The sequence below is a fragment of the Lygodium microphyllum genome, chromosome 1 (assembly GCF_053477565.2).
Source record: "Lygodium microphyllum isolate KBCC chromosome 1, Lygodium_microphyllum_v1.1.10, whole genome shotgun sequence".
Taxonomy (NCBI): domain Eukaryota; kingdom Viridiplantae; phylum Streptophyta; class Polypodiopsida; order Schizaeales; family Lygodiaceae; genus Lygodium; species Lygodium microphyllum.
Window position 1 is genome coordinate 168720972 of NC_141135.1, and position 72089 is coordinate 168793060.

The following is a 72089-nucleotide window of genomic DNA, read 5'->3' on the forward strand; positions in this document are numbered from 1 at the left end:
TTTCATCTATAAGGGAGGAGATCATTTTGCTAAAGATTGTCCTTGCAAAGAATCCTTTGATGAAGAAGGCAAGAAGAGTATTAAAGGAGGCAAGGAGGAGGATGAGAAGATTGGCCCTTCTACCAATCAAGCCACCATTACCAATGAAAATAATAAATAAACTTCCAAACGTAAAGAGTATATCCGTATTGAATATGAGAATGCAATAATAGGAATGCTAATCAAGGAGATAATGAGGGAGCAAAGCAAAATAACTCTTCAAACAAGGAAAATAATCTACTAAGGACCATTGTGCCAGAAGAGAAGAAGAAGAAGAAGAAGATACTACTTAAGGAACTTGCAGTAAATCTCTACTTTTGATAGGAATTTCCTCATTATTTTGGATGAAAAAGAGGAATGTGAAGAGGAGGAAATGTGAGAGAGAGATGCATGGAAGGTTGCTATCTGAAGGTGAAAGCCCAACATCATGGCTTTGCAAGATGTCAATTTGAGTATTGAGGAGGCCTAAAATTTTTCAAGCAAGGGGTATGCACCTTTGGAGACTGTTGTGGGCAAGGCAAAGGGGGACTATGATCCTTATTAAATGCTCTCATCCTACAGTACCATGGTGCAAGGGTGATGGGAGTACAATTACCATCACAATAGAAAGTGTTAGGTAAAAATTTGCAATGACATAAGTTTATAGCTCTATTTTTTTATTGAAAGGATTAATCTTTGGGATGACTTGAGGAGTAAGATAGATGATGAAAACTCAATACTCGAGGGTGATTGGAATATGACTCTTTTGAAGAGGATCGCTCACATGGGGGCACATGTATGATTGCCCAAGAAAGGGATTGTTGGCATGCTTTGTAGGTTACACATGATTTGTTTGACATTGCATTTTCCTCCAACAATAGCAGACTAGTAGAAGGTTTCCATATATGTGGCACAACATGAAGGGCCACCAAACTAGATCAAAACTACCTTAACAATGGAGCATGGTGGGTTCTCCCTGACATAAGATGGTTGATGCTCTCTAAGCTGACAGCTTCGGATCATGTGCCTATACTTTGTGCCATGTGATTAGGAGGTAAGGAGTCACCCTTTATTTAGATTAAAGACTTGATACTTGGAGTAAGAGTCTTGATCTAAGCTAAGTGACACTCAAAAGAAAATCGGTAAGTCTAACTCACCCTGTAACTAATTGGTTAAATTATATTTTAAACATCACAAAAAAAGCCAAAGAGTATGGCAATCATCAAGCTAGATCTAGAAGAATCTTGTATGCCAATTGCCAGCATTGGTGTGTGAAAATGCTTGTTGACCGCGGGCATGTCACCGTATGTAGACAAACTAGATAACCAGTGAAAATGCAGCTCATTTGAGTTTTCAAAGCTTTCCCATAGTGAGAATTGTGGATGGAAATCTTAAGTGCTAACTCGCATGTTTGCCACATGTTTTTGTCACTTAGTTTGGAAATGCATTTCTATTGTAGGAAGTGTGGTCTTGTTGACAAGATTTGCAGTCCCACGTGGTATTTGAGATCTCGAATTGAATTTTTTAAGTGTTTAATGGCATGATTGCCACTTGGAATGGGAGAGAAACCTTAATAAAATAGAAAAAACATGGGAGATAGAAAAAGAGTGAAAAAGCACAGTATGAGAAGAAGAGACCTACAACATGTAATTAAATGTTGTGTGAGATTTTTAGAGCTGATGATGATGTGTTGAAGAATGAAATCGTGAGATAAAGTTTGCCTACTATAATTGCTCTATTCTCTGACTATAATAGCAAGGTTCTACTTTTAGTCTCTTTTCCTTTCTCCTACTAAAGGAAGTAGGGTGAGTGCAATCTTTTGTTAGAGATGTTGTTGTCGGAAGAGAAGTAGCCAGATGGCTATTTTATTCTTAGTCGTTGATGTTGTATGTCATGTGCTAGTGGGTTTTCATCAATTATGCTACAAAGATCATGTGCTACTATTGAGGGTTGAATATACGACTTAAGTTAGTGGGAACTTTGAAGGATTCATAGTAGCAAAATTAATGAAATTGTAGGTTTCTTTGGGAATGGAATGACATTTTCATGTGGCTATGTTTCACACTCACATAATACGAGTTTTTTGTAGCTCCTAAGGTTCTACAAGTCTTGAGAGATTTATGGTATTTTATCATAGAAAAGTACACTAAAATACATGCTTGCCCATGCTAGTATGTAGATATTGAATAAAAAACAATTTGTTACCCACAATCCTTGCAATGGTATTCACCACTCCTAGCAGTGTTCTGAAGCTCCGTATTGTACATCTGAGAAGAGCCTGCTAAAATGTATGTATTTTTACGTTGAATACATATTTGGAATGGAAAGAGATATTTTGTTGCCAACAACAGCACTCACCACTTTGCAATGAATTTTGAAGTTTTATAGCATTTATCTAGGTAGAGTATGCCGAAATATATGTATTTTCATGCTTTGAAATGGAAATAAATATTTTGTTGCTTGCAACCCTATGCTTTCCGCAATCTCCTAGTACTTGCAATGAGGTTCGTAGTATTTTATCAGGGAAAATGTGTTGGAATATATGTTTTTATGCTAGAATACATGTATAGTACTAAAAGAGGTAGTTTACTACCTGTAGCTTTGTAGTCTCTGCGGCGCTCCTATATTATCTGCAATGGTTGTCACTAAAAGAGGTAGTTTACTACATGTAGCTTTGTAGTCTATGCGGCACTCCTACATTATCTACAATGGTTGTCACTTGTGATGGTGCAATTACTTGCAATAGATCTGCTCTTAGAAGTAAGGAAACCAATAAATCTAAATATTTGGGCTATTATAATGCTAGATATTGGGCTCTTAGCTGAAAGAAATTGGTGTAGGGAACCTTGTTTTGCCTTCTGTGGCATCAATCCATAAACTTTTGTTAAGAGAGATTCTTGGCTTTTGTCCTATGGTGTCATCTTGGGAGTTGAAAGAGACCAACCACCCAATTCACCTACCACAAATTGGTGACCCCACTAAGGATCCCTCAGTGATCATAACAGTTGGAAAGTCTAAGAGTTGGAAACCAACTCAAGCATAGCTACGATTGGGTATGAACCTTTTTCTGTACTAAAGATGAGGATGCAAATAAGTTTATCAAGAAATTGTAATTGATGGCCTACAAGGATCCCAAAGACACTGATGCTAATAAGCTTTGAATTATTGACATGTTGCTTGAAGGTTCTACAAGATTGTGGTGGGATTCTTTGAATGAGGAAACCGAAGCAAATCGGAATCAAGTTAGAAATGGGTCTATTACCAAGTTTGCAGTGAGGTAGAATCCTGAGAGTTTATGGAAATCTTTGGAAAGAATGTTTTGGGAAGAGAATGCGGAAGTGTCTAGATATGCTACCACATTTGAAGAGAGATGGATAGAGGTTACACAGGGTATGGAGCAAACTTTAGTCATGTTCTTGAAAAAGGGTAAATTTGTTTCTTTTCTCAAACCTAAAATCACAAAAAATATATTGATAAAGGACCCTGACTTATTTGACAATGTGGTTAAAATAACTAAGCAAAAGTAGAGGAAGTTGCAAATAAGGTTAGAACATGCAATAAATATTTTTACACATGCAATTTAAATACACAACACGGTTGATACTACTACGGGAGATGTAAGACAACAAGTTGTAAATATTAATGGGGTATTTGAAAGACCTGAAAATATATCAAGGTAATAGGAAACCTATATAATTCAAAAAGGATAGTAGTACATTGTTTGTACTCCTCCTTTTTTAATGCACTTTTGGCTCAGTTTGGGGTTGTTTTGTTGAAATTACAATAGCACATATTCTATTTATTCTACTATCATTATGTTAGGTGCTTCTAGTGCTTTTAGTGATAGTACTATACTTAACATTGACAAGTTTGATTGCAATAATTTCAACCACTAGAAGACACAAATTTGGCAAGTTTTGGTTCATAAGAAGCAGGGTAATTAAGCCATTGAAATGCCAAGGCATAAAGCCAAAAGACTTTGATATTAATGACTGGGAGGAACTTGATGAGCTCTATAAGTCCATGATTATTTTATCTTTGTCTAAGCAAGTCTATTTTAATATCATTGAGACTATTGGTGGTGCATAGTATTGATTGAACAAGATATGTGGTCTTTATTATCAAAGTGAAGCCTGACTTCACATTTGTATTGGCTCAAGAAGCTTATGGACCTTCATATGAAGGGAGAAACTCCTATGTCAACTCATTTGAATGAGTTCCATTCTATTTGTAGCCAGCTTACATCACATAATATTGTATTTTTTATGACAATATTAAGTCTATATTCTTGTTTGTCACTCTTCCTGAGTCATGGGACACATTTCCTATTGCCATAAACACTAAAGCTTTTGAGGATGGCTTTATATACTCAGATGTAGAAGGAGCTTTCCTCATTAAAGAGGTTCATAGGAAGAATTTTGATGCAACCCACACCTCACATGCTCTCATTGTTTGAGGTTAGCATGATGCTGAAGGCAGTAATAATTGTCATGGTAGAGATCCACATGATGCCAAGAGGCATATTACACAGTGGATTCCGTGAGGTTTTACGGTGGATTCCATAAACTTTTATTATCGGGGCTCATACACAAAGGGGATTCTTTGTGCAAGAAGTTGATGGGGACGCCTATCCTTTTCGAGCGTTTTGTTAATTTAGTGTGTACATGGGTGATTCCATAGTGGGTGATTCTGCAAAATACATATTAAATTAATAAATGTTTATGAGTTTAGAGTGCGCACTCGTGATAAATTAAGGTTAGGATTGATTTTTAACCAATTGATTTATTTATGTAGCTGAAGACTGCTAGGTATTTACTTTTGTCGGTTTAATTATATTATTTTACTAACGATTGTGAATGCTTCAATTGATGTGTAGACATAGCAGCAGTGGCGGAGGAAAGAATTGGAGGATAGTGTGTATTCGAGTTATCATCTATGTTTTGATGGCCGCATACCTTAGGCATGGTGCCTATATTTTGTCGCGCCTATTTATTAAGGCGTTGGATATTTATTTTATTATTTTTGTATGTGCATGGGCGCACGATTATGATATTAATATTTGGACATTGTATTGGGTATGCTTGACTTCTTGGGCGCCCGACCATTAGCTTTATTTCTATTTGGCACTAAAGCAAACTCAAAAGCCAAAAGTGTGCTATTTTGTAATTTGGGCTATTATTTGAGCTTGAAGATGATTAATACATAAAATACATGCTTTGTGGAGAGCTCACACAAGGCATGGGGGAAGATTGCACCCAATTGGTCTCTTATTCATGTCGTGCATGCTTTCTACCTTGAGTTTTGTGCAAAAAGTAGAGTTCTTTTGTTCTTGGGGACCTTCTGATGCTCACTACGCGCACTTACGGCATCCGATCTGTGCACCACTACAACATAATAGTTCTAAGTCTAGATCTCATGGGTAGGCTCACAATGAATCTTGTGGTCCTAAGTCTTCACTTACATACCATTATTGCAGGGGGGAAATATAAAATAATGGTAAATCATTGAGTGATCTATGCATCACTTAATACACCATCAAGATTAAAGAGATTAATACATTGGAGTACAATTCACGTTATCAGAGGGGTTTTTGTCGAAAGGTCGAATCCACCGGGGATCAGAGGTAGAAGGAAGTAGAGATAGGAGATGGAAGAGAAGAAAGAGAATAGATAAGAGGTAAACACGACAAAGACAAAGCACAATGAACTGAATCAATATGTATTGAAATAACCTGGAATCTTTGAACTACTCAGAAGCAATCTCCAAGCATTAGATCTCGTGGAGCTTCTTCGTAGAACAAAATGTGCATCAAAATTACAGCTCCTTCTCTATTGCTCAGAACCCAAATTTGATGGCTCTATTGGCTCCGAAAGAGGAGTAAAACCCCAAGACACTTGATCACAGATCTCCCAGATCACTTCTTCTTCCTCATCTAGTTCAAACTGCAATTTTCAGCCTATTTACAACGATCGTGACGCACGTAATTTCGTCAATCTGTCATTTTTTATTAAAAATCTCATAACTGGCTGAAAAAGCAAGTTGCTTTTTGCATGCCATCCTAATCTAGAAGCTTTTCTAACTTTTTTACATTTTTACAATAAATAATATCAAAAATAGGCTAAAACTATCTAAAAATCTAGTATTTTTGGATAATCCATGCAACTCACACTAGTACTAATGACTCAGTTCAAATTGCCTCTCTTTATCAATAAGAAAGTCGGATGATGATGCATTCCATGCTTTTTCACACTGTGTCCGTATAGCATCACGACATCCACCCCCTTTGAACCTACACATCCTCCAATATGTGCCAAAATCCTAGTTGTCACCAGATTCTGAGTCCTCCTCATCCTCTATAACCATATCCTTTGCTTCTTCATCTTCCTGGCTATCCCCTGTATCATGGCCACCATTTTCTTTCAATTCTGGCAACTCATAGGCAGTAGATTCTCGCCTCTTGAATAATTTGATTCTTTTCCCTGCTACCTGAAGTTTTATGGCTATCCCATCCAGTTCATTTAATGCATAAGTTGCATTATCAAACACGTCTTACCACATAGGGTCCAAACCATCTTTTGGAAACTTTACGCATGGCACTATGTTAGTTGTCTAAAATGCTATCATAAACCAATACCCAATCCCCATCTTGTATGGTTCTTGGTCTCAGTCTATGTCTTTTGTCAAACTTTTGTTGTTCTGTATCCTTGCTGCCCCTAACTTTGCAATTGCTGCCTCTATATCTTTTGACTTTCTTTCCAACTATCTAATGTACAAGGCCAACAGCTCTCGATTCAACTCCTCTTCCCAAGGTAGCACACTCCATGTGGCTGTCATCTCTTCTATCGTCATGATAGGTTTTTGACCATATATCAATTCTGCAGGCATATATCCTATAACAACACTATGAGTTGTTCTATCAGGCCACAAAGCATAAGGGAGTAATTGTGGCTACTCTTTTACCTTCTCTCCGCATGCTTTTGCCAATGCCTTCACAATTGGTGGATGACCTCTTTCACTTTTGCCATTTCCTTCAGGGTTATAGGCTGAAGTTAAAGCAAGCTTTATCCCCAACCATGCAAAGAAATCATGAGCTTCATCTGCATCCAACTCACCCCTATCTTCTATAACTTTGCCCACACAGCCATACCTACAAAAGATCTCTTCTAAAAGAAAAGTACACACATCATTTGTTGTCTTAATACGTAAAGCTCTCCCTTTCACTTGATTAGTCAAGTCTTCCGGGCAAGCACAAGATACCTCATTTGCCAAAGACCTGCGGAAATTGTGACCAAATCCACCACCCACTTAAAATGAAGAGACAATGGATATGTGGGCTACAATCCATCCCGATGTCTCACAGATGAATACATATGACATGTTGTACATGTTTCCACAAAGTGAGCAACATCCTTATATATACCCTGCCACCAATATCTTTCTTTGATCTTTGCAAAAGTACCCCAAACACCTCTATGACCAGCCCACAAGCTTTCATGAAATTCTTGCATAACATTTACTTGTGAAGCTCTATCACCCAAAACTCGCAATGGCATACCATGTTTCTTTTTAGCATGTTTCCATAAGTATCCATCTTTTAAGAAAAACCCATAGGCTTTTCTCTTAATCTTTTTAAACTCCTCATCTGACCATTCATCTCTCTTTGTTAATGTATTGAGGTATTGACCAATTCTCAGCCATTCTCCTGCATATTTGTCTTCAAGAAACACTTCTACACAAGATACAAAACATCTAAAGTCTATTCTCTTTGTTGTCCAAGATTTTGTTAATGATGTAGCAACACCTTGCATTGCTAAATTCACTCTTGTAACATCATTTTCAGTCGCAAGAAAGTCATCTTCCTCCTCCTCATCCATCATCCCATCTTCATTCTCATAGCGTGCCCGAGATAACATGTCTGCCATTGGGTTATCTCTTCCTGCAATATGTTGAAATTTAGGGTTCAAAGATTTGATATATGCAATCCACTGGAGCATAGCAATGTCTGGGGTAGCACAACTAGTAATCATACCCAATACCGGCAAACAATCGGTCTCAATGACTACATGAGTACCCATAAAATACTCCTTATCACATTTAAGGGTTGTCACAATTCCCCATAATTCTCTTTTTACCTGTGCTTCTCTATCGTTCAATCAATACTTTAGCACCAAAGCGAATTGCATATCTTTGCCCTTCCTCATCATCTTGTCCAATTGCCCATCCAATCCCGATTGGGCTTGTATCAATAGTAATAATGATAGGCTTTCCGTATGAATGGTCAACTTTTCTCAATGTAGGAGCAGATTTTAAGAGTTGCTTCAATTTCTTCATTGCTTTCTGATGCTTCCTTTCCCAATGAAATCTCTGACCTTTTCTCAAAAGTTAATATAGAGCATCGGCTACATGTGCAAAGTGAGAAATCCATATCAAATAGAACACACATGCTCCCAAGAATCTACCATCTATGATACATTCGTGTATACATCTTGCATTCTATCAATCCCATCTATTTTTGTTGGTGATGGTCTTCGCCCATAGGGCCCACACATATGCCCAAGACTGAAAACCTCTTCAACTCCAAAGATAGACTTTTGTCCAGAAAGAGTTAAATGCACCTCCTCTAGACGCGTCAAAATCCTCTCACAATCCACAATATGGTATGCAACAAAGTGCCTGCATCCATGGGCATCCATCTCTTCATTCTTTTCATCCACTACACACCCTTTGATTGGAACATCATCCAAGAAGGGCATTGTCAATTGTGGTATAAAATCCTTGAGTACCCTATTCATAGCATTTGTAATGTGTGCCATTGAGTTTGTTGCACCCTGTGGAAGAGTACACATACGTACTAACCCCAAGGGAGTCTTCACGGTTGTGATATCCCTACTTTCAATTGCAAGTTGAAATTGATCATAACCCGAGTAAAGATCACCTAAAAGAATAGATCGCTCTACCTGCAAAAGCCTCTGCAAATTCATCAATCACAGGACTTGCACCCACATTTCTTATGGTCACTTTATTGACCGATTGCATGTCTTGAATAAATCTCAAAGCCCCATTCTTTTTGGGCACAGTAAACCAACGGTTTGAGTACGAGGCTAAAGAAGGCTCCAAGATCTTCATGTGAATCTTTTCATTTAGCAAAGCCATCAGCTTTGGCAAGTAAGCTTTTGGCACTAGAATAGGCCTCAAGTTCCATGGTACATGTGGCACAATAAATATGACCATAGGAGAGACATCATTTGGATCCACACAACCTATTTCACTTGGCTGAAATGCAAATGCCTTTCCATGCCTAACCAACATCCGCATAAAACAGTCTCTCTCAGCATGCAAAAGAAACCCTTATGCACCAACTTTCAATTCCTCTAATGTTTTAGATGTAAATTGATGAGCTATATCTTTAGGATCCCGTAAGCTTGCCTGCCTTGACACTTTTTCATACATACCCTCACTCTCTGGTGGAAGTGGCAAAGCAATTGGTTTCACCTTTTTGTCAATTGTCTTATACGTTGTCTCTATAAGTGCTCCAGCCCATTGTAATCCTTCTTGCTAAGCAAACAATGCTATAACATCATACATATCCAAAGAACATATTGACAACAATCTGTTTTCAACCTCATTTTCTGCATGTATAGTTGCTGAAGTTTCAGCCATAGTGTCATTAATATTCATCCCATAAAAGATGCCTAAAATGCCATCATTTTCAGCTAACAATCCCAATGCTCTCAGTTTCTTAGTAGCCTGTTTTATAGATATGCGTTCAGCCTTGCACATAGCTTCCATAGGCTTAAACCAACATGAACTATTTGCTGTAAACTGAGAAAATTAAAATACATACTTCATTCAGCCTTGCACATAGCTTCCATAGGCTTAAACCAACATGAACTGTTTGCTGTAAACTGAGAATAATTAATAGAAAATACATACTTCATTTCATCAAGAAGCAAGTACACCCTCTGAACAGCACTACTATAGCCCCGCATTACAATAGTGCTTAATGAAAATCTAGGTCTTTGAATTCCCTTACATTTGGAGCCAAAGGAGACTCTCGAAGTGTATCTTGATTTCTAGGATGATTAACACAAACAGTAAGAAATTGGACTATTTTTCTCCCATTCTTGCTTCTGACTCTTGCATAAGCAGAACCATCATCAAGTACCTTTGTTTCCATATGCACTCTTGTAATATAGGGTTGTCCCAAAATCATTGCATATGAGGAATTATCTTGCACAAAGAAGTGTTGCTCTTCTTGCACATCACCAATTTTCACTTTTACATTAGGACATGCAACATAAAGCTCTCCCGAATAATTATTTGTAGCCCTCATACACCAACCATGATCAATATCTATAGCCCATGCACCATTTTCATACAATCCACACTCAATGACATTTATCTCAAACCCATGGTCAAGTAAAGCAACACAAGGAGTTTCACGTTCCCCTATTTTCACTACTGTTTCAGTGGTAGCCCTAGCCCAATGATTTATTGTGTAGTGACTTCGAGGAATAAATTCTAGAGTCTCTTCCCCATATTGTTGCATCTGCTGCATAGATAATCCAATACTTACTTCATGCTCATATTCAGCTCGAATACCCAACAAGCCAGTTTCCTCTTCAAATTGTAGCAATGCACTAGTGGTATCACCAAGAAACCGATGCTTTCTCTTAATTATGTTAATGATCTCATCATGAAATTCTCGCTTGGCAATGCCAAGCACCTCTCCCAAGGTGAATTCCACTGACTGTTTAAGATCCGTTCTTCAAGAACCTTCTTAAGATTTGTGGATGTCTCAATGTCACACTGCAACTTATATCCTGGCTGCTTGACCTTCTTTTTCCCCTCTTCTTTGTTATCCTGTTTTTGCTCCTAATTGACCTCTTCCATAACATGCTCGGGAGGTGGCTGATTTGCAGCTTTAGCCTGATCCACACTTCTTTTTGCCATTCTTTTAGATATCCCTGCAATATCTTCATCTCTTTTTCATTTTTATTTCACAAGTACATCCGTGTTTTGTACCTTTGCTAAATATGCATACACTGAATATGCATCTATTGGTGATTCCTAACCAGTTATGCCATGAATGTCTTGCCCTGCATGAGACATTTCATAATCAGTAACCTTTCTCTTTTTAGCTGCATGTAAAGCATGTGTCCATATTTCAGCCTTTGGACCAACCATCACTTGGCCATGTATTATATCCAACTGTACACCAAAAGTAGAAGCATGTACCGCCGCATAAGCATTTCGGATAGCCAAGTCTTCCAACAACTTCTCCATGCCTCCCTTTCCAAAATTCAAACTTAGAGGCAATCCCGTTTCTTGTGCATGGATCTTGCCATCTTTCCAAAAGATGAGCTGTCGTGCCAAGGCCTCCTGATAGGCATCACAATTCTTTCTCTCATACTGCAAACTATCACACCACATACATCTTTTTCCTAGCTTAGAGGCTGCTGCCCGTCCCCTTTCCTCTTGTCCTTTTTCATCCAATTTTGCAACCTTCAATTGAAGATCCTGCATGCCTTTAACCAATTCATCTAAGACATCTTCCCTAACAGAGGGAACAATAGCATGTACATCCATAGGGTTAGCCACAGAAGTAGGTGGCTTACTGGATACATCAACTGTCTTGCCCATAACAGTGGGCAAGCTAGAGACATGCAGTCTTTCTCTTCTTCTATGCTTCTTCGCAAGTGCAATAATAGCTTCCTTGACATGTCTCCACTCTGTTTTCAAACCCATCTCTGTAGTTTGATCCTCCAGCAAATCATCAAGCTTCTCTTGAAGCTTAGGATCAACTGCCTATAGAAACAATTCAATTTTCTAGCTTGCAAGAGCTTGTTGTTCTGCAAGATCCAATTGCTCAAATCGACTTTCAAATTCTCTTAACAATTCTGGAGCCACAAGACCCTTATTGGGTTGTAAAACCCACTCTTGAAAAATCTTGCGCATAATCAAACTGATATCTTCAATATAAAACTCTTCCCTTAGTGTCTTCTTGAAAGCTATCTAGTCAGCATCCTGCAAGTATAATTTAGTAATCTGTGCTTTCATTTCATGTACAATAACACGTACAAAATACCAGCTCCATGCAGGTTGAGCTACCCCAAAGAATTCCATCTTCTGAGCATAGGTATGTACATATGCAGATACATTCCTACCATTGAATAACTTCACCTCATGCTCAACTGCTTGCAAAGCATTCATCACAACACTTTCTATTTGAGTAGAAGCTTGCATCACCTGTTATTGTTGTTGTACCTGCATAAGCATATTCATATTTTGCACCAATTGTTGCAAAACATCATTGGAGATTGTGTTCGAAGGTTCTCTCATCTCGTCTTTCCTTCTTCTGACGACCTTTCATGTCGGGTTCACCAATGTCAGAGGGTTTTTATCGAAAGGTCGAATCCACCGGGGATAGATAAGAGATAAACACGACAAAGACAAAGCACAATGAAAAACTGAATCAATATGTATTGAAAGAACATGGAATCTTTGCACTACTCAAAAGCAATCTCCAGGCATTAGATCTCCTGGAGCTTCTTCATAGAACAAAACGTGCATCAAAATTACAGCTCCTTCTCTATTGCTCAGAACCCAAATCTGATGGCTCCGTTGGCTCCGAAAGGGGGGTAAAACCCTAGGACACCTAATCATGGATCTCCCAGATCACTTCTTCTTCCTCTTCCAATTCAAACTGCAATTTTCAGCCTGTTTACAATGATCGCGACACGCACGATTTTGTCAATCTGTCCTTTTTTATGAAAAATCTCATAACTGGCTGAAAAAGTAACTTGCTTTTTGCATGCCATCCTAATCTAGAAGCTTTTCTAACTTTTTCAGATTTTTACAACAAATAATATAAAAAATAGGCTAAAATTATCCAAATATCTAGTATTTTTGGATAATCCATGCAACTCACATTAGTACTAATGACTTAGATCACATTGACTCTCTTGATCAATAAGAAAGTCGGATGATGATGCATTCCATGCTTTGTCACACTGTGTCCGCATAGCATCACGACAACGTGACTATATATTAGCTACTTCTTCACTTGTTGCCATGTTAAAGGATGGAAGTTTTGACTCGTTTGCAATATCTCTCACCCCTTGACTATTCTTATTTTAATTATTGTGATCATTGCATATATGGCAGGTAGACTCATAATGCTCATAAGAAGTCTAGCTCTACACGCATGGGTGAGCCACTACACCCTTGACATTCCACCTAATAGCAAGCCTAAAAGTAGATGCTAAGACCAAAGACAAGTCCAAAATCCCTATTGCTACCAAGAAACTCAAGAGGTACATGTCTAATGATGATCCTTACAATTTTATAGACTAGTCTGTGAAGTCAACAACCTCGAGATGAGTGAGAAGAAAGCACAAGCTTTCAAGCTATGCTTATGCAAGAAAAGAAAGACTTGGTTTGTGAGTCTAGGTCTCGCTTTTACAAAAATAGAATTTGATAGACTAGAACATATGTCCACCTACAAATTCTTGGAAGCTAGCTATGTGGACAATGTGATAGTCAAGCTCACGAAAGTTGGCCAAAAGGACATTAATTATCTTCATCCATGGAATTGCAAATAAGATATTGTACAAGGCCTTGATAGACTTAACTCAAGTTTGGATAGAACTAGCTTGATAGGAGTGTTTGAATAGACAATCCGAGTTAATGTCATGATTAAAGTGAGGAGCAAAGGAGATACACAAATCTCATGCACCATAACACTACACAATGATAGTGGTAAGGAAAGTGGAACAACTTTTTACAAGAAGTAGTAGACCCTAAATAAGAGTTAATGAAGATTAATGAGAGCATGAAATCTAGGTTCTGTAGAGCCAATATCTAATGTCTTCACAATGGTCAAAATCATCTGCCGATAGAATGCTTTGAACCTAGGACAAGGTTTTGCAATTAACAAGAGATGGTATGGCCATCTTGTAGCCTTTTGTTGAGCACCAAGAAGGCTCCCATATCCAAACCACATATTAATAATTTGCACCTAGAGAAGAAAGGATTTTTGTATGGAAGAGTAACAACATTGGCCATATTTGTACCAAACAACCTAAAGACTTGTAGCACCTAGGGCGACATCAATCCAACCAAAATCCCAAGGCCAACAACCCCAATCATCACACACCCACCAAGTCATTTTTCTCTCCGCTATCTTGAGGAACCGTTGGATGAAGAAGCTTATTAACCCTTGTGTCTCATACAATAAAGAGGAAGATGTGACCCTTATAAACTATAGACCCATTCCAATGATGGTGCTTGAAATTAGAAGAGACCAAGGTAATGATCCAACCCCAAGAGGAATTCTCTTATTGGCATTACAATCAACTCAAACATATAGTGTCTCAATGCCTTAATAAGTACAAGGGAATATAAAGTCAAATGTTGAATATGGTGTTTCTCAGTTGAATGTAGATTATAAGAAGAGGAAAGCTTCCATTTGTAAGGCAATTGTGCCTTTGATAACCTTAAATGTTTTTGCAGTTGAAACCTTAGATGAGGACTCAAGATCCATTACATTGAATTCATGATATGACCATAAACAAAGAAGGCTAAAATTAGCCTTCTAGGACCTTCCATTGGGAAAAATGATAACAACATGAGAATGAAGAGATGAGCAGTCACATAAGTTAATCTAAAGAGAAACAATGCAACAATATTGACCAAAAATAGGCACTAATGTAGAAGTCACTACATCGTCATTTTATTTCCTTGCTTCTCTTCTCCCTTTCTTCGAAGTGGATGGTCAATCAAGGCCTTATGAATGAGTTCAAGTCCTACGTCCAATATAGATCTACAGTAACACTATTTCCCAAGTAGAGATGTAGTAAAATAAAGTTATTATTATCCTTATGTGGCCAAGTTAGGATCACTAACACATTTGATGAATCTCTTCATTCAAATCTTAAAATTGCGCTTATATTGTGTGTTGTCTTGTCTAGCAAATATTCTAGAGACATACTTGTCCATTGAGAATGTACTTGCTAGGGCACTAATTGAAGTATATTGAAGAACCAATAAATGTATCACTTTGATGTAGAGTTTGCGAACACTTCGTAATGAGCTTGATGAACCTCCATTGTTGTATGTATTCCAATAGTTTGTGATTCAATTGTTAGGGTTTTCTTGTCTTTTTCTTGAGTCTTGAGATGCTTGAGCTAAAGTCCACCAATAGTAGCAATTTGATGATACAAAGTATAGGAAGAGAGGATGAAGTCTATGAGCTTGAATGCAAATGGAATGAATTTAGACTTATAATTACATCTATGAAAATGACCAATCCCTCAATTAACTACCTAGAATATAAGAAGGTACCATCCACATCGACAATATTTAATTGCATTTTTATATACCTTTCCTACTATCATTTATATTGGTCTAGTTTCACCCCACCTTCTAGTACTCACTTGTGATGCCTCTATAATCCTTCTTTCTTTATTCACTTATCCCTTGATATCATCATCTTGTGCTTATCATACTCCCTAGCTTTGGAATTATGCTACAAATCCTCCGAAGAGTCCACAATACTCTCATTACTCAACCCACCCCTCTAAACCAAATTTCCTAATCTCTTAAATCCCACTCACACTTCACTTGCATGTGTTTCCTTGCTTCTACAAACCCTAGCTCGAAGTTCAAGTCCTTGGAGAAGGAGGAATCAAGGAATGTTGACAACGAGGGCTTCAAAATGGTGGAGAGCTGGAGCGGGATGAGGTTGCATATGTGAACAAAGTCCCATCTACACCAGCTTCTCCTCAGGTGCCATCGGATAAATTTAAAGTAATAAAACAATTGATTAACTAATTGATTACTTTGTACCTAGTTGGCTATTATTAGTACTTGTGACAATGAGGTAAATAGTAGTTTTTGCCCTTGACTATCCTTAAATTATTAGATATTTGGGAGGGAGTTGCAACTTATAACATCTTAGAATATGGAAATAAATAGTCCACTAGAAACTAGTCATGATTATCCCGTAAAGAACAAGGCTACTAGGAGTAAAGATAGATGTGTTGCTCTTGCATTGTTAAGGTGTTACATGTCAACATGTTATATCATCTAGGAGAAAAGCTTATAACTTCTGGGAAATACGAAGAGGATAGAGAAGTATTGAACCCTAGACACTAGGGAGTTTATTATGTATTGCTCTGTATGATTGCACTTTAAAAGAAACAAGTTGTTGATTATGGGTTATTCAAAGAAAAATGTTTTGATGGAATGTTTATGATATGCTTGTTGCTTAGAAAAGAGGTGGTTTCTTAATTGAGGATGGGCTAGTTGCCTTGTTTGTGATTTTTGAAAAGTGATATTATGCCCACATGGGTAGATTATTGGATACGCCCTACTCCCCCAAAACTAGTGACGAAGCCCTTCACCAAGGGGCTAGATTTGTCTGCAAACAGATGCTAGGACTGGCCCCGAATGTGAGAGGCCTCTCCATAGGGAAAACATTAGGCTAAGAGGAAACAAGGGTGCCAGAGGGGGCTTTGGCCATAAATTCCCCTAGATGGTCTTCCTGAAAGAACCTGATGCTAGAAAAGGACGGATTGGTGGATTGTGCCCATGCACAGGTATTGAGGTACTTTGGGCATAGGTCTTGGTGTAAGGGATAGAATGTCAACACGTCATTGCGCCTTGGAGAAGATGTGAGGAAATATATCACTTATAATTGTTTGCAAGGACAGTTTGAAATTGTATTTATGTATGTACATAATTTATGCGAAGGAACATTATTTTAAAAGGATTAATTAAAGAAGCCGACTGCTATATGTCGAATTAAATTATACTAGGACTAATTAGCAAACTAAAGAAAACCCTAAAGGTAAGCGGGTGGTTAGATCCCTGATGGGTCTTGCTGAAGGCAGGGCGGTCTTGATTTGTTGAGAGGCTTCCATCACAATTTAAGTGTTAGATAGGCAATCTAGGAAGAGTCGAATGTTGATCGTTTTAGGGGGCCAGAGCTAAGAATTTACCCTACTGATAGAGGGCTTGATGTGCATCTCTTCCCCCTCATTTTGCATGCTCTTTGAACCAAGTGTGGCAATGGTTGGCTTTAGTCTTAGGGATAATAGCAATGTTGTCGCCTTAGAAGTTGACGCTAAATGGCTAATAGGAGACCATAGCAGTTAAACTAGGTTCATGTTTCAAGTTGATCCTTGTGGGGGTTGAGGTGGAGCTTCCCTTACGGGGTAGACTCAAGTAGCTCAAGATGATGGGGACATTCAATTATTCAAACAAGTTTTGAACAATAGTAGTCTTGATTATTTCGTGATGGGCTATAAAAATACGTGCTATTAGCATTCGTTTACATAGGCACGTTATGATGGCCATCAAGGTTACATATTATATAATGGTTGATGCCATCATGAATAAGAGTCCTAATCTAAATGGAACACTAAATAGGTAAAGAAGGTGGAATGATCCAATGAAGTATCCACACTTTTAAATATAAGCATATAAGACATAGGACTTTCCCCTTGAGGCATTTTTGCATGCCTTAGCTTCATGTACCCTTTCATATTTAAAGCAAATCATTTTAAAAGATCGTGTGCATTATTTTGCTTCCTTGTCTTGCTCAAACTCACTCTCTTTTATCAAAATTAATGTTGATCCTAATTACTCTCACTCTTCTTACCAATATGTTTATCCTAATTCATGTCCACTACTTTTCTAAGGTAATAGAGACTACTACTTATTGCAGCCTCCCTAAAACCCTCCTCTTAGCTTAATCTAAAACCCTAGCTCAATCCACCATTGCCAACTATATCATACATCTTTCTTCTTACTGCAATAACTCTCACAAGGTATCACTAGTTTTCAATATATCATATTCAACCTAAAGCCTCACATCCAAGCATCATTTTGACTATCAAAATGCTCAGCTTAATCATCAATTGGGCATCATCTATACCCCCAAAAGCAAACCAGATATCTTGTAGACCATAGAGGGGAGCTCTAATCTCTTCTAGCTATCAAAAGCTATAAAGTCGTATTTATTAAGTTTTATAGCTCATGTTTTAGAGCACAAATAGATCCTCCATTTCCCCATGCTCCAAAACAATATTATCAAATAGATTAAGTAGCAACAATGCTTTGATTCAATAAGGGTGGTTATGCTCCTTGAAGGCAATTGTACACGCCCTTCTACTTGCATTACATTAATTTCTTGTTGTCCCTTGAGTAGCCTCAATCCTTCCGAATCTACATAGAAGGAGGTTGCCTTCATTTGTCATTTTTGGACATGCACTAATAGGAGTGCAACCTTGAAGAAGGAAGCCATAGCCTTGCAAAGTAAAACACTAGCTTGAAGATACAAGGATTCATCCCATATATTGATGAGAGATACAAGAATACATGAAAGGGTCATTGATGAAATATGCAAACAATCACAAAATCACTCAAGTAACAACAAATTCAAGAACCTGATATGTGCAAAGATATGGAGAGGTTGCTCTTGGTACTTGCAAAATTGGCCATGACCATGATTAGTGAGGACTAATACAAGCATTCTCATGGTGCAGGTGTCAACAAAGCAACTTGATTGCCATCCCTTTCGCCATATCAAACTAAACACCAAATCCTTGAATAGTGTGCACAGGTGATACGCTTTGCAAACTCAACCACCATTCTAGTTTGCAGCAACAATTTTATTGTGGTGTTTGCCAAGCAGTCCTAAGGATGGAGTATGAATTGCTTCAACAGTTGCCTCAAACCATCACATTTTTAAAGCAAGGATAGGTAGCCTCTCTTCAATATCACTAGTTAGAGAAGAAAGGACTAGTTGAGCACTTATAAAAAAGGATAGAGCAAGAGTAGGAATCCACATTTCAATAGTGATGTTGTAGAAGAGATTCAACTGGTCAGCATTAGATAAAGATGCTAGGCCCTTTCAATATTGTCTAGGTACAACATATCTTAGGTAAGAAATGAGAGGTTTATGGTTGTAGGCTGCACATTAAACATTATGATTAGTGATGCTTAGAGAAGTAATATTGGCGTCACATTTTAGCGCCAAAAATTGGGTGTGGAATACACAATAGGATCCATCAATTATAATATACACTAGCCAACCCATCATTAAAAGGTGCAGTACATCAATTAAGTAGCTTGAGTGCTCTTGAGGTCATTTTAAGTGTACATTAGTGGCTGTAGAGAGAGGTTTCTAGGGCCAAATCAAGCAATTTATAAGCTATAATATAAGTAAGCTTGTGAACATAGAGTGATGCCATTATAGCTTGATACACAAGTCCAAGAATTACTATCCAAGATATACTAATGCATATTAACATTAGGGCAACTGTACCATGATGAGATACTATTGTCTTCTATTCAATAAGGTACATTTAGTTTTATAAGTAGGAGTAGAGGGTACTAGTTCATTTTTGGGGTTAGCAATAAATGTGGGCTAAAACCATGATGCAATCCAACTTGCATTTGCACCTTCATTCATCATTATTAAATTAGCACTTCTATTACTACCTTGCCTAGGTATTGTATTCACATTCTTGACACTATTATAGAAACCACCTTGCACGTAGAAAGGATATATGCCCAAAAAGCAAACTTTGTGCACGCGCATGTGTGTGTGTGTGTGTACAAAAAGTGCATGCCATGGATTTGCTTATTATGTACGTGTATATGTGCTTAGAGCATTGACCTGATTGATATCCAAGCAATGGGGATACTTAGGTAGAAAGGATGACCTAACCACAAAACAAAAGGGATATTTGTAGAACATGTACAAGTTGCATCATTATTGCCAAGTGTGATATCATATGAAGTGTGCCCTATTACATGATAATATGTAGGAAAATCTACTAGTTTTTGGTCTAAATGTAAATGGCAAAACATACTCGCAAGTACTCATCAATTTAGCCAAGCTCAAGTAAGTTCTTTCATGCCTTTTACTATATTTGCAACCAAGCAAATGATAACTATTATAAGCAATTGGATTGTAGGATTGCATCTTGCACATAACTAGAGAACATTGCTTGGATCGAGGACCAACTTCAATCTTTCTCGTGGTATCCAATTTTTAGAGTTCATGAGTTTTGTTCAAATATTTTGTAGTAGCTCAACCAATGATTTGGGTGGAATTGAGTGCTCCAATACGCTATAAGATTTGCTTGATTTTACTATGACTTTGCATGTAAGGATGATCACCTTACTTAATGTGGGGAAGGAATGCTTTGATTGGGATCTAACAATTATAGTGATCCAAGTGACTTGATGAGAGAGAGGATGACATCCATTATGTCTTGCTAGTAAATTAATGCATAATAGCCTTGTCTCCCACTTGCTCTACATGCTCACATGTTAGCAACCATAGTTGTGTTGCAATCCCTCACGTGCAAGCTTGTTGTTAAGGACTTGACTTGGATTTATGCTCTTTAACCTCCACATCACTTTGCCTCGCCCTTGATAAGCCTTTCTTCCATTAGCTAACCATGCAAGCACCTTAGCTACCTTGGTTGCCCAAGCAACAAAATGTGTTGCTATAACATCACCAATGATAACTCACTAAATCAATTGTATTATTGCACTAGTATGCGTGCTCCAAGTTGTGCTGGAAGGCAACCAAGTTCTCATTGCTATGAGTCAATGCTTAAAATTGGTAATATATTGCTACTGTTGGCTATTCATGGGTATTCTTTTCTAATTTCTCTTCTCCAAATGAATTGTATCCACAACAACTAGCAACAAAGTATATAGAAAAACCTTTTGTTCTTCCATGTTCTGTACACCTATACACGACAAGCTAATTCTTTCAACAGGCTTAAAAAGTGCACGACTTTATAGATGACTTGTACCAAGTTGTTCACACTTTAAGTGACGGATGCCCTTTTAATAAGTTGTTAACCAATCAAACTTTTTATTCAAGGGTTAGACGTCTGCTACCCTTTACATACTAGAGAGGAGATGACATATTATATACCCCTACTAAACAGGTAAACTCCTCTCCCACTTTTGAATAGGGAGTCTTCCTTCTTGTTGAATTTACAAAGTGGACTAGGGTGCACTTTTTGCATGTGAAGCCAATCAAAAAAAAACTTTATCATTTTCCATTCATTTGCAAGGCGTGTTCTTTGATGTATAAATCTATTGCACCCAAGTGTATGCCCACTTTCAAAAGTGCAGGCTCACACTCTTGGTTTGGTTTGGGCGGCGTCCATCACTCAGTATGTAACAGCCCTTAGTTAGCTAGTATGTTTTGTAAAGTGACACCTTGGCTATGTTGAATTGAATGCCCCTTCTGTAAACAGCAAGTGCTCACAAACATAGCCTAGCCCCTTTTCATGACCAATGTGCAACGTTGCTACGCCAAGAGACCGATGGTGCACGTACCATGATGGAACTTTAACCTACATCTAGGCCATTTTCCCGCTTCGAGAAAGCGCACCCTCTTTGAAGCTACATACACAGTTCCTCCATCAGAAGCCCTAGCTGCATCTGTGGCAGTTGGAAGGAGGGCAGAGGAGAGGAGAGGATCTGATGGCGCTCGCTTTCGACGAGTTCGGGCGTCCTTTCATCATCATCCGGGAGCAGGAGCAGAAAGCGCGAGTGCGAGGCTTGGATGCTCAGAAGGCCAACATCATGGCGGCCAAGTCCGTGGCCAGGATCCTTCGCACCTCCCTTGGACCGAAGGGCATGGACAAAATGCTGCAGAGTGCTGACGGCGACGTTACCATCAGTGAGTCTCTAACCCTTAGACACGCATCCGTGGCAATTAGTTCACTATGATCCGGATTACATTGTGGCCTTAGAGGGGGCATTAGAAATGTACGACTGTACTAGTCCATTTTTGATGGGGAATTTGTAATAGATGCAAGAAACTAGCTTGTTGTGCTCTTAAGCTTTGTCAGGATGACACTATGGGTATTCACCGCCATATTTTATCGGCTGTTCAGGGCCAAGGCCAAAGCTGTCTATGCAAGGCGGATCTGGGCACTCGTGTTAAAGCTGCTCCTTAATAATACGTACACACTTTGCCTTGTTTTAAGTAATGCACCTCTATTAATTGGTTGTAAGCGATCTGCCTCTAAAGAGAGATATTTGCACCATCTTTATCTCTCTAGCAGGCTTCCGGGTGGTCGGATTGCCTAAGCTCTATAGTCTACAAGTTTGATCTTGGATTAGTTGCCAAAGCCTCCCAAAGCGAGGTTATAGCTGGTAAGGCTGATGAGAGAAGGATAGCAGTTAGTTGGGATTGGCAAAGATGATTAAACATAGATCTTGAAGGTACTACACATTGATAGCTTTGTTAAGTGTATCTTTATGGTAATATATTTGACTATCAAGCTTTTGCATGGGCTGTCTGTCCTATCTTATGGCCTCAAAGGTTGGGTTGGTGGTAGAGAAATTCTTGAGATGGCGGTCACTTTAAAAGGTGCTGTATAGATAGTGATGGTATAGTTTAAGTGCATTAGTAAATAATTTCTTTCATGTATAATGTGATGAGGTTGAGTGCCTAGTATTTGACATTTGATGTTGTGTTTTATTGTAGCATGTTGGGATGCCATGGGGTAAATTGGGCTTGAGCTTTTCTTACAGTTTTGGGTTCGAAGGGAGTATTTAGCTAAAAACGCATTACAAATTGATTAGCTCTTTTTAAATAGCCCCAATACTCAAATGTCACCAAAATTTCATTTAAAAGAAATGTGCTTCTTGAGAGATTATGTGTCCCATAAGCCAAATCCTAATTTGTGTGGATGCTTTTGCATCTATAAGTAGATAGCATCCTTGTCTTTGCAGGTCACATCAATCCTCACCCTCTCTACTGCTTGGTCCCTTGTTTCTAGTACACAATTCATCTCCGTTTGTTGTCGGCCCTCTATCGACTATAGTCCTTCACTTGGAACTTGCTCACTGTTGTCGGCAATTGCATCCAATTGCTGTTGGCAATTTGCATCTCTTGCCCCAAATAGCTTGTGTTTACAGTTCTAGGTGGTTGGTTTATTGATCACCATCTTCATCTACATTAATTAACTTGCATTTTGAGCAGTGTAGGTCTCGACACTGCTATTTACAACATTTGGTAGTTAGTTTTTAGCATAGTCACAAGGGATGCAAGCTCAGAATGCAAAGATCACGTCTTGAAATGCGGGACCCATCTCCAATGCATCCTAGAAAGGGTGCTTTTCGATGCAGTGGTCCATCACAAGGGGACACATCTCTGGACAAGGGGATATGGGAGGACGTGTGGGATGGGATGTGGGGGGATGCCACTTTTATATGGTTTGTACTATTTCTTGTAGGCTTTAATTTGAGTCCTTATTATTCGACGTTTATTGTTGGACTTTAGTCTTTAAGTCATATAATATTTCTCAATAATTGCATTGACAATTATTACTTTTACTCTTCAATTCGAACATTCATTGTTCATATATGTTTCAACTTTCATGGCTCATGTACTGCTTTAAACTTTTATGGGATATTTTTTGAAGGTCTTTGAGTCAATTTATTGTATTTATTTAGTTTCTTTATAGATTATTTTAATAATTTCTAGAAAACATATTAGTTTTAGGTTCCCATCCTTGTCTCGGTTCTTTGTTCCCCATTTCCTATTTTCCTTCATCTTCTCATGTCCCTTGTTCTCCTTCCCAATTCCTCGTCCTTGGTGACTATGGTTTCTAGCCTCTAATGGACGGTACATAATCGCATTTACCGAATTTCAGTCTCCAGATTGTTGCATTTTGGTTTCTAGCTTGTTACCCTTTCACATTCAGCACTCTCTCAACTTCAATAATTGGTTACAGGCCTCAAGATTTGCCTCCAATGGATGCTACTCTTTGACTACTTCCAATGCTCTGTCTTTGAGCATCTTGTACACTCTTCATCATTCACAACATTGATTTATTTACTTTAAAGTTCTCCTTCTTTGTTTGTGATTGTGTTTTTGCGTTTTGTGTTTTGCATTTTACATTTTATGGTTTCTTAGGGCAAACCCTAACAGATCTTCATAGACCCTAGGTTGTCAAGGCGATTGGCTCTAACTTGATATTTGGAAGCCGACCAACTAATTAAGTGCATCTAGCCACAGAGTTACTTTTGTGGGAGGAGATGCTCACCTATTGCCCATGTATACATCCAATATGTGTTTAGTTATCTAATTAAGTCCTACCACATTGTGAGGACATACAAAAACTTCTTTAATTATTCCTTCACATGGGTTTCTTTACCTAAATTAAAGTATTGACACCAAAGAAAAATAAAGCAATCCTTTTGTAAAATGATACTAAACAACTTTTGTAGCTTATATAGTTTTGTCTACTTTGGAAACAAGGTAACAAAGTCTAACTCAACCAACAATGAAACTTGCATTTCAAACAAAGAAGCAACTACTTGAGGTATTAATTAACAACCCATTTCACATCTTATAAAAGAGAGATTTCATTACCTCCTAAGGAGTAGTTATACTTTTTAGGGATTGAATAATTAGATCTATGCATAAGAGCTATTTTTTACAAGTCTCCAATTTTTGCTTTACAAGTCCATGTGTGAGAGTTTTTAAATTTGAGAATACTTAGTTTGTTTTTGAGTGTTAAGTTTAATTCACGATCCTTGAGTTTTCTTTTTATGTGTGTGTTTTGGATTAAAGATTTATGATTGCTATTTTTTTTTTTAGGAGTTCTTATATTCTCTCTTGGATCTTGTAGCCCAATTTTGGCATGACAATAATCTCAAAACTTAATTAACGTATTTAGCTAAATCCTATTACCAACTTAAATCACTTAAGTCTATCCTATTGAAACTAGTCTTTCTCCTTGGATAGAGTAGTAAATAACTTGATTAAGTATTAGTTGTAGCAATTAACAAATTCACAAAATTGAAATGCACACTTTGCTATACAGTCTTGATATTGGACAGCCTATTGGTCTCAAAATTGGTATCCCTTGTGGTATTTTTTTAACTTTTATTGCAAATGAATGGAGTACAATGGAGATCCTTTGGCCTTCTTTTCTAATCCAAGTGTTTCTTGCTGTCAAAATTAACTAGCACATCTCCAAACCAATTTGCCCCTTGGTTTATTTAGGGATTGGCTTCACCTTGCTCCTTGAAAGATAAATTCAATCACAAGTTTGATATTGGTTGGTTGGCCCTTTGAGTCTCCTTGAAATTTCTCAATTTCAGCTATTGAAATTCAAGTCCTAGGTTCTTAATTTTGAGCATGCATCCCAAAGCGTGCATCATGTGCTAAACAACCTTGGACATTTGATTAATGTCTTAATTAAATGTTATTGAAAAGATTAGAGCATCTCAAAATTCTGTGTCCTTGTGTCATCTATGGCCACAACATCACAATCCAGTCATTGCACCATGTGCTTGGCAAGCTTTAATATAATTATTCATAATGAAGGAATGCACTTTTAGCGATTGTCTTTTCTACTAGTTCTTGTGAAGAGTTTTGAGTGCATATTCGTATTCTAAAGACGAGCTTAAGTAGTGTACCCATCCTAGATAAGGGACAATATGAATGACTAATGAATTATGAGGTATTTATCTTTGATATTTGAGACACCTATAACTTAGAGGGTCCAACTATTTCAAAATAAAACCATCTAACAATTTTTATCTCATAATCAATTTTCAAGCTCTTTTTAATGTGATTTCTCTTGGCCCTTAGTAGTCATTATTAGGATAAGAGTTTGAATACTTTAGTCTACTAGCCTCCACCTCATAACACCTAAGTTCACTTTTTATGTGTAACGTATCCACTTGTATCTTCAGGACACGTCTTAGCAGTCCATCAGAAAGGATGTCTAGAAAGCTCCGCCCGGCACTCCCATGGAATGTTACGGGGTTTGCGATCTAGGGCTTTCCGCGTCTGCCACGTAGCGGAAGTATTCCGACCGTTCCTACTTCGGATCGACCTGAATTAGGGTTTTCTTTATTGATCATTTCCTAACAGCAACTAGTGTCGGACCCAAGCGAATTACCTTACGCAGAAACGCTAGGTCCGAAGCGGATTCACATTGCACTTGGTTCAAGGAGAATGGGAAACGAGAGGGATGCAAAGCTCAACCTCTCTGCCATAAGGCATAGTCCCATTCCGTTCCCATAAAACAACGTAAATCGGGATTAATGATAACTCTAGGTCAATGCTTTTGTTGTTCGTGTTCTTTGACGATCTTCCTGCTATCCATCGTGATTTGAGAAAAGTTCTTGACCAACTGGGACCACCCATCCGTAGGACGGACCTATGGCCCATCCTCTGCACTTTCCTCGGGTTGTTTTAGTTATTTAATTACCTAACACATTAATTGGATATGTAGCAATCAGCTTCTTTAATTAGCCTGTTAGGCACTGGTTCTTTCACGTAATTTTTACCACTTGACATCGAAAAGCAATATCAGACAAGTTCCTTATTAATAGGTTATCATATTTATCTTGAAATACAAAGAGTCCAGCCCGTAGGCTTATGCATAATTCGTCTGAAGGCTATTCAGCAATCCACAGGGATCACTATTCCAAGTTTCCGCCCGTAGACTAGTATGCGGGCCTCGAGATCCAATCCCGAGTCACGTTAGTCTCTTGTGCAGGGCTCGGAAGGCGAGGGATTTACGGCCAGAGCTCCCCTTGGCACCCAAGTATCCTCCTGCTCCAAGTAGCGCTCAACGGAGAGACCTCTCGTGGTGGATTCGGTCCACTTGCCCGGCACGGTTAACAACCCCCTTGGTTAGGGTTAGGCAGGCAGTCGGGGGTAACTGAAGCTGCCTCTCCCTTCAGGCCTTCAACCTGAAGTATAGATATCCATTTATCTTTTAATTCATTGATCAAATAAAGCCAAACAGTGCTCTAAAATCTGTAGCAAGCACAAACATTTCCATTGATCGTTTTTGTTGTTGGCAAACTGCTAAGGAATGAATCCTTCCTTTCGAATGCATCCAGCACTCGATCCGGGATGACTTGCAACTTGGCAAGATCCCCTATATCCTGGGTTAGGGCGTACCCTATTAATCCAACTTGGTCAAACCTTAAGTTCATTGGTTACTTCAATTTATCGGCTGGTCTTTAGTTTCCAATCAATCCTCTTTACTCAAGAAAGACCACTAAATTAGGATGATTATTCATCCTCTTGCAAGATAACTTGCGTAAGGACATGCCAACTTCATTGCGAGAACTTGGCCATTCCATCACAAGATCATATGACTCCGCACTTGTTACGCAAGTGTTGCATCGAACTATGAGACTATGGAGTCACGAAACAATCTGTTTCAGGTTCTTTAAGCTGACGTCGTTAGACCTAGGGTTTCCAAGTTTCATCTTTGTAAGATTCTCAGGGACAAACCCTAGTTCATTTTACGACTACAATTCACTGTCCCTACATTCAGTGAATGTGGGCAAGTATTTAAGGTATAGGCGTTTCTTGGAATTTAACTCATTCCAAACGAGTATTTTGCGGTTTAGGTGTTTTAGGTTTATACCAATTTGTTTAACTCTAGAGAATAATTATGGGATCATTTCTACATGACTTGTTGTCTATGCGTAAATTGATTTTTCAACCCCAAATTATCGATTTTGGTCAGGCATAGGTTAGATTAATTCCCAACTAATCTTCCTATAATCTTGCGAATAAAATTCATGCTAACAAGCAACCTTTTCCTTGATAATTTATGCAATTGACAAACGATAATTTCCTAGATTTATGCATTGTAAGAACCATTTCATGCTTTGCACTTTCCATGATGATTCATTGCGAAGAGGATATGGGTTAATAGTGCGATATGCAGTTTATACTTCTAGGCTTAAACGAAGTATACTATTTTAATGGACAATAATCTAGTTTATAAATCATTTCAATGCATAAAGCTATTTGCTAGAAATGCATTTATGCTTTCTTTAATTTGCATGTTTCATTGAAAGTATTAACGACTAAGTTCTTTCGTCTTGAGCATCTAGGACAAAAATATATCCTATATCCAACAATTTAACCTTTCATGAATGAATTTCAACAATATCAAATCAAAATTAGGAAGGAAAACCTGGGCTTGGGGTGAGATGTCCACGTGGATGCCAGGAGACGACCCTCCCGTGGCTGCGCCTTGGACTTTCTTAGGTGGCATTTCCGCCGTGGAAGCAGCTTTACAACTCCTCTTTGATATTCCACTGTGGCTCTCTTTTGCAATAACTTGCACCGTCGAAAACAGATTTTAGAAGGCTTTCTCCTTGGAGTCGGGAATTCGAAAGGAGTGTTTCAGAATCTTTCACGACTAAGACCCATTAAGCCATGGGGACGGCTTGATAGCCTTTGTAAAGAAGACTTGCATGAACGGGGAATAAGAGGTGTGGAATCCCTTACGAGGGTTTTGAGTGGGAAAGGGAGGTGTTAAATGACCCTCAACACTCTCTTTCCTTTTACGAGTGGGGAAAAAAACAAAGCCCCAAGGGTATTTTGCATAGGGAAAGGAAAGGCTAAGGACAATTTTTCTTGGGGAAAATGGCCTTATAGAATCCTAAGGGAGGAACTTCCAAGGGGAAAAAGTAGCCTTTAAAGGCCATACCATTCGAAATGAGGGAAAAGGCCTAAGGGCCTTTAAAGACGAACTCGGAGGGAGGAGGGGGTAAACCTAAAACCCATAGGAAGGGGGCTTATGAACTTGAAATACGAGGGGGGTTTCAATGCCCAAAGGCAAGGGCTTAAGGGTTAAAACACGGACATTGGGGGAGGGGGGGATGATTCCGAAGCCAAAAGAAAGGGGGCTAAAGGAAAATTAAATACACGAGGGGGGGTTTTCAAAATGCCATGGGAAAGGGGGCTTATAGGGGGTTAAAACCGGGGTGGGGAGGTGACTCCAAAGTCAAGGAAAAAGGGGGCTTAAGGGTTAAACACCGGGGGGGGGGGGGGGGGTGAGGCTTTAAAGCCAGGGGAAAGGGGGCTAAGAAGCGCCCCTCCCCCCCCCTTGGAAGCTTCTAAGCTTCGAGAAGCTTGATTGGGGGGGGGGGTATTACGGCCGTTAGTTGATGGCGAAACGAAGGCGATCCTCCCTGGGCACCGGCGACGTGGCATCAGCAGAGCGGTAGCCTCCTTGACGATGGCAGTTCGGCGACTCAGGCGCAGTCCTTCCCTGCAGTGTTCAGCCGTCCCTCTCTCTCTCACGTCGACTGCACAGTAAGGTATTGGGGTGGCCCTCACTCCCTCCTGATCTCCCTTCACGGCAGCAGCCCCCCTTGCTTAAATAGGGGAGGGGAGGGGGATACTCCCTCTCCTAATGTGTCGACGGGCATGTGTTAATGCACTTGGCAAGCTCCAGCAAGGAGCTTGCCTACTTACTAATCCCCCTCTTCCTCCAGCTCGTTCGTCGGCTGGAGGAGAGGGGAAATTAAAATTTTTTTTGCCTTTATTTTATTAAAAGGGTTTATCCGTTCGGAATTGTTACATCATGTTATGAGATTTCTTTTTTTTGTTTCATTATAGCCTTGTAACAAAGTCAATCCTTAATCATGGATTCTACCGAAAGCTATTGTTTGACTTCTAGGGGCAACTTTTTCTCTTTGTAGAATATTTCAAGTAACTACTCAGTTTCTAGTTTAGATGGAATTATTTTACTCATATATCAAACATCCTTTTGCTATTAGTCTAATTTCATGTGAGTTGGATGGAACTGGGAAGGCTTAAGAAATGGATGATGTAGCTTGCGTGGCTGTGCTCATGTTCCCAATCTGTGGACTCTTCTTGGGTGCCATCATGTGCTTCTTGCTTTAGTGCTTCCACCCTTGGATGACTTTATCTAGGTTTGATGAGAAATCCATTCGTTAATTGCATTTCTTTTCTTTAATTGCTTCTAGTTTCACACTTTGAGTTCCAAAAAGGGTTGGATGCCCACATTCGTGGGGCCATATGAGATTATCCATGCTTATAAATAGGGCATTGATTCCCCACATTCTTACACAGTTGTTCATTTGCTCCCACACTCTTTAGTCATTCTCTCTCCATTAGATTGACCTCTCCTCCATCTGTTTGATGGCCTAGTGGATGCTACTTGCAGGAGTGGTTTGAGTGTTGTTGTTTGGAGCTGTTTGGTTGCTGCCCATTGTTCTTGGAGTTTTCACTACCATTAGCTAGCTATCGCCTAGCTTGCCACACTGCTCGGGATTGCTGCCCACATGCTTCCATGCTATCCACATTTGCGTTTTTATCTTTTGGTGCAGTCCACTTTTGCGTTTGTTGTCTAGATAGGCTGCCTTGCTCTTGGAGTTACCGTTTTTGCTACTCAACCCCTTTTTGTCATCCATCTTGGCTCCAATAGGTAGTTTGCTGCTTCTATATGTCGCATTTTGTAGTTGGGAGGCCCTTTACTATTGTGTTTTGCCCTGTGGCGGGTCGCCTTGTTCTTCTCACATTTCGGAGCTTGTGGTTGTTGGTTATCATCTTCTACTTACTTTGATAATATTTGAGGATTGTGTTCCGCTTTCTCTATAGTTGGCCTTTATCATTCAACATTTATCTTTGATACCCTACTATTAGAGGATTGCATTTCGCTCCCTTCACTATGTAGGTTTCCTACAAATTAATGTTGTTTGATCAGCTAGGACAATGTAGTCATTTTTGAGGTTTTGCTACATGATTTATTAAGTATGATTTGGTGTTTATCATTCTTCACTTTTCTTTTGAGTTTTATCATTCTTCACTTTTCTTTTGAGTTTTCTTCCCTCAATATTTGTTGTACACACTGTTTCTCCTTGCAAGCCCTATTGTCTCTCTTATATGGTATGATTGCATATTGTCCTCTCACTTTTCTCGATAAGGTCTTTGGATTGTCTTTGATAGTTGTGATAATCTTATTTTTGGCTATTCGCAAGGATAGTGCAAAGTGAGTAGAAGGTTGAAGTTGATGAAGATAGAGGTGTTGTGCTAAGGAATGCACTTAGCCACTTAAACAGTCCCAAAACATGCTTATTTTAGGCTTATTTTAGTCAAAACCCTAAAATGGGGAGCGGATCAAGAGAGTTAAGTGGGAGAGGATCTAGAACCCTAATTTTCTATAAATAGGTAGCCAACCCTCCACTCTTGTTTAATCTCGTTTTTGGAGATTTCAAGTGTTTAAGCTTACTGTCCACACCTCGTTCGCGAAGGACATCTTAGCTGAAGTTGTCCATTGCTGTCTCCATCAGTTGATGCTTGATTTCTAGCCCTCTTCCCGCAATTTGGAGTTGATTCTAGCCAGACGACTGCTATTTTTGTGCAGACTTGTTGTCGTACTGCCTGCCACGTCACACGTCATCACAATCCTGCTATCTGTCTTTTTTAGTCTTTCTCTCACTTGTTGTCTACGTTTTTAGTCTTTCTCTCTCCTGTTTGTCGTGTCTGCGTTTTTAGTCTTTCTCTCACATGTTGCCTACGTTTTTAGTCTTTCTCTCTTTTATAGATTGTCTTGCCTACGTTTTTAGTCTCTCACTTGTTGCTTGCGTTTTTAGTCTCTCTCTCTCTCCTCACTGCTGCTTGCATCAGATCTAGCTTCTCGCTGTTGTGTTTGTTGGTGTTCGACATTCGGAGGCTACCTTGTTGCGATTCGGGATCCGTTTGGAGTATGATACACTCTCCAGCTCATTACCCTTGCCATGATCCTTGAGATATAGGAGTTCGAGATTGAGTATTCATTCACTGCATAGTGTGCTTGCTATTTGAGTATCGTATTATTCAGTAGTTATATCACTTTATTTATTCACTATATTCATTGTCACTAAGTTACTCTAACCCTAACTGTGTTCTTTTATCAGTTTGTGCTTTGTCGTACGGTTTCTGTTTATGTTTTTGTGTTAGGGTATTTTTTTACATGGTATCAGAGCTTGATACTCTCTGAGAAACCTAGGTCTTTGATCTAAAAGCTCTACATAAGAAGCAAAAACAACAGTAGGTTCAAATGACTTCGAATATAACAACACCGATTCAGTCTCCAGAATCAACTATGCTAAAAACCAAGCAAGAGTGGGTCGATTAGCTTGCTCCACAAAGTTCTGACATGGTGAAAGACACTCCTGATTACATGGAAGAAAAGCTAGGCAAGCTGACCTCTGAAGAATACAAACTGATCATAGCTTATTGACGAAAAAAGATTGAGGAGCTCGATCAAAGGATTGCCCTTGAAGAAAAGCTTCTAAATGAAGGTATGTATGAGTTTTTCTCTTCAGATGTTGCGCATAAATCTGATGATGTTTTAAGGCTATCAAGACCTCCATCAAGGATGGGTTCCCCTCTAGAAGATCAAGACCTGAAGTATGTTCCTTTCTTTCATCCTCTTTTGTCCACTCTGGTGCAAGGTACTTTAGATTCATATTTTGTTCCTTTTTCGTTTACCTCTTTTGCTTTGCAATATTTTGGTAGAGATCCTGTAGAAGAAAGAGTCCAGTCTGTTGACTACGGAAAAGGTCCTCTTGAGAATCAATTCTTGTATGTTAATACATGTCGTGGGGATTATAAGAAAAAGCTAGGTATCTCTTCTTTTAATCTTCTTTCTTTTCTGTTTACTTCACAAAATCGGAATGAATTTGGTGTTCCTTTTTTTTCATTGTATGGTGTATCATCATCTTCACATTTTCATTTCCAATCATTAAATGTTAAAAATGAACAAAATGTATATGCACTTCACTCACCACATGTTCAAAATCCACCCATTCCACCACATTATTCTGCTGCTTTTTCACTTCCATTCACACCATTTACATTTTCATTTCAGATATCTCATGCCCCACCATGATCACACCGGGGGTTTATAGAAACATAGGCACGTCCTTTAGGACCTCATCCTTACCTCTGTTGGGTGGTGTTCCATCTACTTCACATACACTTTTGGAATCATTGTAGCTTGGGTATCCCCCTCAATCTCTCTCGAGTGTAGATCAGTTGACTCCATAGTTTGTCTTCATGGCTTTACCTAGTTGTGTCCCAACCTCACTTTGGACCGGGCTTTCTTGTCCCAGTGCCTCCACCTACACCGGCACCTTATGGAAACATTCATGTTCCGATGCCTTTATCTCAATTGACACTCATTGGACACTCTCAATCTACTTCTGTCTACCTATCTTTGGCCCCTTCTCCTTTTTATCAGACACATCTACCTCCACAATCTTACCCTCCACAATCTTATTTCCCACATCCATCTTACCCTACCTACTCGACACCTCATGGTTCTAGCTCATCTTCTGCCAAGCATGCATTTAATCACAAGACTCGTTTTAACGGGTCAAACTTTACTACTTGGTCGAACTTGATAAGACATGTTCTTGATTTCTAGAACCTATGGGATCTTGTGCAGGGGTTGGAATCCCAACCCGATCCCGCGCTTGTTTCATATGAGATTGCCCGCTCATGGAAGGCTAAGAATGCCTCTGCTATTGTTGAGCTGATGCAGGGTTTAATACTCGAGTTTCATTCTCAGCTCCAACATTTTGATTAGTATGAGAGCGATGGGCACACTTGATTGATTGCTATGCAACTTGGGATAGAACCTGTCGTATTAATCTTGACCATGAGCTTTAGCTTTTCGAAATCACTGACCGGGATGACTTGAAAGTCAAGTTGGCTAAGTATCGGTGTCTTCTCGTTGAATTTTCCACTACGGAGACTCCCAAGTCCTTTGACGATCAGGTCACATTGTTCTTAAAAAAACTCCCCAGGAAATACTTCAATTTTGTGAAAGGCAAAGTTTCAAAGCCTACCATGTCTACATTCTATGAATTTAAGTATTAGCTGTTGTGTTACGCACGCTTGTTGGATCAGTTTCATTCGAATTTCTCTTTAGAGGGGACCCTTGTTGCAAAAACAAGGGAAGGGCAAACAAAACCAAACCTCCACTCAGATTCAAAATCAAACTCAAAAGAAAATCAATTCGGTGACTCATAAGAAACATCCCAATCTCTCAAATCTGGGTGGCAGAATGTATCTAAAAAGAATAGGTATTGTCAACATTGTCAAAAGGCTGGTCATTTTGATGAGGAGTATCGATCAAAGGCAAGAGACATAACACCAAAACCTAAGTCTCAGACCCCCGTCTCTTAGTCAAGTAACCCTCAGTAGGGAAGGCAGAGTGATGGCAAGGGGCAGTTTAAAGGTCAGACTCACTCTGCCACCACACAACTATCTCAGTCGACAACGCTCTCAACTCCAGAGCTTATTTGATTGGTCTGTAGAGTCCCACATCGTCTCCATAGAGACATCAGATGCGAGTCTCGTCCATATCTATGAGTTGCTTTCCAACGAGGTTACTGCAGAGGCTCACTTGACACAGCCAAGCACTTCAGCTCTTGTTTTGATTATGGACAGTGGAGCTACACATCACATGACTCCTATAGAGGACATCTTCCGTATACGAGCCCCTGCAGCCAGGCGGATCCACGTAGGAAATAACTCCTCGGTCAAGATTCATGCAAAAAGTTGTGTCAGTTTTGCCACTGACAAGGGTCCGGATCTGGCTATGCTAGACAATGTATATCATGTCTCTCAGCTTGGGGGTGAACGTGTTATCTGTTCAACAGCTTTGCCGATTGGGGCGAACGGTTTTCTTTACAACGACCACAGTCGAGATGCTTGACTCTCTGACTGGTTTAGTGATTGCTTGTAGTGAGGCACAACCTAATGGCCTATACCACATGATACATTTTTTGACGGAGTCGACAACTGACGGCTCTGTGTTCCATAGCTTCCAAGCCTTGGCCATATCTTGAGAGTCTATAAACAGTGAGCGTCTTTGGCATTTTCGCTTAGGGCATCTTGGTTATGACTCACTTTATGAGTTGTCACGCCGTGAGTTGGTTGATGGTCTTTCACGCCTGAAGCTCGCTCGAGATGTTTGTAAAGCTTGTCAGCTTGGGAAGCAATACCGTATCCCATTTCCTTAGCAGATCTCACATAGAGCTGAGTATCTCTTAGATTGATTCATGTTGATCTTTGTGGGCTGATATCCACTGCTGCCTTGAATGGCTCATTGTATTTCTTTTTGATAGTGGATGATCATTCTAGATACATGTGGGTATACTTTTACAAGCATAAGTCCGATGCTTTCACATACTTTTTTGCTTAGGTGCTATTGGTTCATACCCAGACTGATCGTCGTGTCGGTTGCATGAGGAGTGATACCGATGGTGAGTTTATCTCCCACAAGTTTTCCGAGTTTCTATGGAAGCATGGTATCTCTCACCAGCTCACCTCTACTAACTTTCCTCTCAGAATGGAGTCGTAGAGAGTAGGAACCGGACAGTCATGAAATGGCACATGTACATACCTATTGGCTTTTTGTAGGAAAACTTCTTTGGTTAATTCACACTAGTCCAGATTTAGCTTACTCAGTTAGCATACTCAGTCAGTATTTCACAGCACCTAGGATGTCACATTGGATTGCATGTCTTTGTGTGTTGCGTTATTTGCGGTGTATTTATTCTTATGGCTTGACTTATGGTTTTGGTTTATGTTTGCAGGGGTACACTGATTTTGATTGGGTAGGAGATTTTGACGCCTAGCGTTTCCATGGCGGCTACCTCTTTATCTTGGGCATGGCTCCCATTTCTTGGTCCAGCCATAAGTAAGAGACGGTGACGGCTTCCACGGTCAAGGCTGAGTACCAAGCTTTCTTCGACGGCACCACTGAGGCTATCTATTTGAGGAGTTTATTGGTGACGCTTCATTTTCCTTGTATCTCTCCCACAGTTGTCTACTGCGACAACCTGAGTGTCATTGTCCTTGCGGGCAATCCGATCATCACACCATGGACGTGGCATGTGGAAGTCCATTTTCACTTTTCCAGAAAGTAGGTTGAGCTAGGCACTATTCGCCTAGAGTTTGTGCCTTCATCAGAGAACTTTGCAGACATTTTGACCAAATGCGGTCAACCAGCCAGTTTTTCTGTATTTGCTATCTAGGATCGGCTTAGGTACACCCTCCCCTACTTCTTTAGCTTGATGAGGAGAGGGTGTTTTCCTCTTGCTTTTCCTTCTAGTTTGAGAGGGGGCGATTTCTACTCTTGATGGTGACTACATTTATTTATTCTTTTGTATTGTATTATGAACATTTGTAACTTTATCCGCACTGTCAGGATGACATGATTGTAAAAGGCCACTTGGACAAGGGTTCTTATATTACTTATGTATTTTGAAAACACTTTTCAAACAACCAAAAAAAAAAGTCCATTGTTGTTTCCATTCGCCTTTGTAGGACTTGATAGGCCCTTAGGCAGCCGCGGCACACCCTTGGTCCGATTCCCTGGTTGCTTTGGGGTGATCACTTGGGCTTCCTTGGTAAGATAACCATCACCTCTGTAGTCTTGGTAGGCCACTAGGCAGCCGACGTGCACCCTTTGTGCGATGCCCTGGCTGCTTTGGGTGGGACGCCTTGGGATAAATTAAAATTTAGGTTGGCCTACTTTTCTAGTCCTATTTTAGGCTTGAGAGGGGGTATTGTGCTAAGAAATGCACTTAGCCACTTAAACAACCCCAAAACATGTTTATTTTAGGCTTATTTTAGCCAAAATCCTAAAATGGGGAGCGGATCAAGAGAGTTAAGTGGGTGAGGATCTAGAATTCTAATTTTCTATAAATACAGAGCCAACCCTTCACTCTTGTTTAATCTCGTTTTTGCAGATTTCAGGTGTTTCAGCTTGCTGCCCACACCCTGTTCGCGGAGGACATATCAGCTGAAGGTGTCCATTGCTGTCTCCATCAGTTGACGCTTGATTTCCAGCCCTCTTCACGCAGTTTGGAGTTGATTCCAGCCAGACGATTGTTGTTCTGTGCAGACCTATTGCCATACAGCTTGCCACGTTATCACGGTCCTGTTGTCTACGTTTTTTAGTTTTTCTCTCACCTGTTGCCTACGTTTTTAGTCTTTCTCTCTCTTGCAGGCTGTCCTGCCTGCGTTTTTAGTATTTCTCTCACATGTTGCCTACGTTGTCTTTTTTTCCTGTTGCTGCGTTTTTAGTCTTTCTCTCTCTTGCAGGTTGTCCTGTCTACGTTTTTAGTCTTTCTCTCACTTTCTAGCACGTGTATGAGCGCGTGTACTTTGCATTGTAGACGCGCTTATAAACGCGCGTTTTCTGCAATTTAGACGCGCCATTGGAGAGAGGGAGTAGGTGCCAGTGCCTCCATAGTCGATGACTCACATTGTATCTGTACTGTCTCATGTCTTGGTATATGGATTCCATTTCCTGAGCATACATTTGAGTTTTCATGTGTATTGTGTTATTTCTTTCTTTTCTTTTGTCTTGTGTTCAGTAGTTTATTTCAGTACATGTTTATGCTTCCACTGCTGCACCACTCTTGACACGGTATTAGATTTCAGGATTTGTGTTTCTGTTGTGTTTTCTTGTTGATTTCAGGATTGTTTTCACCCTTGCTGATCAGGTGACTGCTGCTACAACCAGGTGACCTGTTTTGCTTCCGTTTTTAACTGACATTAGCATCCGTACAGATTGCGTGTTTGTTTTAGCTTGCGTTTTGGTGCTTCAGCATCTCCTCTTGGCTGGGCGCTTACATTAGTAGGCTGTTTTTATTGTTTTTGATAGTTTTTGATTGATTTCTTGACTTTTTACAGCAGTTTTTGTCCTCTTTTGATCAGATTTTGGGTTATATTGCATGTGAACTCTTGCTTTTTTGCAGTCTGTGCTCGTATTTTGGCTGTGTTTCTTCTCCAAATACCTTATTTTCTCTACTTCTTTTCTAAATCTTCTACAGATGGCTGCTCCATGTACATTCACTGATGATACGTTACATGGAGATTCTTGTGAGGCTCTTGTAGCTTCAGAGAGGGGTTCGGAGATGAAGAAATCGAAGGCCCATTGTTACCATTGTGGCAAGAAAGGTCATTTAAGGAAGGACTGCAAAGAGTTAGTGGCTTTCAGGCAAAAAAAGGAGCAGAAGACGACACAGGATGTGGACTCCTCCGACAAGTCATCATTTGCCTCAGATTCCGACTCAGCTCCTCCGACCAAGGTGAAGTCCAAGGTGTGGAAGGGATCCTCTTTTTCGGATTGTGGGAAGGGCTTAGTGGCCCCTTCCTCAGCTGCTTTCTAGTGGTGGTGATGAGGTTATCCCTTATGACTCTTCAGTGCCAAAGAGGGAGTATGAGAGAGTGGTGAGATAGGGCAGTCGCGCCTCATCTATATTTCTATACAGATGCACAGGATCTAGAGAGAGACATCCTTGACGCATCAACCAAAGTCTAGCAGGTACAAATCCTGGAGCTGGGATTGATATCTAGGTTCATGATGGGCTGGTTACTTGATAGAGAGCGGGTGGCTTTCGTCTGGAGCCCACATGAGGGGACACTTTGGTGGTCTAGCCAAAGACGGGGAATCCATGGTCATTTATGCGCTGCAGCATTGGCGACAGGATGGCCACATGTGCTACATCAGAGGCATTGTTGATAGACATCAAGAGTTGCTATGATCTTCTCTATCTTCAGGAGCTGGCACGATCGACATCGACATTAGGTTCTCTCCGAGGCACCTAGGTGGTGGCTTGCGCACCCACTGCTTGGGTATCCATGGTTTTACTATGATGGACATTGTATTGTATCAGATCACCCATGATCTGAGAGAGGGTGTTATCTGATTAGTCAACTCATGGTTGAGTCTGTACTTGTGGTACAACAAGCTGGGCATAGAGACATTTTAGGCATTTTATTTGCCATTGTTTATTGAGGTTTGGGCATTTTTTGTAGCCAGTCGGTCAACATTTAATGCTGGCCGACCAATCATATTTTTGGCATTTATTTGTCCTGCTTATTGTCAGGCTCCCTCCTCCTCATTCATTCATCACTGGATAGTCCTTGGAGAGAGGGAGTATGTGCCAGTGCCTCCACAACCGGTGACTCACATTGTATCTGTACAGTCTCATGTCTTGGTATATGGATTTCATTTTCCGAGCATACATTTGTATTGTGTTATTTCTTTCTTTTCTTTTGTCTTGTGTTCAGCAGTTTATTTCAGCACATGTTTATGCTTCCACTGCTGTACCACTTCTGACATGATCACAGAGTATGGGGCACCAATTGCATGCTAGTTCAATGGCTCATGTGTATCCTCATCATCAAGTCAAAGTCGGTTTTGCAATAGGGATGGTGGTTGCTTTTGCAGTTTGTGGTAATTGGTGATGAGACGGCCTATTTTTTGCCAACACGGCCATTAGTCCCAAGGGGAGAGGCCTTGACTTGTAGTGAAGGTTGCATGCCGGTGGCCTTTTGTTGGAGTTGGCGATTCTTTATTGCTGCTGTTGTTGTTAATCTTATTATTCTTCCCATCACTAACTTTAATACTAACATGCATTGCTATAGTTAATGTCAATATGACACTATTACATAGTCCTAATGATTAACACTAGTATTGTAGTAGCACTATTGATACTAATATGAGTGTGACTATTGATAACATGGCATTGTTAGCTATTGAGATGAGGGTTATTCCATGTGTTTCCTCAAGCTTTGGGGACCAAGGCCTCGATGGCATAAGGATTCTTTCAAGCTTTGATAGGAAGGTCTAGCACTATTTTTGTTGTGAAAATTGGTTACATTACATGGGCTTTGCCTTTGCAACCCTTGGGACCAAAATAGGGATCCTTGACAATGCTGCAATTCAATGCAGTGTGCATGGAGCTACTGCCAACTAAACATCCCATCTAGCTTGTAGACTAGATCCATGTAGGTCATCTTTTTTACCATCAGGTCATGTAGACCTCATTTGACATAAAAGTCAAGACCCGGCTCACACATGGCCTCTCCTTGCAATGGTGGCCTTACAACTTTGAGCACCATGGATCATTGGCGGCACCTTAGTAGGGCGGGGCATGTAGCATATCTTCTAATTGAGATAATCTATATTGGCTTATCTTAACCAAAATCATTGTTGGCAAAGGTACATCAGGTCAAGTTGCAATGTTCAAGGAAAGGTGGATTGGAAAGTGGAGTGCATGGCCTTTTTTTTTTTTTGAAGAACATTGCCTCAAATTAGGCAATGTGGATAAGCTGGTCTCACCCGTCAGTCCATCATGTTTTTTGACTTTGACTAGTAAAAACAAATTTGTTTTCCTCATAGTTGCTAGGAAATGCATTTCCTACAAGTAGAAATCGTTAGAAACATCCAAGTGTTTTTGAAACGTAGGAAATGGCTGAATTGGAATTTTGTTCCGTGAAGATTACAATTGGTCCAATTTGCACATGGAATCAACTTGTCCTTTTTTGCCTTGGTCTATAGAGAGATGGAGTCGAAGTTTGAACATGTTTAATAGCAACTTTTATGATTCATGTGACATCTCACATGGTCCACTGATTCATTTTGAAGTCCTATAGAGGCATGGATTGTTATTGATTGATTGCAGTTTGTATGTTATGCAGTTTTTAATCTTATGATTATTTTGTATTTACGAAATCTGCATGATAAATCGTGAAATATGGTATGTTGTGTATGTAAATTGTTGGCCTACCAATAGTTCACTTAGATTTTGTATTCAATGTTGAATCATTTGCAATATGTGTATTGTTGTGGCCCATGGGAGTATATTTATATGTATAAAAAATTTAAATAATTTTCATCTCGAATGAAAGTCATTTCTTATGTTTTAGGAAACTTGAATGAAACCTTGGAAACCCGTTTCATACCTCCCGTTTCTGAAACCCTTGGCAACTATGTTTTTCCTATTGTCATTTTGAGACTTCAGACTATCCAGCAGTCTTTTATAGCAATATTCTCCTCCTACGATCTATGGGCTTGCTGCTCAGCACTAGTATCATATACCCGATTACCTTCGTATATGCCTTTGGACTCGCAGTATGATTTAAGAGTCTTTACTATGTACTGTATGCCCTGATGTTTACATATTTGTGAACTTCGAAAGTGTAAAAGATCTGTGATGGGCAGTCTAATATGCAGTTCTGTATTTTAGTATTTTATTTAGTTATTTGTTTCTCAACTAACTAATCGTACTGATAACCTCATTTTTTTCCCGAAGTACATTACATGTTTTTCTTATAAATCCACTGCTTTTTTGGTTCTCTGGTTCTAAGTTATTGGGATATTGTCATAACAGCCAATGATGGTGCCACAATATTGGAGCAAATGGAAGTTGAGAACCAGATTGGAAAGTTGATGGTAGAACTCTCAAGGAGTCAAGACTATGAAATTGGTGATGGAACAACGGGGGTAGTGGTTACAGCTGGTGCACTGCTTGAACAAGCAGAACTCCTATTAGACAGGGGAATTCATCCCATTCGCATTGCAGAAGGGTATGAGATGGCCTCTAAGCTGGCAGTTGACCATCTTGCTGCTATTGCCCAAAAGTTTGAATACAGCTCCTCAAATTTTGAGCCTTTAGTACAGACTTGCATGACAACACTCTCTTCAAAGATGTAAGGGAATTTTACCACAATCTGGTTTTTCCTTCAAATTCTGCTTTTCTGACTTTAATCAGTGATTACAAAAGTATTTCAACTGTTTGGTGAATCCTCTGTTATGCTATAAAGGGGAATCAATGTGGTATAAGAGCAGGTTATTTAGAAGACCTGGTATGGGTACTTGTTTTACAGCTTTTGGCAGTATAGCATAGTCAGAATTTGCACGATTTGACTAACCAATTTGAGTGCTGATCTTTGCTTGTTGCCAGTGTAAACCGGTGCAAGCGTATGCTCGCTGAAATTGCAGTAAAGGCAGTGCTGGCTGTGGCTGACCTAGAAAGGAAAGATGTAAATCTTGACCTTATAAAAGTAGAAGGAAAGGTTGGTGGAAAACTAGAAGATACAGAACTTGTTTATGGAATTATTGTGGACAAGGATATGAGTCATCCACAAATGCCGAAGAGGATAGAGGATGCCAAAATTGCTATATTGACCTGTCCATTTGAGCCTCCAAAGCCTAAAACCAAGCATAAGGTGGATATTGATTCTGTTGAGAAGTTTGAGTCCCTTCGGGAGCAGGAGAGAAAGTATTTTGATGATATGGTGCAACAATGCAAGGTACAGTGTTCATTCCATCCTATTCAAATGAATTATTTGCTTCAAGAAGTCTGGTAATTGCTGGATCTATGTTGGAGGATTTGAGTGGTGGTGCATGACGTTCAATTTTGAATGATCTCCTTTTGCAATAGGAACTACAATTTGTTTGTTTGAGAAGATCTGGACAATGTGTGAAGTGTGTTGAAGGGTTCAATGGCCTGAATTCCCGATGATATTTTTTTGGTAGCATAACTATGATCTATGCAGAGAATATTTGTGTAGTAGAATAAAGTCATACCTGTTCTGCTGCTTTTAGTCTTTATCTTTTTATTTTCAAGAAACATTTTTGGCAGCATAACTATCATCTACAAGGAGGATATTTGCGTAGTAAAAAAATTTATACTTGTTCTGGTGCTTTTAGTCTTTACCTTTATATTTGCAAGAAACAAGGTGTTTCTATCTTCATTTGGAGGTTTTGAAGGTTGAAATGGATTTTTTGTTACTTTATTTGGAGTCTTGTTACTCGAGCATGCTGTAGTCAGCTTTGTTTACAGTATTAAAAGTGTGAGATGGTTTACTTTTTTTTTTGAAGGTAGTTGAAATGGATTGTTTGTGACTTTATTTGGAGTCTTGTTACTCTTGAGCATGCTCGGGCTAGCCTTGTCTACAGCATCAAATCAGTGTTATATAGTTTATGTTTTCTTTTTTCTCAAATCTGGAGTTGTGCAGTGGTATGAGGTTGTATGTCATAGTGCCTTTTGTTTTAAACCTCGTTAACAATAAAGAGTTAGCATATAGCTATGTAGTTATGTACTGCAATTCCATAAATCTGAGCAAATCCCAAACTCAAAAGTCAAAAGAGATGGTTACATCTTAAGTCATGTAAGTCTGCAGTAAAGGTACGAGACATAAACTGAAAAGCAAGGGACAATCCATCTGATTTCCATGCATACCACTCATACAAAGCCGAATTGAACAAGCACTGCTCCAACACCTATATGGGCCAGTTGGATACACAGAGCAATTAATGTCCTGCACCACTTTGATTGATCTGATACATAGTTGTGGGATCAATATTTGTGTTCATTATCCATCAGCCCTCATATTGTTAGGACTACCAAGTTAGGCCAGTAGTAGGGTGGCTCCAAAACAAGAGCTGTCGGCCATAATGCAAGTGGCCCACATAGGCGAGATGTCTGCCCTTGCTGCCATAACTAATGCCCTCAGAAATGCCTAATACCAGCTTTTAGAACCCATGAAGTGACTAATGCTAACATTCTCTCTTAGATCATGGGTGATGATGACAATGAAGTGCATGTTAACAAAGAGCATACAAGTCCCTAGGGACCATCACCATGTTCCATATCGTAGCAATGCTTTGCTAAAAACCTGCCATCATAGTACATACAATGGCAATGAGAGGAAACCATGGATACCCAAATAGTGGGTGATCAAGCTACCACCAAGGTGTTGTAGAAAGACATTGATGTCAATGACGATCATGCTAACTTGACCATAGTGAGTACAAATAGTTGAATCTCTATTCTCATCACCATGAACTAGGGGTGGAAAGCACATCATGACTTGGATTCCTTGCCTTTGGCCAAAGAACCACCCTTGCATCAGAGCACACTTAGAGAAAATACCACTTGTTGGTAAAGACTCGTCATGAACGTGAAAAGTAGATGAAATCTAGGATTTGAACCTCTAGATTACAATGATGCATGTAGAAAGCTGCCTTGGGGTTCACCACATTCATAATTGCCAAGGGTTTTTGCAATGGGAGGTATAAAATAGGTTTCATATAAGTTTCGTAAAACGTTAGAAACGGGTTTTATTTCCTAACCTTATGAAACGGGTTTCTTGGCAACTATGATTGCATTTGAATATGGTGAGAGTCTCACTTTGTCACGATAATGAGAGATGAATTTCATGATTTAAAAAACTTCATCAAAGTTTTTAATTGAAATGAATATTGGTTCTAGTATCCCTAGCTCTTGGCAGGGTGAGTATTGCACCAAAAGTGAAGGATTTGACATTGGTCATGTAGTGGATAAGTGTATATGCTATGTGGTACAAGGGTAGGGCAAAAGGAATATGAGGCAATGTGAAAGCCTACACCTTAGAATTGAGCTACATTGAAAGTTTCATCCACAAAGCAAGTCCCCTAAGCTATAATGCAAGCCCTATACTTAAGTTTGGTCTAGTAAGCAACTCGCTTATGATTAATGATGAAGTCATTAACTAGCCCTTAATAAAACACGAGGTTTATTCAAGGTGCAATTGGTTGCTCATTTGGAAACTTGATCTTGGCTATTTGGAGCTTCCTTTGCTCTCATTTTAGCAACCCAAATTTGGGGATGGCCATTCTTTTTTTCTTTGTTGGAAAAATTGTATATTTTAACTATGAGACATGAGTTGACAACATGAATGGAGTATGGATTGCAGTCAATCTTTTTCTTTTGACACGGGGAATCCAATTGGACAGCTTTATAGCTCCATTTACAGTTGTTTTTGATGCAAATATAGTAAAAACAGGTCATTATAGCACTATGGGTTGAGATTCTCTCTTCTCCTTCAAAATCTCTAGCCTTATACACTTTCTAGACAACTCTATCATAAAGAAAGTAAATTTCTCATAGTTTCATTATAAAAATTCCCTTTGTTTGTGAGAGGTGCAATGTTGGATTGCATGGGAATATTACAAGGCAGTTGTCTAAGCAAATGCTCAACAAAATTGGGTTTAAATCTTGACTGTCGTTTTAGGGCTTGGTGGGTTGAAGTGTTTGTTCACATTTATGAACACTCCTTAGTTGGATGGAGGCCAACATTAAAATTGACAATGTCATTGTGCACCCGTGGATTAGTTGTGCCGTGAGAAATCATTGATATATAGCTATTTGTAACCAATTTTGAGCACACATTAGTAAACTGAACTAAAGAAATTCCAAAAGGGGTGCCAAGCTTTGGGACCATTAAGTTTTATGTTTGGTGCAGGAATTAAAATTGACAAGGTCATTGTGCACCCGTGGATTAGTTGTGCCGTGAGAAATCGTTGATATATAGCTATTTGTAACCAATTTTGAGCACACATTAGTAAACTAAAGAAAGCAGAACACAAGGACGTAGAGAATGGAGAAACAGACCATGGAATTTATATACCAAAGCCATAAGAACAATGTGTACAAACCACACAGGTATGGTTGACCACTAGAGTGCCTCAAGTTTCCCTCCCTCCATAGGATGCAAGTGTGGAATGATTATGAGATATATGAGAGTTGAGAGGAGGCTTGCTTTATACAGTTAATGAGGAAAGCCACCCTATTATCAGGTCAGTGAGCTGTAGGGTGGCCCAGAAGAGAAACGGTCCTCCATTAACAGGCCGTCCGCATAGATGAGATCTCCACGCCCTATCGTAAATGGTGTCCACATAAATGCCCAATATCAACCCATCAAACCCATAAATGACTAATGCAACATCAAAACCCCCAAATACTGACACTGATAAAATTCAGCTCAATGGCAGCACATGATGTAAAAGCCAAGTTTGTATCCTTATGAGTTTGCTTCTAAAGCTTCAGAGGATTTTAAGAGATGTGGCACCAATGATCAAACCGTGTATCACAATTTGCAGTTAAGCTTCCAAAATGGGGTAGCCTTAAACTTGACTTTGATGGTGTGTTATGCTAGTGGTGCTTTAACATGAACCGACTTGGACAAGATCCAGTTTGCTATAATCTGTAGTTTGTGAACTCACCAATTGGACAGTCTGGTCCTTAAAACAGTATTTCAAAGGGGACCTTGAGAAAGAAAATAGCATATCTTGGTTCTGGTTTTGAAAAGTACCTTAAAATATTTAACTTTTTATTCTACCCATATTTGCATACCCTTCTGCAATCTGTGGTTCTTGAGAGAGAGAGAGAGAGAGAGAAAGAGAGAAAGAGAGAGGCAGGGAGGGAGGGAGGCAATGAATGAAGGAAATTTTATCCTTACAGGATGCTGGTGCCACCTTAGTAATTTGTCAATGGGGATTTGATGATGAAGCCAACCACTTGCTGATGAATCGTGGATTGCCAGCTGTTCGTTGGGTAGGAGGTGTTGAGCTAGAGCTTATTGCCATTGCAACAGGTCTGGACTTTTTTCTAGATTTGGTCTCAACTGCAAGTGGTTCAAGACAGTCTTAATTTTTAAATGTAATTAGTTTGTTTGTTGAATTAGGTGGGCGCATAGTTCCAAGATTTCAAGAGCTTACTCCAGAAAAGCTTGGCAAGGTAAGATACCAATTACAATGTTTAAAATGTGTGCTTAAAAATCATGAATGCATCTGTAATTGAATGCTCTCATATGTGTGTTTTTTGAAGAAATTGAGTTACTGCAGTTTGAGGTGGTTGAATATTTTTTCACTTTTGGATCAAAGCTTTTCAAGTATATATAATTACTCCCCCAGGGTCTGGTCTTGTCTTAAGTCTCCTATTACAGATGAAAATCAACAGTGAGTAGTACAAAACTAGTTTGCAAATCTAGTGGCTCTTTGTCGAAAACAAGTTGAATTCTAAGTGATACTACTTCAGGTTCGGGAAAGCTGTCAAATTACTCAAAACTAAGCTCTTTGTGAGCACTGCTTATACACATTGCTATAACCATTTGGCTTTGAACCTTCTAATACTGATGGTAGAGCTAGCTAGTCTATCTGTTGGAAATGAACCCTTACATGTGTCACAGACTATCTTGATGAGAGGTTTCTCCAATCAAGCTGTAACTGGACACTTCACTATCGGATGAGAGACAGCATTGCATCTTCTACTTTGCATCTGTTCTTTTATTATTTGTAACCACACTTCTCGGTTGAGCTCATTGACTGCTTTAACAAATACTGCTCTGAGCAGTGGCAAAAAGACCTGCTTCATGAACTTTCATATTGAAAAAATGGGTGCACACACATTTGTATATTGTCATGGTCACCTAGTGTGGGTTGGGTGGTTGACTTTTTGAGAGAGCGTGAACAAGTTTTGCTTGCAAGCTTTGCACTGCTTGGTACTACTTTCCTATCTATATAACATTGAGATATTAAAAGCAGCTGTAAATTCTCGAAGTGTTAATTTTGCTCTTTCCAGCAGTGTTTTGGTGGTATGGTATGCTGTGGCTCAGTTCAACCACCTTGACCATTTGTCTGTGCTGTTTAAACAGAGTTTGTGTATCCTGCCTTTGTATCTTTTTTACTCTTGTCTGAGATGTGTTTGTTGGGGATACGCACTACTTTGCTATCAAGATTTAACAGAGTGTATTAAAATAGGCTCTAAATTTTTGAACAGCCGAGTTGCTATCACTGAAAGAAGATATAGAAATTTGCCATCAAAATATGAACTTCAGGACTGGTGACTCTTTCCACCAGTGTTTTTGTGGTACACTATGTTGTGGCTCAATTCTATCCTATCCCCTTGTCCCTTTGTCTACTGCTGTTTAAACAGGGTTTGTGGATTCTGCCTTTGTACTTTCTCGTCTGAGGTGTGCGTGTATGTGTCCGGGGCAATGCCTCATGATTGTTTGATAGATCTGATTTGCTTAGTGACAAACTTATATGGCTAATGTATTGATGTTACATGGTTCAGGGTATAGTTCTGAGATGGGGTGAAGCTTCTGGGAAGCATAAATTGTAACACTTCACCAAGATTTTGAAGGGTTTTCTGTTTGCTTAGGGCTTGATTCACTGCTAAAGACTGTGACTTTGAATAAGCATATGTGAACTCATGCAGGCTGGGGTTGTAAGAGAGAAGTCTTTCGGAACGACAAAAGATCGCATGCTTTATATTGAACAATGTGCCAATTCCAGAGCTGTGACCATATTTATAAGAGGAGGTAAGAGTGCTTCCTGTTTCTACATATTCAGACGAGGCACTTCTGTTTAAGCACTACATGCATATTTTCACCATTACTAGGACTTTTAAAGTGGCATCCATGAATATTAGTTGATGTAAAATCAACATTAGGTGGATGCTCTAGGCTTGATCTTGTATAGGGTCATTCCCATTTCTTTCCAAAGTTGCTTTTGAAAGAAATTCTTTTCTTCCAACTGTAGGTAGATTCAATAGGTTTGGGCAAAAATGCTATTGAAGTTGGACGAACATCCCCAAGTTCAATTCCATGTTGAGTTTCCAGTGTCCCAAATCTGAATTTCAGATTTCCCAAGTCAATGAGAGTGAGAGAGACAATTATTGTCAAGTCTAAGTGAAGGCCCTCAACAAACTCTGTAGGGTCTTACTAAACATTGGCAAAATTTCCCAAACCTATTAAATTAAATAAATGCATGATGTATTCTTTCATTTGTTTCTTCTGCCCTATTGGAGTCTGAAGGAAGCTTTTTCTGCAGAGAAAGCTTGAGGAACTTCAAATTATCAAAACTTTTGCTTGGATAGGTTAAGTAGACAGGACTTGAAGGCCTTTAGTGACTAGGGGTTGCCTCCTATTGTGTTCTTTTGCTTGTCACATGCAAGCTAATATTAGTGTTTGCACAAATTTGAATCCTGGTTTCCCATGGAGGGTTGATTAGACTTCATATCTATGCAGGAAACAAAATGATTATAGAGGAGACAAAGAGGAGCATCCACGATGCACTTTGTGTAGCCCGGAATTTGATCCGTAACAATGCGATTGTATATGGTGGAGGTTCAGCAGAAATTTCATGTTCCCTTGTAATAGATGCAGCTGCCAACAAGATTCCAGGAGTAGAGCAGGTTTCAAAGTCTATTCCAAAAAATAAAATAAAATTCTGCAGCTACATGTAATGAATATGGAAGTGTAGTTATGGTTTTTTGCTACTGGATTATTTAATTTGATATTACTGTATGCAGTATGCTATGAGAGCATTTGCAGAAGCATTGGATGCTGTTCCAATGGCCCTTGCTGAGAATAGTGGACTGCAACCAATTGACACATTGACTTCTGTCAAGTCCCAGCAAATGAAGGTAAGATTTCCATGCAAGTGTACTTTTTTCACTTTAGTGTGGAAGGAGAGGTATTAACTCTTGTAATTTTGTCATTTTTCAGGAAAGAAATCCTCATCTCGGCATTGATTGTAATAATACGGGTACAAATGACATGAAAGAACAAAATGTGTTTGAGACACTCATTGGAAAACAGCAGCAGATTTTATTAGCTACCCAGGTTGTGAAGATGATTCTTAAAATTGATGATGTAATCACCCCTTCCAGCTTCTGATTTTGGTCGCAGAGTTGAGAGGCTGTATTGCTTGTATCATGAGGGAAACTGCCCTGAGGAGTGGCTAATGGTAAACTTACGGATTTTGATAGTCTAAGAAATTGCATGTCCTGTGATGATAATGAATGTCCTAGGACCGTTATCTCATCTTTACTGTGACCCATGAATGGGTTTGCCCACCTTTTAGAGGGGTTTGAGGTTTGACTTGGTCACCGCCAATTTGTTTTCTGTGATTGAAAATTCAGACTGAAAGCAGTCAGGCAGGATTTGTGGTAGCTGTGCATGAAGGCACTGATGCTAACAAAACAGCCCAGATTCTTGATCCTGTCTTTTCCTTCAAAGCAGAGTGCCGAATCCTTGGCTGATTTTGGTTGCAGAGTTGAGAAATTGTATCGCTTGTATCATGAGGGAAACTACCCTGAGGAATGGCTAATGGTAAACTTATGGATTTTGATAGTCTAGGAAATTGCATGTTCTGTGATGATAATGAATGTTCTAGGACATTTATTTCATCTTTACTGTGGCCCATGAATGAGTTTGCCTTCCTGTTAAAGTCGCCCAAGGTTTGACTTGGTCACTGCCAATTTGTTTTCTGTGTGATTGAAAATCCACACTGAAAAACAGTCAGGCAGGATTTGTGGTGGTCAAGATGAAATGATCCGATGTCTGATGGCACGCTGATGCTGCAAAGCAGTTGGGACAAAAAAGTACCAAGTTTATACAATCCATTGCAGGTAGGTGATAATGCTAACAAAACAGCCCAGATTCCTGATCCTGTCTTTTTCCTTCAAAGTAGACTGCTGAATCCCCGGCGTCTATGATCACTGACTTGATAATATTTCCTTCAGTACAGATGCTACCTGGTATTGATCTGCATTGGAACTAACCTTTTATATAAGGTAATATAGGCTTGTACCAATCGATTCAAAATTACTGAAACAAATTAGCATTTGCTACAAAATGCCTTTAAAGGAGAGGTACGTCTTTTACTGAGATTAGTCTCCTGAAAGTTATACCATAGGTTGCGAGCAATAGAGAGAGCAAGCTTGTTCTCTTTACGGAGATTAGTCTCCAGAAAGTTATACCATAGGTTGAGAGGGATAGATGAAGAGTTAAATTGTAAAGTTTGAATTGTCTCAGTTCCGTCTGAATGCATGTTTCCATGTCTACTGCTTACCTATGTATGTTGCATTTATTTGCTAAAAATATGGTGTGAGGTGTTGGATGTGACTCAATGGAACAGTGACACAGTATGTCGTATCATTCAGTGATGTTAAGCATATGTATAATTTTCCTACTTTAGTAATTCATTGTCTGCATCTTTACACAAATACATGGTGCTAATTTGTAACCACGTGAAACTCTTTTTCAGAAAATGGTTAGCAAACTCTCTTTCAAATGAATCTATATTGTGTCTGTTATGAACTGCATCAACATCAAATATACTGAACTTAAATGACCCACTTGATGGTAGTATGTTTAGTCTCATGGACCTTTGTCAGCGCCCCAATGAAGTTTATGAGCTTTGCTTAGTCACCTAGAGCTTCCAAGTTCTCATTGAACATAGAAACAAACAAAGTCTATGAATGCACAAAATCAAAACTAGAGTTTTCCAAATTTTGAACCCTTTAACTTATGATGAAAAATTGCCTTAAATCATGCAAGATGGAATAGTAGCCTAAAAGTACTCTGGTTATGGTGTTGCAACATTCTCAACACTTTTCAATAATGCGGATGAAATTTATATTATGAATAAATATAATATGTACATCAAAATTCCCCGGCTTAGAATAAGCGTCAATGTGAAAGGAACCTAATATCTTCAAAGTCTTGCAAAAAACTTTATAACCTTGTTCATGGGCATCACTCAAGGCTTGCCCCAACTAAAAACCATATACCTTCAAAGACTTGTAAAAAACTTTATAAACCTTGTCCATGGGCACCACGCAAGGCTTGCCCCAACTAAAAACCTTCTCAAGTTTTCATATTCTTGCCAAAATGATTTGTTCTAGTAGCATTCCCATAGCTTAATGATATTCTCATTCTTTGGTCCCCTATCCCCAAAGAGGACCAACTTGAAGCTTTTCTGCAATACCTTTCCTTGCTTAGCCGTTCTTTGACTTTGATCTAGACTTTCCTAACTTCTTTGCGTGTGTTTTCTACTCCTTACTCAAATTTTGTTTATTGTGTTATATAAATTTTGCATGAAGAGATTCAAGTATAAGTTTGATCCAACCTTTGTTGAGCTCTTAGAAATTGCCCATGTATATGCATCCTATTTAGGAGTTTGCAAAGGTCAGATATGCTCGTTTGCCACAAAGCTTGATAGATCTCAATTGGGACGCTATCCATCCTTGGTGACTTTGTAAGCTTCTCCATTGAAAAGGGGTGATATATCATTAGTTTCCTTAGGTTTGATGGTTTCTTTCTCAATTGCCAAGAAAGCCTCTAGCTTCTCCTTGGTGTTTCCAGGAGGCACATCCTCAGGAGCAAGAATAGATAATAAGTGTCTCATGAATGCCTATACAATATCTCTATTTTTCTTTAAAAAACCTATCTTAAATATGGTTAGTCATTGATATAGTCTTTCACATCTTTTTTACTTGCAAAGATGCAATGAAAAAGAAGTTGCAAGAACCCATCGGGATGTGATGTTTTACTAGAAGAGGGTGAGGGTTGTTACCGTGTTTCTCGCAACACAGAGGAGTGGAAAATTGAAGAAAAAGGAAATAGCAAAAAAGGTGCAGGATAAAAGCAGAAAAAGGCGCATTGATCGGAAGCCAGACCCTGAAAAATTTAAATGTTCGGGCATGACCCTCAGAAAGCCTCGGTATCGCCCTGAGACAACAAAAGAGTAAAAGGGCGTACCATTAAAATGTGGGAGCGGCCCTGAATCTTTGTAAAAGAGCGCTAGGCTCGCTCCTGTGCAAAGTGTACGCATTAGTTGGAAATATGATAAATTAGAATGGTGGGAAATGGGAAAAAGAGCCTAGGCTACGGCTGGCCATGTAAAAAAGGGAAAAGGGGATGACCGCCCAAAAATGATTTAGGGCTTTGTATATAAAGTTGAAAAGTGAATGAGAAGCTCATTCTTTGGTGTGTGGCAAAAAGAGTTTTCTTCTTTCTCTCTTCTTCTCTCCTTGCTTGTGTGTACTCGTGAGAGAGGGAGTGTGAGGGAGTGAGTGTGTGTGGGAGTGAGGGATCAAGAGGGTGAAGCTCTTCATCATCTCCTCTTCTCTTCTTCTCTTCTCTTCTCTTCTCTTCTCTTGCGTGCGCGGCTATGGAGGATGGAGCTTGGAGATGGAGGAGGCTTGAGGATGCTTGAGCTAGCATCACGAATCGTGGAGCTATCGAAGTGCAAGAGAGAGAAGGGTACTCGATCAAGCATCAAGGTAAGTTCACTACACTCGTAGGATCGACGACGCATCGGCTAGGTGAGAGATAGCCATTAGAGCTCGCTTGGAACGCTTGAACAATAAGCGATCCGTGGGTCTTGGCGGTTGAGTGAAAGCTCCCACATTTTGGTTCCGGTGCCGGGACCAACGGATTCAAGCTTGAGCACTTGCGCGTCTCATATTGAGCATCGAAGTAGGGTATTCATCCCCGAAACGGAGCTTGAGATAGGTAGGAAGTTTGGGTGTTCTTGATCTTCAAAACAGGTAAGTATTTTGGGATATTTTGGTTGTTTGATGATTGGAAAACATGGAGAAATTAGTTCAGTTTTTTGCTTTTGATTTGTGTTGTGTTTAGAGTAGGTTAACAGTAGGAAATCACACCTGAGAGGCATAGGGTTTGTTGCTGTAAAACAGGGAGAAAATCGGGGAAAACAGGGGGAAAATGGAGGAAATGCGCAATTGAATGTGTAGGAATCGCAAGGAGAGTGATCGGTAACATCCGGGGAATGTCCAGCAGGGTTATAAGTTCTTGAAGGGCAAGGGAATCCTCATTTGCAACCAGTTGAGAGAGAGAGAGAGAGAGAGAGAGAGAGAGCTTGGGCGACCCGTCGATCAGGGCAAGGAGTGACGTTGCTATCGGCGATCCCCAGGTATATAGATCTCCCCCCCATCACTCCAATATCATTCCTGGTAAATCTTGTAGTCTATAATCATCGATGTCTTGAGATTTTGGATGAATTTGTGCTTGAAAGTGCGTTCGGGCCGGCGGAATCGGACACCCGATTCAGTGTCCGATTCTCAGAATCGGACGCTCGAACAACCGTCCGATCGGACCAACCCGTTCGACTTGGGCACTCGGACACTCCGACCAATCCCGTCCGATCGGACTACTTGTCTGATTGTCCGATCGAGGAAATCGGACTCTCGAATTAGGACACGTCAGCAATCGGATCACACGCCTGGTCCGATCGGACCACTTGGCCGATTTTTGAAAATCGGACACTTAACCCCCGTCCCATTCTGAGACTCGAACGCCTCAAACTCAGACCCACCTGGTTCGATTTCTAGAATCGGACCATTGGTAAATCGGACCACTGGTAAATCGGACGTCCGATTCCCAGAGTCGGATACACCTTAAGTTTTTTTTAAAAAAGAGGGGAAAAACATAAAAAATTGACCCCCACGAGCAACTGAAAGCGCAACTCGCTCCAGGATAACATGGCGAACGCCTTGTAGGCAGTTCCCGACGTAGGAGTCAAGACCAAAGGACAGGGGGACAGTGTTGGAGCACTCCCCAGCGACCTAACTCGTTGAGAACGGAAATCCAATCAGAGGACCTGTGATCGACCCCCCTAGAGAACGACAAGAAGCAGCGCAGACCCTAGAGCCCGCTAGAATGGCCAAGACTTGAGCAACGAAGCTTATCACGCCCGAAACAAGCGAGAGTGTGTAAGACGTCGAGGAATTGCTTGCGGCACTCACATTGAATTTCCGCACTTGAAGTGCACTTAAGAAAGCTGAAAGCTTGATTGGGCACAAGTGCATGAGAAACGACACACTCACCGAGTGACCATAAATTGAGGTTTGTATTCAATAACCAAAGGAACTCACTCAGATAAACCACTCAAGGAACCCACCAATAGGAGAGGACCCAAGATATAGACAAACCATCAAGCACAGAGTAGGACCAAGCAAGGATCTAACAAGACCATTCAACCTCATCGACAGCGTAGTGGAGCGCAAAAATTCGACCATGACGGAAGAAAGCTCAGACCATCGGTCTAATGAGGAGCTCGACTTGAGTGTATTCCCAGGTGCTATCCAGCAGAGCTGGTGAGCAGTTACGACGCGCACGCTCAATACGAGCATCGTGGCAGGACAGCAGACGCAATCATTGCAGATCTAGAGGAGGAGAGAAGGCTAGCCCGTAGGGCATTGCAGGGAATAACTAAGTATAATAGGGACCAGCAGGCTAGGAGCCAAAGGCAAAGCATGGAGCTGCATGAGGTGCAGCGAGTTCTAAACTTGGCTGACCGAAACCGAACGGACCATGAGAGAGCTCTAGAGGAAGACTTGACGTTGGGCGAGCTTCTCATGAAACGACTGCTCGATAATACAACAGTAGAGCAGAGTGCCACCGCACTAGCGACATCACTGCTCGCAGGATTAGGGGCGAACCAAGGCCCAAAAAGCCAGGCCAAAATAATCGATTGTTGCCAAGCAACTCGATAAGTACCAATCGCATGACGATCCATACAGCTTTGTTGAGCAGTTTGAGCAAGTCTGCAAAGCCAATGGCCTCAACGACCAAACTCAACGCTCGCAAGCATTCAGGCTTTGCCTAGGCAACAAGGGTAGGATGTGGTATACAAGCCTGGACGCTGTAGAGTGAGCCAACTTCAATAATCTCAAGGATCTCTTCGTCAACAGATTCACCGAGCCCGGATACTCCGATAACCTGCTAGTATGCTTGATGAACATCAAGCAGAAAGAGGAGGACATCCGTGACTACGTGACCCATGTGAGGAGTCTCTTTAAGAGAATCCCTCTAGGCGAGCGACTGACTGACAGAGCAGTTTCGACTATTCATCAGCGGAATTCCGGACGAGGAGTTATATAAGGCTTTGGCAGGCAATTCAAGCTTGCAGCGGGACGTGATGGCTAGAGTGTTTGAGGAAGCCATCAGAGTCGATGACCAGCTGAAAGAGCGGAGCTCTAGGAGCTCAAATCTAGGAGAACCCAACTCACGAAGCTCAGAAAGAACGTCAGCCTCTAGTGAGCGGTCAATCCCATCATCCCAAGATAAGGGGAAGGCCACCGAGACAGTTGGCTGAGGTCAAGATGGAATTAGCCAAGTTACAAGACATGTTGAGACGACCAACGCGCCTGCACGTCCAATGCGTGTACTGTGGCGAAAACCACTTGCCGGCCGAGTGCTAAGACCCTCAGTCAAGACCTTGTGCTAACTGCGGTAGGTTTGGCCATGATGTCGCGCATTGTAGATTACCAAGAAGACTTTCATACTCGCAACTCTACGGCCAGCCTTACCTAGCGAACAGGCCGTAGCCATTCTTCGGAAGGGGAGCCCCATTGGCTCTTCCTGCACTCAACGATATGAAACCAGCCGCCCCTAGAATGGACATAAATCCTACAGGCATTCCTAGACCGCCTGGTCCTTACGTGACCCATCCACCGAGCGACGCTCCAGTACACTACGTGGAGGAGCCGAATGATGAAGAGATGTACATATACCCTTACGTCTCGCACAACGACGAGGGCAACACGGTCCTCATGGATTATCGACCTGTGCCCGTAATGGCGTTAGGACGAGGACGATGTAGAGGCCTAGGAGGGCAGCCATAGGATCCAGTCAGTTGGTGGACTTGCGGACACCCTGGTCATGTCTCATCGCGCTGCCCTGAAAGAGAGCAACAAAATAGGGACAAAGCTGACCAAAGGTGCGCAGAGTGCGGAATCACCCATCTTTTCATAGACTGCCCAAAGTGGAAGTCGTCCTCTAGCTCAGCCAACTTGCCATCCATCCCATTGGGGCTGTTTGGTGTCGAAAATCTCGATGGGGAGGCCACACCTATTCCATTGCGGGTTATGACCCGAGCCCAAACGAAGTAGGCCGGCATCTCTTTGCCAGGACCTAGCAATCTTGACGCAACCTCGATAGGAAAGAAAAGCTGCAGGTGGAAAAAGAAGAGATCGGAAGCTAAGGTCGCACTAAAGACCGAGAGTGCTACGACTCTACCTATGGGAAAGAAGGTTTCAGACGCAGAGGCAGAGACTTCAGCCCCTAAGACGGCCGAAAAGGGGAGTGCTAAGGTAGGGGAGTACCCGCATCCGAAGCGACAGTTAGAGGCCATAGAAAAGGTGAAGGAATGGGTGAAGGAGGCTCAATAGCACCTCAAAGAGGCTGAGCCCATGATAGAGGACACGATCGATGATCTCTCCAGCATAAGCACGCCAATATCACTGCCTCAACCTAAATCGGCAGAAGCAACTGCGCCACAAGCAGTGCCGCTAAGACAAAGCCTTGACACGACAGAGCCGCAGATCAGCCGTGGCCATTGGCACGGACAATCTAGGCTAAGGGAAGGACGAGTATCTAACGATCTCTTGACCACGCTAGTGACCACCCCTGTAACACTTAGCCTGGGAGATCTGCTTAAGCAGCACCCTACCCTATGGCAAGACCTTAAGCAGTGGGTCGAAGGATCACAAGAGCAGGTCACGGCAGATCCTCGAGAGTAGGATGCAGAAACGCAATTGCCAAGTTTGACGCTGCACTCCGTGCCTAGATCCTTGCACGTCAACGCCTTTTGGGAAGGCTCTAAGATGCACGCAGTCCTGCCAGTCCTAGCCCTGGGTGACACGACAAGAAAGGAAATCGTAGACACGGGAGCTGGGGTTAGTGTGCTTAGCCACGCAGTGCTTCAAGCTTGGGGAAACCCGCCTGTTGAAGCTGCTAGGTTTAATGTCACGCTAGCAAAAGGGATGAGAGTGAAGCCATTCAGGGTACTGAAGAATTGGCCACTGAAGATCGCGGGTGTCCAGTTCTCTGTCGACTTTATAGTCATGAAGGGAGTGGACTACGATGTCCTATTAGGCCGACTCTGGATGCACAACGCTAGAGTCATTGAAGATTGGGATAACAGCTTGATCTTCCTTGGCAATAGAACGAATGCAGTAAGAATAGAGATGGACACTTGGAAGACCTCACCAGTCGACCTAGATGCCATCTCTGCTATGCTCGAAGGGAACACTCAGGTCAAGAAGCCCTATGGGCCCTTGACCAAGTATATCCCATGCCCAGAGGATGAGCGGGATTGGATGCATGTTCTCGCTACAATCGACCTGCCATTCTTAGATCATGAGGCATATAAGCAGGCCATCAAAATGATCGGCAAGTCTAACGAAGCACTCTCTGCGCCAGTCTGCATGATGGTAGCAAGCCCCCATGGAAGGCCTAAGCCTGTCACCTTCCACGTACCTTCCAGCAAAAGGGAACTCCAGGGGATACTGGAATACCTAACGAACCAGCTAGCTGGCAACCCAGCTGCAAATTTCAAACCACTCCAGGATCTCTTAGAGGAATCCAAGTGGCAATGGACCAAGGTGTACGATTTGAACCTCATGTATCATTGGGCCCTAGTTCCTGACCAACAACACGAGGCATATCAAGCCCTAGGAGACGACGAGCAGTTGGATGACAAGGATTCCAGCGACGAATACGAAGACTGCCAATCCTTCAGTGAAGGGAGCGAGGGTGAAATAGATACCATAGAATACGACACTGAAGGACGTGAAATTGAGTAGATACGAGCATACGCCAAGCCGCAGGGAAGGCAGACCCCTAGAATAGAGCGAGGAGTCATGCGCATGAAATGTGATCGCGCTTGGTTGGAATGCATAGGAGCCATAGACATTGAGCAAGCAGGCCTAGCCCAGCCAGGAACGACGTCAATACTTAGGACGGAATCACCATCTGAATTGCGGCCACCAGGGGAGACCACCTCTTCTAGTGAAGATGGAGGGTTTGACTCTAAATGGGAAGTTACTTTAGACTGTGATCCAGAAATCCCTAGGCCGCCCATGGCCAGACGCACCAAGAGGGACCTACCCGTCCACTTGAGGCGCAGACGGTTTAGGCACGAAAAAGCAAAGCATCCCAGGGATACACGATCAGAAGAACAACGAAAGTCGTAGGACCTCCCTAAACACTTTACAAAATTCAAAAAAGGGGATAGGGTAGTAGTTTTGTTAGGTGCCAAACGTCAAGGGCAGACAAGCGAACCAATTGAAGGACCAGCCAAGGTCAATGAGGTAAACCTAGCCCAAGAAGGGGAAACACCACGACCAGTGTTCATTGTCGATGACCTGATTGGTGAAGAAGAAACAAGTCTTGTCGCTCTCTTGCGAGAGTATATAGACGTGTTTGCTTGGTCCTTAGAGGAGCTACAGGGGGTAGATCCGAGTGTTGTGACTCACAACATACCCATGATATCGAAAGCAACGTCGGTCAAGCAACGACCATACCCTATGAATCCAAAACACGCTCATGCTGTCAAAGAGGAGATTGACAAGCTGATGAGAGGTGGATTTATTTACAAAATTGAGCACACAGACTGGGTATCACCCATAGTCATTGTGATGAAGAAGAACGAAAAAATCCGAGTGTGTGTCAATTACAAGAAAGTGAACGCTGCTACGAAGAGAGACAACTATCCATTGCCATACACCGAGCACGTGCTTGAGAGGGTGGCAAGCAAGGAAGCCTACAGTTTTCTGGATGGCTTCTTAGGGTACAACCAGGTGCAAGTGCATCCTGCAGACAGGCATAAGACTGCCTTTGCCACGGAGTGGGACGTCTTTGCATACATAGTCATGCCCTTTGGGTTGACCAATGCCCCCGCCACTTTCCAACGCCTCATGTGCACCATCTTTAAGGACATGCTTCGCAAGGAGTTAGAGGTCTTTGTTGATGATCTGTGTGTCCATTCGACCTGGATCGAACACTTAGACAAACTCCGCGCAGTCTTTGAATGGTGCCGCTTATATCATCTCTCCTTGAACCCCTTGAAGTGTCAGTTCTGGGTAAAGCACGGATGCATCTTAGGACACGTGGTGTCAAAGAACGGCATTGCCACTGACTTCTCGAAGGTCAGGGTTATTGTTGACCTCCCACCCCTAATTAATTACAAGGGAGTTTAATGCTTCTTAGGCCATATGGGATACTATCGACGGTTTGTACTAAACTATGCGCTGATCGCCAGACCATTGTACAAGCTGCTGATTGTCTTCGAGTGGACCAAGGCATGCCAACGGGTATACGAAGAAAAAGGCTCTAACAATAGCACCAATCCTACGAGCCCCAGATTGGACCATTACCTTCCACGTGCACATCGATGCTTCTAAGTTAGTGGTGGGGGCAGTGTTGTGCCAACCTGGTGAACATAACTTAGATTACCCAGTGAGCTTTGCTAGCAGACAACTCATTGAGACGGAGATGAATTACTCGACAACGGAAAGGAAGGGATTGGCCATAGTGTTCGATATGAAGAAATTCCGGCATTATCTATTGGCCACACCCTTCATCTTTTTCGTGGACCATCAAGCCCTGCTCTATTTAGTGAACAAACCTTGTGCTATAGGACACATAGCTCAATGGCTCCTCCTGCTCCTAGAGTTCGATTTCTCCGTGGTGGTATGAAAGGAAAAACAGCATTACATGGCTGATCACATGTCCCGCATACCCACAGGAGAAGCCCCTGGACAAGGCATCGTTGACGAGTTACCTGATGCCCACTTATTTCACCTGTCCAACGAGAGAGATCTATTTAAGGCTGATCTAACGCCATACTGGGCAGACGACATAGTCCAAGTGCTCGAGCACGGACTACCTGAGCGGCCAATAGAAAAGGCCCGACTTAGGCGCTTGATCCTGAAGATCCAGCCCTACCAGCTGATTGCAGGCCAACTCTATAGGCTGGGGCAAGACAGATTGCTGCGTAGGTGCGTGTGTGAGCATGAGATGCACGATGTGCTCTCGGAGGCACACATCGGCATTGCAGGAGGACACCTTAGCGGAGACACGATAGCACGGAAGGTGTTGCAGTCTTAACTATGGTGGCCCACACTTTTCCGCGACGCCAAGCGATTCGTCAAGCATTGTGACGAGTGCCAACGGAAAAAAGTCCCGATTCGTAAAGGTCAAATGGATTTGACTCCAATTATTGCTCGCCAACCCTTCGAAAAATGGGAAATTGACTTCATAGGACCCATCAGTCCTGCGGCGCAGTACTCACAAGCCAAGTACATGATAGTGGCCACAGATTACCTCACGAAATGGGCAGAGGCAAGAGCCACACAAAAAAACGATGCTAGGACGACCGCCAAGTTCTTATGGGAGCAAGTGATCTCGCGCTTCGGTTGCCCCATCGAACTGGTTAGCGATCAAGGCACTCACTTCATCAACGAAGTGATAACACATCTCCTATCCACCTTTCTCATCATCCATCGCAAATCCTCACCATACTACCCTTAGGCGCTGTCCCCACCACCATCATGTCCCACCCCCCACCTCCAGTAGGCCAATACGACAAATATGTTAAGGAGCTACTCTCGTAGCTAGAAAGGGCTAGGGAAAAAAGGAGAACAGTCGTGGAGGAGCTGGCAACAGAACGAGAATCACGAGCCGTGCTCCAGCTGGAGAAAACAAAGCAGATAACAAAATACCAAAGGGAGATCGCTGTGCTCAAGGAGGAAGTCAGCAATAAGGATGCAGAGGAATCAAAGGCCTTGAAGGAACGTGACGCTGCTTGGGAAGGAAGGAGAAAAATCTTGATGGAGCGTCTCAACGGGGAAAGGGAGACCAATGCTCACCTGCGGCGCAAGAACGATCAGCTCTCTGTAGTCAACCTGGAAGCATAAAGCCAGCTTGACAAGATCAGACAGGAGGCTGCAGAGCTGGACCAGTTAAGAGAAGAGCAGGTGTGAAGGATGCAGGTGAAGTTGGACTAGCTCAATGCACAGATTGCCGATGAATGCCAGGAGCAGTCCTGCCTGCACCACGAGCTCAAGACCCAGCAGCAACAACTCATGGCTATGACCCTCCATCAGGAGGAGAGCTTGGAAGATATGGAGAAAAGAGCAAAATAATGGGCTGATCACAATGAGGGGAGAATACGGGACTTGGCACGCTGGCTAGCCAAAGCCGAAGGAGATAGGGTGCTGGCTGAGAATTAGGTAGAGGTGGCCTAGCTCTCCATGATAGCCCAGCAGCACAACTTCCTCAATACACTGCTCCACTCCACCAAACCGGAAGGAAACGAAGCCAATGATCAGCTGCAAAAGAAGCTAACCATTGCACGCAGAGCTCTAACAGTAGGCTTGCACGTGCCACTGCAGCTAGGAGGCCCGCCGTAGAGCCTGGAGGAGCAAAGAAGATATCTTGCACAGGTAGGCCTGACGGCATAGGAAATAGACGAACTCGGCCTCACAGAGGCGAAGGCACAAGAAGACGTGCAAGCAGAAGGGGGTGAACTGGAGTTTGATCTAGGACCTTAGGAGGAGGAATACGTCCCGCCGTCCGCTCAGCCACAACAAGAGGAAGTGCAGCCCCCTGACACATCTGCTGAGAGGAAAGCAGCCCAGGCTAACCACAGGAAAGAAATGGTAGAGAAGGCAAGGAAAAAGTTGAATGTTAGACCTATTCCAAGACAGCCTGCCCCTCTCCTACTGCGCCCTCAAGATCCCCCTGCTGAATTCCATGCCGAGTTGATTATCTGGGAATAGCAGGAATGTAACCGCGACCCCTTCGACTTGAGCTTTGCGTTTCCCACTACATTAAACAGAGTAATGCCCATTCAACTTATAAATGACGTCATCGCTATGGGTGCAAGGCTCAAGGCCAAGTGGTTAGCGAAGCGAGAGGCCAACCCAATTGCTTGGGGAGCCGAGGACCACGAATTTTGGCAGGATAAAGTCCTCCAGGTGCCTAGATCGGCGGAAGGCTATAATTGCCAACCCACCTGGAGAAGACACATTTTTGACGTCAACCTTGACGTGTGGATGGCATTTTGTAACACCCTCCCTTCTGAGAGAAACGACCCCACTTTCATGCCATATCCTCGAAGGGTAGGGGTCGACTTTAATCTGTCCATCCACGGCAGGTTTGACTTTCCCATTATCTATAACACCAATAGTACCTCCCATAGGGACGCCCTGCTCTTCACCCTCCCTGATTTGTACAGCTCTATAGATAGATTTCTTAGCGAGTTCACCTCCTGTCCTGACCCCGCCTTCATAACCACTTGTAATTATCTTAGACTAATTAGGGTCCTAGTCCACCAAGAGCCTGCACCTCAAGAGCGCCACCTCTCACCCCTCTACTTCGACCCCAACGCCATAGATAGCAGCACCATGAGTCACCTCATGATGAGCGCTTCTCTTTTGCCATCCTTCTGTGTTGCACTGCTCGAAGATATGAGCGATAGCAAATTCACCCAATGCAACCACCCCTTCCTTTCCATCACCACTCTCAAAACCCGCCTCAACCTCAAGGGCTACTCGTTGAGTCGTAGATTCCTTAACAAGGCCCCCCGCCCTCCGCCATACCCTACCCGCCATTTGGATGATGAGGAGTAAACTCCCGTCATGCCCTTGTATCACATGTATCCATGTATAAGCCTCTTTATATTTATTATATTAATATTTAAAAAAAAAGGATGAAGAAGACGCAAGCCACAAGACAAAAAAAAAAGGATGAATTGGAAAGAAGAGACGACGGCAAGCATAGCAAAGCCAAGGGATGCATCTACCATTAAGCAAAGATAAGCGGTGAGACATTTGCAAGATCCGCTTGCAACCCCCCTTCACCTCGACGTGCGCTACCGTCATTGCACCTAGGGTTCTCCCTCTCTCCCCTTCCCCACTTCACACTTAGGGCACATCGAGGGCCGGACTTTCAGACCTGTCACCCTAAGACTTGCACCGCACTTCCGACGACACACGAACTGGGTCCTCAAGTGTGGGACATTACCAAGGGCTTACCCAAGGTTAGACCCATCTCCCAGTTCCACTGCCACGGGCACCATGCACTGCACGGTGAAGCAGACACACCCCCTAGGGAGTGCACAACTTTTCTTGCAGGTTATGTTCAAGTCTCAAGAACTGGCTACTCCCTTGAAGAGGATCATCCACAGCATCCTTTAATGACCAAAACTTTTTCCTGTACCGGTGTCCAGCCATTTGCCTGCTGCTGATGGCTACCATGATTGAACCAAGTCACGATAGGTCTGCCATTGGCATAGATCTTGGAACCTCATCTTCAAAAGACGTATGCCCAATGCCTCAAGATCTACGGATCGCTTATTGATTCCACAAGCCTGAAGAATTTCAATGCAGAGTTGAAGATTTTCAACGCAGTACTGAAGATCTTCAACTCAAAGACGAAGACCTTCAACTCAAAGACAAAGATCTCCAAATCAACGACACAGATTTTCCATGCAACGACAAACCATATCTTTGTCAAGACAGAGCCAGGGGGGCTTCTCCAAAATAAATCCCTCCAATACCATCCTCCTAAGGGATTGCTTATTGCTTCAAGCATTTCTGATGCTCGAGGGACCACCGGCTACATAACGGACGCCACAACTGTGTGAAAGATGCCGAGTATCTTCATGGAGCCTAAAGCACGCCGGAATCTCTCCTGGTCATCGTCCTTAAACTCCATCACCTGTCATTCACCCAACCACCTTGGAAGCAGTGTCATCCACCCACCCGTTCCGCCTAGCAGCCGACCTAACTAGCCACTACGTCCCACCGCAGTGCCATGGGATTGGCACTTGGCTAGGAGGGGGTAATGTTACCATTTTTCCCGCATCACAGAGGAGCAGAAAATGGAAGAAAAAAGAAATAGCAAAAAAGGCACAGGATAAAAGCAGAAAAAGGCGCCTTGACCGGTATCCAGACCCTGAAAAATTTAAATATTCGGGCACGACCCTCAGAAAGCCTCGGTGTCGCCCCGAGACAACAAAAGAGTAAAAGGATGCACCATTAAAATGTGGGAGCGCCCCCGAATCTTTGTAAAAGAGCGCCAGGCTCGCTCCTGTGCAAAGTGTACGCATTAGTTGGAAATAGGATAAATTAGAATGGTAGGAAATGGAAAAAAGAGCCTAGGCTACGGCCGGCCATGTAAAAAAGGGAAAAGGGGATGACAGCCCAAAAAGGATTTAGGGCTTTGTATATAAAGTTGAAAAGTGAATGACAAGCTTATTCTTTGGTGTGTGGCAAAAAGAGTCTTCTTCTTCCTCTCTTCTTCTCTTCTTCTTGCTTGTGTGTGCTCGTGAGAGAGGGAGTGTGAGAGTGTGAGGGAGTGAGTGTGTGTGGGAGTGAGGAATCAAGAGGGTGAAGCTCTTCACCATCTCCTCTTCTCTTCTTCTCTTCTCTTCTCTTCTCTTCTCTTGCGCGCGCGACTATGGAGGATGGAGCTTAGAGATGGAGGAGGCTTGAGGATGCTTGAGCTAGCATCACGAATCGTGGAGCTACCGGAGTGCAAGAGAGAGAAGGGTACTTGATCAAGCATCAAGGTAAGCTCACTACACTCGTAGGATCGACGGCGCGTTGGCTAGGTGAGAGATAGCCATTAGAGCTCGCTTGGAACGCTTGAACAATAAGCGGTCCGTGGGTCTTGGCGGTTGAGCGAAAGGTCCCACAAGGGTGATCTTGTCTTAAGTCTTGGGTTACTTGGGTCCCTAAATAGTGTGCTTGTGCATATCCTCGCTAGTGTAATGTTGGTTTCCTTGGAGTTATTAAATGAAGGGAGTGGAAATAAGCAACATAGTTTGACAAAACTAGAAGCTTAAGGTTTTGGCATTGTGATAGTGTTTGCATGACCTAGTTGTGCATACCTGACTCAGAAAACAAAGAAGGTTGAGAACATCACCAATTAAATCCAATGCCTATTTTTTGTATCTTCCTAGCTTCAACTTTATAGTTTTGTAAATTGTCAAGGAAAGGCTTCACTCCTTTAAGAAGTTTATGTAAATGATCATTAGTAGGGTGAATGGCAACAGTCGTAAGAAGACATTACCTAACATGTTGGTAGGTAAACTGGGTGATTGGCCTCTATCGACTCCCAAGACAAACACCATAAGACAAAAGCCAAGAATCTCTCTTGATAAAAGTCTTTGAATTGATGCCATAAAAGGTAAAACAACGTTTTCTACACTAATTTCTTTCAATCAAGAGTTTAATCTAGCATTATAACATCCCAAATATTTAGATTTATTGTTTTTCTTCTTCTTAGGAGTGGATCCGTTGTAGATAATTGCTGTTGCAAGCAACTACCATTGCAAGTAATACAGAGTGTTGAAAGCTATATACAAAAAATCACCTCTTTTAGTCTTGTACATGTATTTCAATGTAGAAATATATACTCCAACACATTTTCCTTGATAAAATACTACAAAGCTTCAAGATCCATCGCAAGTGTTATTGTTGTAGGTACTATAGGACTATGAAAAGCACATGGTTATTATGGGTAGCAAACTATTCCTTTCCATTTAAGATATTTATTCTGCATGAAAAACTATATATTTTAGCATAATCTTCTTGAATAAATGTTATAAAACTTTAAAATTCGTTGCGGAATGGTAAGTGTCGTTGCGGGTAGGAAACTCTCTCTTTCTATTTCAAATATGTATTCGATGTAAAATATATACATTTTAGCATGCTCTTCTCGAATGAACATTGTAGAGCTTTAGAACCTATTGCAGAGTGGTGAATATCGTTGCAAGGACTATGGAATTGTGAGAATGTGGGTAATAAACTGTTTTTAATTTTTGATTTGCATATTAGCATGGGCAAGCATGTATTTTAGCATACTCTTCTTTGATAAAACACTACAAAGCTCTCCAAACTTGTAGAGCTTGAGAGTTGTAGAAAACTTGTATTATGCGAGCATTAACCATAGCCATATAAAAATATCATTCCATCCCAAAGAAATGTGTAATTTCACTACTTTTGTTGTTATGAATTCTTCAAAGTTTCCACTAACTCAAGTGGTATATTTAGCCTTCAAAAATAGTACATGAACTTTGCAACATACCAATCTTTCCATCACTAGTTAACTCTCATTTTCCTTCTCTAATTGATGAAAACCCATGCGTGTGGCACACACCATCAACTCCTCAAAATGAAATAACCCTCTGGCTATTTCTCTTATATCGAGAGAACACCACCTCCAACAAAAGACTGCACTCACTGTGCTTCCTTCAATAAGAGAAAGGAAAAGAGATTAAAAGCAGATGCTTGGTGTTGCAGTCAAAGAACAGAGGAATTACAACAATAGTCTTCATCCTATGATTTCATTCTTCAACACACACCTCTAAAAACCACACAAGCTTTTATTGCTTGTTGCATGAGCATTTTCACACACCATGAGCAGCCCACCCCTTCGTTTGGAACACAAAGTGTGAACAAACATTTATTTGAGAATCCAAATCAACTTTGACAAAGACATACTTTGACTTCCAAAATCTTGTCAATCAGGACACCTACGCATAAAGCTGCTCATAACTTTTGATTGGTAACTCAGATTGCCAAGCTTTTTGAAGGAAAGTTGTAGCTCTACTTCCAACAAAAATTTGTCAGAAGAGATCAAAAGTCAAAATCCAAAGATTTCAGCCCAAAAAAAACTCTGCATTTTTGTATGTAGTAGTCTATTATAGACATCAAGTTTCCAGAGTGCATATCTCCTGCATACTTGCTTGGTTAGCTACCAAAATTGGTAGGGATCCTTGTTAGGTGCGAAAGTATACACTGAGCATGCTATCCATAATTCAAAACCCTCCAATTAACAACAGGTAGGCATTGTAGGAGCCGAAGTAGGCGAGAGGCATTTAACGATGGTGGGGTGCGGTTGCAATGGTGGTGGAAGGCAATGCCAAGGAGGAGGGGGAAGGAGGAGAGAGAAGGGGGACAAAGAAGGGAACAGAGGAGGAGGTGATAGCATGAGTGTAGTAACAAAAGAAGAAGAAGAAGAAAGAGAAGAATGAAATGGTTGGACCCCTTTTTTTGGGTAGAATTTTTAAAAAATATTTTTCATTAGTGTTGAAAAAAGAAATAATTAAAAATATTTTTATTACTATTCTAAAAAATGAATAATATGATTAAGAAGAACAAGAAGAGGGATGAAGGGTAGCTCCCCCCTTACATGCACACATGTGCAAATTGTAAAATAATTCTTACGAAGATGAAAAGGAGTTGGGGACACATGTTAGACACACGTGGGATGTCGGAGATGGGGCAAAATGGGACACAAAAAAATACAAAAATAGGCAGTGTTCATGCGATAACATATTGGGACGAACCCCACAAATCAAAATTTAATTATGGAAAGCTAGGCACGGTGACAATAAACATTATGAATATCACAAATTATGCTTCTGACATAAAAAAGGTGTCTTTGCATGGAAAATACACAAAAAACACACAAGAAAAACATGTAAAAAGCATAAAAAATTAATATTAATAATTCGTCAATCAGAGCATAGTGTAATAAAAAGGAAAAATGTCTAGGTTGAAGAATTGAACAAGGTTGGCCAATCACGATGCAATTTCAATATTAATTAGGTATATTCACATGGACAAGCGTAGAAAATACAAAATAAAAATACTTGATAATTTTCAAAAATCAATAACAAACAATCCGTAAGTCAGAATGATGGGTGCTAAAAAGAAAAAATATCCAATTTGATGGGATGGACAAGGCTATAAGAAGAGATGTCAGTTTTAGCATTGAAAAGAAGCATTTGTAGGAAAATATGATAAAAAGACATAAAATTTATTAAAAATTAATAGTGCATGTTTCATAACTCAGAATAGGGGATTGTAAAAAGAAAAAATGTCCAATTCAAAGAAACAAACAAGGGTGTAACAATAGAATCTAGGTCCAATGGTACAAGGATGTGTTTACATGGAATGAATGAAAAATAAGAAAATTACAAAATGTGAAAACATGAACCCTAGGGATGTGGTATAATAGGATGGGTGGATGGGAAAAGGACCCCAGTGAGGGCCATATAATCTATCGGACAATCGTAATAGATGTTCACATGGTTGTGTGCAAGATGGACGTGTAGGGATGCATCCCCACACTTAGGACCTTACGTGGTCGGGTTTACGACGACCAATTATGGACCCAGATGGAGATGAAAAATCTACCCATATGTCCCCACACTTATGACATAACATAGGCACATACATAATACAAAGTGTAGGGCTATAAACACTTGGTTTGTTTAGCAGTTTGCTCGTTGTGACGAGTGAGGTGTTGGAGTCATTTGCAGGAGGTGTAATGGCTCATCACAACATGTGTAGATTAGGCGGCAGGGACCATTGTACAACACCCAGGGAGGTAACTTTGTTGTTGGAGACCACTAGATGGTAGTTGGCAGAGAATTCAACACTCAAACTCACCAAATCACTCAGTGTAAAATGATAGAACATGCACTCACCATGACCAGTAACTTCATTTGAGGAGAAATGAAGAAACCCTTGTCGCACATGTGTTTTGACAAGATTTAGGGGTTCAAAGGGAGTATGCTACCATGCACATTTGATGGTGCATCAATGTATCTCGGACTAGCTGGTATAGGTGCAAGACTAAAGGCCATGGAGCCTTATAGTGTCATATACATAATAGAGTAAAGGGTTATGTGGTGGTTGTTGCAAAGGTCCGTCCCATATGTGCATAGGGAAATGAGGATGTATCTATTGCCTTGGATTGTCGTGTCTCTCAAGGGCCTCTCGATTGTTGGAACAAAAGGTCAATTATGCTCAGCTCCCTTCTGTCTCATGCTTTATTGGTAGATATAGAAGTGTGATACTGATTAATTTATTCTACACCATCGTTTGTACAAATTTTGTATGCCTTGTGCATAATTGATGATGCAATCATGTGTGAGAAACAAAAGGCCAAGGAGCCTTATGATGCCATGCACATAATAGATTGTACATTGTGCAGCCTGAATCCATTCATGCAACACTCTAGTCAAACATCGTGCCTCTCATTTAAATGGAAGGAAAATGACTGGTTACTTGTATGTAGGATTTTTTGTACTTAGTTGTTTGAGTGACTCTTTGACTTGTTGCTTTTTAGCTAAATTTTTTGTTGGCTTACATTAGGATTATTTTTTGACTTTTTTTTTGATCTTTTGTGCTTGAGAGCTTCATTGTCTTGATCGAGATTGGTGTTTTCTTAGATAGATTGGAGCTAGATTTTGTTGGTAGCTATTGGATATCTTGAATTAGGTATACTTTCTTGTCGATATCTTTGCACATCACAAGGATTATGGGTCCATGAACACATCATGTCGCACTTATTGGATGCACTACACTTGAGGATCGTCTCCTGACTCTCTTTAAATGCTTCCATGCCATGGGTGGGATTAATGCACTCTTTGCACCATCATTGAGTACTAGCACGGCACGATGCTAGTTGCAGCTATATGCAGTAAAACTTAGATGCACATGCACTTGAGAGAGCATCTTTTATTTATGCACATACTATTCTTTGTATGTACGAGAATTGGGATATTCATAACTAAATTAGGAATATTCGGTTGAGTGGGAAAGGTGGTTGGGTGAGTTTGAGGGTTGTGAAGGAAACCTCTAATTATGAGATGGGCTGTCTACTTGGTCAACATCATGAGGACCATTCGTTTCTTTAGAGTTTGTGAGATTTGGGTGGGTGGAGAGAAGTACATCTATTTTTTTTCCATGTTGAGAAATAAGGGGTATGGTTAATGATTCAAATTAAATAAAGAATTGTGTTTGTATATTACATCACACACAAGCATATGTAGACATGCTAGGCTTATCAACCACCCATTAGGGGAGTTTTAAGGTCTCGAAAATGCCTTTTAGGAGATAGAGAGAGAGTGCTTTAGATAATAGGAGAAAATCCTCCATAATAGAACTTTTATTTAAAAAAAGGTAAAAAATCATTTTACAAAAAGATATATACATAATAATATTACAAATTTGTATGATCAATATCTATTTTTAGCCTCTTATATTTGTGATTATGACATTCTTTGCATTAATGGCATACAGTCTCGACCACTTTTATTTAATGATATGTTTGGATTAATGATAATGATCAATTTAATCTAAATTCAAATTAGTAAAAAGCTTGGCACTCATTTTTTCCCCTCCTTTCTTTTATCCCTCTCGTGTTTCCCCCCCCCTTTGTGGTAGCCTAGTCCTCTCTCTGTCTCTATCTTTGTCTCTGTCTCTCTGTCTCTGTCTCTCTCTCTCTCTATGCCATGGCTACAGAAATTCAACCTTCAACAAGTCATTCAATCTCCCAAATCACATCCATATCAATGTTTAACTTATTCCAAATAGATAGAAGATTCATACTATCGTTTAGCAAAGGCAGTTGGATCACCATGTAGCATGCAAAACGTGGGAAAAGATGAAGATAGGAGAGCTTGTTCATCTCTGCTTGGGAGCGTAGAATTTGAGATTTCAAGCTTGGAGTAAATAAGAATATCATAAAAGAGGTATTGGTGTAACATGTGTTTATGCTACATAGAGAGCTATATTTGGAACCTGGAACTTTAAATATTCCAATGCATAGATCAAATTGTAAAAATTTGATTCTTAAAGTCTTTCTTTTCTTGAACTTGGTTTAAGGTTTTCCATTATAATAGTTGTTTGTCTTATAGATGTCTACCCCTCTAATATTAAGGAAGGGTAAACTGGTTGAGTCTATTGTTGATGTTATTGATGTTATGCATGGTTCAATTGGAGAAGAAATGTACAAAGGTAGAAATAAGACATAGCTTGCAAAGAATGGAATATTATTTTATGACCATTCTTATATTTTCCCCATGCAACGCAACCAATGGGGATCAATATTCCTCCTTCTCTTTTGCTAGATTTTTAGGCTTTGAGTAGCCTTTGCCAAGTCTAGCTACTACTAGTGAGGGCGGCTATAAATGTAAAATATTTTCTAAGATATAGAGAGTATTAAAACCTAATATCTCAAGTAGGCCAAGCAAAGTTACTTTGTTTATGCCTATTAATATATTTGTTGATTTCTTTTCTAATACTGAGATAAGAAGATCAACCAAATATCAAGATTATTCTTTTCTTCAGTCCTGAGTATATGTTTTGTAGAGTTTTTAAAAATGTTTTCTCTCTCTAGTATCACTTACAAGGCATTTTTGAGACATCAAAACTCCCTTAATGGTGCTTGGAAGGATAACATGCTTTTTGGGCAGGCATGTAGTGTGTTTGATTAGCTCGTGCTTCTTGTGGTTGAAGGAGTTGGCATGATGATAGTGGAAGATGGCTTACATGTTTTTGGAGACTACAAAGTTGATTGATTTTGGTGGGGTTGGCAACTAAAAGCCCCACTTGTATTGCCAAGAGGAGCTTGCACGTTATGTGGAGAGGGCCTATCATCATGTAAGTTAAGGGTCAAGTTCTTTGGAGAAGACTTGTTGATTTTGCAATGGGTTATGAACTTGACTGCAATCAATGTCATGTAGAAGCACATGGAGAAAGTGAAGCACCTCTTTGGAAGGCATGTTTTTAGTGTTTTGGTGGGGGGCTGACGTGTTTGTTTGGATCATAGCGTATTATTTGGGTGGAGATGGTCATTGTTTTGTAGACAAATTGCAAGGACATCATTCTAGGGAACATAGTTAGAGGGGATGAAGGAATGAAGAGGGTTTGGATTTCATGTAGCAGTGCAATGAGTTATTAAGAGGATGGTCAACATGTTTAAGGGTTGACTATGTGAATCGGTGGAGTACTAGTTTAACACCAAATGATTAGTGTTACAAATAAAGTTTTATGCATGTAAAAAGATCATTTGATGACAATGGTGACTTTTGAGTCCATTAATGTACTGATCTAGAGAATGTTAGATTGCACCTTCTAGGGGTGGCCAATGTACTGATTCCAAAGTACATTTCATATGTGGCTAATGCGCATGA

The 72089-nt window shown here is 40.9% G+C and overlaps 1 protein-coding gene across 1 annotated transcript; it reads left to right on the plus strand.

Annotated features, from left to right (window-relative positions):
* The first annotated feature begins 21322 nt into the window (after nt 1–21322).
* Nucleotides 21323–49630, plus strand: LOC148041959 (TCP-1/cpn60 chaperonin family protein). Its single transcript, XM_087684486.1, has 9 exons — nt 21323–21739; nt 41056–41374; nt 41629–41977; nt 45952–46084; nt 46175–46227; nt 47710–47812; nt 48521–48687; nt 48805–48918; nt 49001–49630. Exons 1-9 carry the CDS (start codon nt 21541–21543, stop codon nt 49169–49171), a joined length of 1608 nt encoding a protein of 535 aa, XP_087540612.1. The 5' UTR covers nt 21323–21540; the 3' UTR covers nt 49172–49630.
* Nucleotides 49631–72089: the final 22459 nt, after the last annotated feature.

What these genes read in the sequence shown, in the direction of transcription:
- LOC148041959 (XM_087684486.1), top strand. Translation starts at nt 21,541, where the DNA reads ATGGCGCTCGCTTTCGACGAGTTCGGGCGTCCTTTCATCATCATCCGG. An exon ending in ATATGGTGCAACAATGCAAG is followed by an intron (nt 41,978 to 45,951) that starts GTACAGTGTTCA and finishes TTATCCTTACAG; the next exon opens with GATGCTGGTGCCACCTTAGT. An exon ending in GACCATATTTATAAGAGGAG is followed by an intron (nt 47,813 to 48,520) that starts GTAAGAGTGCTT and finishes ATATCTATGCAG; the next exon opens with GAAACAAAATGATTATAGAG.